Here is a 70737-nt window from a genome sequence, read left to right on the forward strand (position 1 = left end):
TAGGAAGAGGTAATCATATCTTCTCTGGATGAATTGTTAGAAGTTCCTTTTGTTATGCTGGATTATTTAAAACCTGTTCAATTTTGCAGTGGGTTCCCTGGGATTAATATTTTAAAGTGCTCTCATAGTGAGCATAACAAAATTTGGGAGAGGTTGTTGCTGCCTTGTAGGATATTGATTTCTGCCTGATAAGGAAGGATTTTAACTCGGTTACAAAGCATTCTTCTCTAAGATGCTTAAAATAGGACTGAGGAACCATTGTGATATAAACTAATCAGTTGGACATCAAATTCAGAGATGATCCTGAAATTGCTTAGACATCGATTTTTTGTTATCTTTTCCTGTGGAGCATATTGTTCAATCCTGTTACCATTGAAGTGGTGTCAGAAGGAAATTTCAGTGAGCAGCAGCAATACAGAAAACTCAGCTTGCTTTTCTTTTTCCCTACAGAAGATTTTTATCTTTTCAATATTTTAACAGTAAGGGTGCATAATCACAGAAATTGCAGCTTTTGTATATACAAAAGCTTCTTAACGGAACAAAGTTATTATTTATGATTACTAAGCCAGTTGGGCATGACAGAATAGATGTTTCAAATATATCATGATATTACTCTCAAAACTATAAAAATCCCTATCAAATTAAAAGAGATCTAGAAATAAAACTAACGCATTCATAGAAAAACCCTAGGAAGAAATGCTTGCAATGTAAGTATTTGGTAGGAGACAAAATCTTGTTCACTTATTTAAAAATAGGTGTTTTTTCCTCTTTGCTCAGACCATGTTATCTTGCTTTTCAGGGTGGGATTAGCTGGCAAAACCAGTCTAACCCAAGAGCCCAGACCACAAGCCCTGGGAAGGAAATGAGGTTTTGCCATAGCTATTTCCTTACCACCTGTATCCAGAGACAACACACTGTGGTAAAAGCTTTACTGTTCTTGCTCAGTCAGTGGTTAAAGGTAGAAGTCCAGACCCAGCAGAGAATGTGGATATCTCCCACACATTTATCTCCTGATGAAGAGCATAGCTGTTAGTAAGTCCCCATGGCTCTCTAGGTTAGGCATGGAGGCGAGAAGTACCTTCAAACAGGATTTATTACATCCTCCTCATAAATGTCAGCCGCAGAAAATGGAGGAGAAAATACAGAGGAATAAGTCTTAATTCCTGTTTGTCTCTGGGAAGGAAGAGCCTTACTTTGTGTCAGAGAGAAGCACTTTGTTCCATTCAGGATGAGTGGCTTGTCCTTCTTTCCTGCAAATGGGTATTGAGGTCTTTTTTCTGAGAACTGGCAGAGGAAAGTCACTCTTTGAAGCTAAGCAGATGGCAGGTGGTTTATCCTTCTTGCCAATAATAAGGTCTGTTAAAAGCTCTCTTCTGTGACATGAGAGACCCAGATCCAGTTCATGCCTCCTTCAGTGAGGATTGACATAGACACTTTCCATTTCCCACAACAGTGTTGGAACAAACAGGCAATTAACTATTGAGAGAGGAGGGCTGGGGGAACATTTTCAGTCTTTCCTGTTGAACTGAGCCCATTTTTGCATTTTCACCATTGTGCCTGTGGACTGATTTAATGTCATTTGTGCTGAAAAGCACATTTTTGCTTTTGAATGAAAGTTTTGATCAAAAATACCGATTCCATTGATAAATTTTTATCTTCTAGCAGCTAACTGATTTTTAAAAAGACTTTTAGTTGAAGAGTTTTTTAAAAGTCTCTGCACAAAGCAGTTTCCTAGTGAGTAATTAAATTTTCAAATTATGAAGAGTCCTTGCATGTCATTTATGTTATGACTGAAGAGAAGAATACATGAGGCTCTTCTTTTGTGTCTCATTTCCAGCCCTAGGGAGAGAATGCATCTCGAAGCAACTTTAACTATCACAAAAGAAAAACAAGTATATGAATTTGTTGCATAAACTAATCAGTTCACATTGTTACTTCAATGCATGAAAAAAACCCTGCAAAGAATGAGTGAATTTTAATTTTGTCTATGAAGTCTAGCTCTGTAAAATTTATGACTACAGAATTCAATTAAAGTCAGTGGAGTTGAATCAATTGAGAATTTGACCTCAAGAGAATAAGTATTTCTCATGGTCTCAATAGACCTGTTTGTCAGTGGGCTGTCAGTTCCTAGAAGTCAACTCCATTTGCTCTGGAAAACAGGAATAACTGTAAACAATTCTAATGGAAGCTTTAGAAAATATTATATTCTTTCATGTCTAGATTTTCTGTTTCACATACCCAGCTCTAAATGAGGCAAAATTGCAACTGATTTGGAAGGTGCATTGAGATGTCTCCTGGTAAAAGGGATGAGACAGGTATTACTTGGCAAGAGGAGTGAAAACAGATGAAATAACTGAGAGCAACAAATTTGCTGTGTATTTTCTGTCATTTTTGTCTTAAAAATATGAGGTGCTTAATGCTTCTCATAATACCATGTTTCCATGCCGTTGGCAGCAGCACAGAGGTCATATCTTCACACAGAACAATTCTTTGGTAATCTGTCTGATGTGGTGAGCACAAACACACTTTTCTTTGCCCTGAGCATGCTGTACTCCTTCTATTCCCACTTGCTTCCTCAATAAACATACGTATTGTGTCAACTACAGAGAACTGCCACTGGCTTCACTTCTGAAAGCTGCCTCTGAGTCTGACTCAATATATTTCACTGAGGAGCCTGGTGATTCAGGAGAGCACTTCACATTTGAGTGGTCCCTTAATTTCCGGTCTGTCACCTTTGGTGATTAGTGGTACAAATGTGGACAACCCCTGCGGGCACAAATGACAGCGGTAGGTATAATGTTTCTTAATATTTGATCCTACCCAGGTGACAGCAGCAAGCTCCTTTTTATAAAGAGACCAGAATGGATTCACTGTGGTTTTGCTTGAATGTTTGAACTTTCCCTCTCTATTTTTTTTGGTTTGTTATTAGGATGAGGTGGCACTAACGGTCTAGTTCTCCTGCTGGAGACTGTAGTGAGGAATGGATGCAATTTCCTCATAAGGTCCGGTTGTTCTAACATCTGTGCAGAGTCATGCAAATGTATATAAATTAATGCAAAAATGAATCTTATGTTTCTCAGACTGTACAGGCTGAGACTTCAACTTTTATTGGTTGTTAAATTCTGGCCCTGAGAGCTCCTAATTCACATAGTTTTCTCATGTGTTTTATTGTCCAAGAGCCTTGCAAACTTATATCTAGTGTGTATTAAAGGTCTGCTACAAACATGAAGGAGTAGTCAGAGGGACCTGCAGGAGGTAGCCCATGGGTCACAGATCAGGTTCAGGGCAAGCACTGACAGTCAGACTCCTGAAAAGACATGAAGTTTCAAATTCACGTCTGGGTCAGAAAGCTCTGCCAAGGTCTAGCTGTAAAAGTGATCCATGTAAAAAAGCTGATTATGAGACAGTTTAGTAATGATGAAATTCAGCTTGTGCAGGGAGCCAGCAAAAAGCCTTAACAAAAAGCCCCATCACACTGCCATTTAAGCTCTTTTTACTGCTGTATACACCTCATGGAAAGACATTTCACCCACAGCAAAGACCATACATACACACTGAGATTTTGTCTGTGATGCTGTTGGAGTCTAATGATCTCTGACCAGGCTCCTTCAGATACTCCACGAGGAGGGTTTAAAGTTCAATATGAAATTATTAGTGTCCAGGCTGTTCTAGTCTTATTTGGGTGTACACACACAGGCTTAGGAATTTAAAGCAGTAACATTACAGCATTTCATGTTTTCATTTTTCATCATTATACTAAAACAAATAACCCAATCATAAGCAGTATGAACACATAAAGATACCCTACAAAATGACCTAACAGTTAAACACTGAATAAATGTCTCAGTTTATGAAAGCATTAAGCATATCTCAGAGAATTTTTTTTAAAAAGACATTTTTTAGACATGTTTCTCTGTGCAAGCCTGGAAGTTACTGAGAGAGCCAAGCTGACTAAACCAGACCCCTTCTTGCCTTCAAGCTGGGTTTGAAGTTTTAAGAAACAGACAAGCGTCTGGTGGATTTGCCTGCTGCACAAGCATTTGCTCAAAAAGCCATCAAACACATTCAGGGGCAGAGAGGTCCACAAGGGGCTATTAAGAGTGGATATGACATCTGGCTCAAGAAGTCTCTAAGGTCTGAGATGGCAGCAATTGAGAAGTTATTTCAGAGGAATTACCCATGTGTGGTAGCCCAGTCCCAATAGCTTTCTCATAGACATCTGTTCCAACTGATGCTTAGAGAGAAGACACATCCACCTTCTGTCTGATCCAGTACATCTGTTAGTTCTTTTATATCAGTCTTGGAAAGTGGGCTTGAATTGTTGAAGTGAAGAAAGAGAAGCAAACTGAGAAATGCTGTACTAAAGTATTCATAGGCACACTCCCAAAACACAGTTAACCTTGCTCAGCAGATAGAAGTCAAAATGAAAATGCCTGTCTGGCAGCCTCTCACATGCAAATCTTTGCATATACAGGTTTAGGTAAAAAGCTGTATATATATTCAGTACAAAATGAAGCTAATCAGTTCTTGTCAAATAATATAAGTTGGAAACCATAGGTAAGTGATTTGTTTTCCTGTGGGTGATAATCGTTTGCACTGATGTGAAGCGACCCCAGGGAGGTCAGCTTTTGTGCTCATGGATCTTAACCGAAGTCAGCTGGACTAAAAGCATGTGTGGTTTCATGGGGCCTCGTTTCAGGTTTATGATGATTAATGTATTTTGTCACAGTTCTATCCTGTACCCTGGCCAAATGAGGGCTCCACTGTTCTTGGCACTGTGCCCCTTCCACTTCAGAGATAATCCCTCCCCCAGAGAGCTTGCTGGATAGACCATGACTGGGGAAGATCAGAAGAGAGTGCCCTGTCTGTTGTCACAGAGTATTCAGTCCACACAGTTGCCTTTTTAAGGAGAGGATTTTTTTGTCCTGAATTTATTTAAAGGAATCTGCAATCACTGGTAGATAAAAACATTTTGGAAAGAGGTCTTACATGTGTGACTCACTCGAGGAGGAAAACCATTTCACCAGAACAGCACAATCAGTGGGAAGAGCTGAAGAAGCTGAGCGAGGAGCAAAGTGAGACAGGTGAGATGGTGCAGGGTGACTGCCATGCTGAGGGGCCAAAAAGTGGATTTGGCTTTGGAGGAACAATGGTGGGATAGGATACCATTAAGATCACTGACTGGGGGAGACAAAGAAACAAATACGTACCCAAACTGACACCAGCTTTTAAAGCATTCATATGAAATTATCACCCTCCTCATTTTGTGCTTGTACTACTGATATGGCCAGGCAAGTAACTACAGTGTTTGTAGGACTCTTGTGAGTGGCCGGTCAATGCAACAGCTGCCTTTGATGTATCCGGCTTTAATATGCATATACAACAAATCCTATGGCTGGCAGGGCTGACTGCTTAGGACCAACATAACAGACTCTAGTTGCAGGCAGGATCTCTGTCATTTAGATGTTATATTGTTTCTGGCACTTATACTTGCACACAGGGCTGACTCAAGGCACATAAGCCTGAGGCTCTGCCCTGGAAGGTTCATAAGCCCATCAGCCAATACTAAAATGGTGTGTGTGATGTACCCTTCTGCAGGTCATAAATACTCAGGGCACCAAAACTGAGACAAAAGGAACAAAAAAAAGGAAAATTCAGAGTTATACCAAAAACTGGATGCATTTTTCACAGCAGGTGTTTATTTATCATTATTATCATGAACTGGAGAGATTATACTGTACTTGTGACCATCAAAGTGAATGAAGATAATGAAACACAGTCAAGATTGTAGGAACATCTCAACTAATGTGTATCTCACCCCCCCCCCTCTAGACCCAGCTTTGCACTCCAGTTAGCAAGAAGTTCTCTTCCCTCATATAGGATAAGAAAAAGCTTTTCAATCTGTTGGAATCAAAACACTGATTTTATTAAGTCTCTCTGTATTTATTCACTTGGCAAACAAACAACCTATTTAGTGCAGGCTGCTTTCAAGCAGGAACTACATAAGGGTGAGTCTGCAAATTAGAAATGGTTGTTAAATCACTATTGCAGGGATCATTCTACTCCTTCGTGTGCTGCTTGTTTTCTTCCACAGGCTTCTCGTTCTGTATAATGGACTTCAGTGGCTATAATTGCATTTCTGAGCCTATGAACAATCCCAAACAATTGCAGTTTAATGTTAGTGCGTACAAAGCAAAAAAAAGAACTTTCTATATTAAATCAGTCAGTAAAATAAACCAAGAGTGAATAACAATACTGGCAGGGGAACTTGGAAAGAGCTCTAATAGAACTCTTTTCATCCACAGATCTACTCAAGAAGATAACCTGACCCGTATGGAGTTGCGAGGGAAAGGATTTTATCTAGGGATTTTAGAATTGTTCAGCTAATTTGTTCCGTTCCTGGAAGAGCACAAAAAGGTGACAGAAATGTTGCTACAAGGACTGCTTCATACTTTTACAAAACATAGGGGATGAATCTCTTCTTCTGATCTAGCAATTTTTCAGCAATTGCTTCTGAGCCATGAAAAGTGAAACATTCATTTAGAGTTGTCAACCACACGGAAATATTCCATGTGGCGCGGTTTTTCACATAGCAATTTTTAAAGGATTAAGTAAGTCCCAAGGAGTAGTTTCTGTAATTTATCCCCATTCACTGGAGATGGTGCATTTCTTTGAGTACAACAGCAAATTTCTTGTAAGAGAGTAGTATTTCTTTATCAGATTCTTGTGTCCAGTTTTATGACAATGGAATATATGCCAGGACATAACGTATGTTTGCAGGCACAGCTAAAGAAAATGGAATGAGTTTGCTGTAAAACTCCATGAGCTTGGCTTGCAGCTGAAGGTCGGGAAGCAAGAAGGATGGGAGCAGTCACAGTTACTCCTGGAAAGTGCCTCTAATTTCAGCAGCAGAGGATGGATGGCCCACACCCTCTCTTGCCACACCAGCTAGTTTGGCTTTCTAAAACTCGGGCATAGCAAAGCAGACAAAGAGGCTGTCTTTTTCTGCTTGTCCCAGCAATCTGCCAATGCCCTAGTTACGTGCCTACAACTTGTGCTGGCTCATAACCATGTGAGGAAGGCTGCTCCTGAGGGTTTTTAATTGATTAATGCAGCTCTTGATTCTTAGGACAAGAGAAGGAAGGTATAAAGCTTTAGGTCTCAGGAAGGGAAATAAATAAATTAGAAAATATTTTGGTTCAGCTTTATAATTAAATTCTTATTTGTTTCAAGGCTTCACAAGATGATGTGGACCTGAAAACTGTTATTACCACCGAATCATATGTATGAGGCAGAAGATTCAGAAACTGAAGTCACATTATTAGCTTTATTGCTCCAGTAATGGAATAAAAACATAAACCAACAAATAGCTGTCTAAGGTATTTCAAAGAAGCCATCAGTGAAATGCTGAAAGAGAAAAAGCAATGTTTATATCCAGTCATTACCCAAAACAAAGAGAATTTCTCATGAGCAATGTATGAGAAGGTAGGAGCATTACACAAACTGATTTTCTCATGCCTTAGGCTGTGAATTTACTTTAAGGGGGCGTGTTGGTCAGTAATGATAGAAAACTATAGGGTAGCAGATACTTTATTAAAAATCAGTTTTGCAACGTTGTAAAACAAACAAAAAACTGCACTCTTGATCTCTGAGGAGAATCACATCTGACAGTCTTCTAAATGCACAGTTCACATGTGGTTTGTGACTTCCTTGTTTGAAAGCCTAGGGAGCTCTCTTCCTAAATTTGGCAATTAACACTGTATGCTGCCATAATCATAGAATCACTTAGGTTGGAAAAGGCCTTTAATATCATTGAGTCTAACCATTAACTCAGCTCTGCCAAGTCCACTACTAAACCATGTCCCTAAGCACTGCATTTGCATATCTTTTAAATACCTCCAGGGATGGGGATTCAACCAGCTCCCACAGCTGCTCCTCATAGGACTTGTGCTCTAGACCCTTTAACAGTTTCACTGCTATTCTTTGGACACATAATATGTAGCATGTTAGTCTGAAACAAATAGAAAAAGTGCTTTTTCCCTTGAAATAAAATGTTTGTCACAAAAATGGCCTAGAAACTTAATTTAATTTAACTGTCCTGACTCATGCTGGCCCAGAGGGCCCCAAATTCTGTAGACAGCTCTGCCTGCATTGCCAGTTCTCACAGTTGACCCTGAGGAGAAGAGGTGGACATGAAGATAGGAGCTCTTTGGGAGCAGAAACTGAAGAAGGGGTCTTAGTCAACATGGATGAAAAGTCTCAGGAAGAAAGTGTCCAAGAAGATTGATGAAGTGATGAGTTGAGCTAAAGGGCATCACAACAATCTGCTGACATCAATACAAATAGTGAAAAAGGTATGAAAGCTCAGGATGGAGAGGAGAAGCCCTTTGTTTACTGGACCTTGCAAAGAATGCACAGAAACGAGGGGTGGATCTTGTTCCTATGAACTGGCAAAGCACCATGCAAGAAAGCAGACATCTTATTGCAGCCACCAGAGTCTTTTACCTCCATTTTTTTATATTAAGATTTCTCTTTGTTTCACTCTTTGCTGTCTCTTCAGAGGATATTTTGAGGTCTTTTGATATTCTAGCATCCAAAGCTGTATGAGCATTACACAAGGAGCAGATGCAGTTCTGTGGTCTCTTGGCATGCATAATCATCCATCCCCTTTGCTGATGTTGCTGATGTCACTTATAGGGAAATGGGGCAGTATCTGCTGTGTATCCTGTGTAAATGTGATACCATAAATGCATTGCAGAAATGTGGCTGTAACAAACACTTTATTCATATCCATAATATTTTAGTTTCTAGAAACTCACTGATGATCATAGCAACTAGTATTCATATATGAATCTGCCAATATTAGTCATTGTTTTTTAACTCCATATATTCAAGCTCAATGGACAGTTTGGGGTAGATTCTGTCCAAGCAAAACAAATCAATACAGTTAGTTACACTAAATGCATTTGAACAAGGATACTTGTAGGGGGAGAAGAAAAAGGTGCTGCAGCAAAGAAAATGATGGAGAGATATGTGTTCCACAGGCTTGGCAAAGGTTGGGAAAATGGCACCCGGTTAAATCTATACCTTGGGAGCGGGATTGTGAATGAGATGAAGGGAACTATAAAAAGGAGGACGGGGCTGAGGAGAAAACTGAAGAAAAGCCAAAGAGGTAGGCTTAGGAAAAAAAGAATATAAAATAGTGGATCTAAGGTGGGTCCCCTGGGTTAAAGCAGAGGAACCAATGAAACCAGTTACCATGCCACAGACACTGGGCAGGCCTGGAGGGGAACCTTGCCCATAGTCTGATTTAGAAGCAATGTTTTGGACTTTGAAGCAGTTAGGGGATTTTATAGCCCATATCACTTATGCTGCTATTATGGTTTTAGCATGACAGTAAATGTCACAAGAAGAGAAGCTTGTTCAAGAGCCCAGCTCTTGGAAATGTTGCAGAAAGAAAAAAAATCTTGTATGTCTGCTTTTATAGAAGCAGATGGTATACAAGACAGGGTTTGCTTTCTTTGCAAGCATTACATTTTAGTCACTTGTGTAGGACTGGTTGACATTTTATTTTCTATTTCAAAATGTTCATCTTTGATTGTATAAGAATAATATGCTTTTCTGTGGGGTAAGCAATCCAGCTAACTTGTCACTTTAAATGGACACCTGACCTGAGCAGATTGAGGTGACTGACCATACAGTTGGTTGAACTAAGTGCCCTAAAACAAATACATTTGGATGGGAGAAGAAATGGAATGGAACTCAGGAATGCAAATGATACAGAAAAAAAAAAGAATTTATATGCAACAGACAGCGAATCAGGAGCAATGGAAGGCTTTGTCTTCTCGTGCTAGAAATAGCTGAGCTGATTCCCCAAGATCATCATTAAACCAGCTTTTAATAATGTGTTGTCATCAAAATGATGACAACCCCCAAAATGACAACCCTCCACCCCCAAAATGAGTAGATTATGAAAGGATGCTTACAGATGGTTCACAAGGCTGCAGCTGGTTTCTTATTCTTCTTTCTTTATTCAAAAACCAAAGATACTGTTCATTAAGATTCATCAAGGTCATTATGAGAAAAGGAATCAAAAGGTTTTTACATTATGTAAATCTGAATTCTTGAACAATGAGCAAATGGTGGCAAAGCAGTTGAAGTATCTCACTATGATTCCAGAGCTCATGTCCCTGGTAAACCCATCCTGCAGGCTGTAGGATGATCCTTGGCTGCAGCTGATCACACAGGTTGGACAGGGCAGGATCTGTGACACTGCTTTTACATATGTTTCTGGACATGTGCTAGCTCCACTGAACAGCCTAGGTTTGGCAAGAACTCCAGCAAAACTAGAAAATAAGTAATGCCAGTACACTCAAACTCTCAGGTAGCCCTGAGAGTGGCAGGCTACTAATTTCTGGGGGCTGAGAAAAGACCTCCTGAGAAAGCACCTGTTCATTTTAGAAAAGGCAGGGATTCTTTGACCCCCAGTGTCACCTCTAGATAAACCCCCTTCTGCCCTCGCTTTGGGAGGGAACTGAGGAATGTGATTTAGGGAAGGCCAGCAACACCCTGCCGCACCAGCTGCCGCCAAATCCTAATCGGAGTTTCCGGAAAGCAGGGTAGACAGACCCGATTTGGTTGGGGAAGGGCAGGGAGGCAGGCTCGGTTGGCGTGAGCCGGGCTGGACCAGGTAAGTACAAGCACCCCTCGGGCCCTCTCTCCCAGCCCTCGCCTTCCCCCAGCGCATCCCTCGGCGAGCATAGCTTTAGCACCCTCCGCCTCCCCGCTCCAGCAATATCTCCCGTGGGGACTCGGGCCTAACGACAGCGTACCGCCCGCGCCCAGATCATCCTCCCTCTGCTTCAGTCACAGATTCAGCCGAATTTTGTGTTTTTTTTTTAACCTCCGACGTTTTGTTTTTTTCCTTTATTCGTTTTCGCTTATGTGTTTGTTTTACTCTATAAGTTGAGAGATCAGGTAGCACAAGAGGGCGCGGCAACCACCCAGTGGACTCTCCACCCAGCTCCCCCCCAACGGCGGGTAGAGAGCTCGCTCGCAGCCGCCACCGCCTCCCGGCGGTCGCGGTCGAGCTCAAGCTGCATCTTCGGCGTGGGAGCGGCGGTGAGACCTTGCTGGCGCTGACGGAGGTAGGTTGGGAATGTGGCGGGGGGGGGACCGGGTGATCCCTGGATCGGGGACCGGGCTGAGGTGAGGGGGTGGGCACCTGCCACCCCGGCCGTCGAGGCGGGGGCGTTGCTCTGTCTCTCCGCCGTCTTTTGGGGGGATACCTTGGGGTATTCTCGCAATTCATAATCGTCGTGTGAAGGTTTCCCACCCAGGACTGCAGTGACCTGAGGGAAAGCTCCACCCGGAATTTTGGGTCCATGTGCTTATTTTTACTTAATTTCTCCTCCGAAGGGAGGCGTGTGAAACCTCCTCGAAGGTTTTCATCGTGGGGTTTAACATGCTGTGGTGTTTTGGGTTTGTTCTTTTGTTGTTTTTTGGGGTTTTTTTCCCAGCACTTAAAACATTCACCAGTCGACCTCGTCTGAAATGATAACGTGTTTGTATCCATCAGGTTATAGTGTGAAGAAAGATACATATGGTGCTTGCATACGCACTCTACGAACAAACAGGTCTGTATCTGAAGTAAATGGCTTGATGTTTCAAGTAACTTGGGAAAGGGAATTTCAGCATATAATACGCACAGTCATTTTTACAAGCGTGCATTTAACTTAGTTAAAATGTTGTTGGCATGAAGAAGTTGCTTCCATTTTCCTTTCCAGGTGAAAATTCCTTTTGCTTGCAGGTAAGGTGTAGAAAGTGATCCTTCCAATGTGCTCCTGTGTGGCCCAGCGTACTTAAATGGGTATGGAAAATATGTATTTATGCTATTTCTTGCTTCAGGACGATGTTGTTTTAATAATGGAATGCAACTGCTTTTTGATACTCCATTAATGTCTTTTAATTGGTTTTTTGCCAACAAGTGTGCAATGATAGCAAGAATTCCTTACCTTACAACTCTGTATAGTATGTGGAGTGAATGAACTCCTGTCTGGTATCTCTGTGGAATTTCTTGAATGGGCAAGTATGACTGTATTGCCTGGTATGTATGTAAGTCTTAGATGAGTGTAGCTGAAAGTAAACACAGCCCTGTGCTTCTGATCCAGTTATGTGGCAAGATAGCAAAGGTGTCAACTGTGTGATGACTTCACACGGGCGGGGACTGTAGGTGTCCTTTTGATACACAGATTCACGGTTTACAAATTATCTCTGATGAAACTGTCTTCATTGCCAATGGGACAAGATTGCATGAGGAATGTTTTAAGGGATCTGCCCGTACCTTATATGTTTCCTGTCATTTTTGAAAAGAGAAATCATGTATGATGAAGACAAATCCCAGTACCAGGGAAGCACATGAGAAATTCAACAAACCAAGATTTCTCTTTGCTCTTTACAAACAGATGCAGCAGAAAATATTTAAGCAGTCATGAGTTTAGTGTTAATAGTCTAAGAGTTGTTACTGCTTTCCTTTTTAGTAATGCTTTAGTTTTTCAGAGTCATTTGCCCTGAGTGTTTTTTCTTTGATGATGACTTATTTTTTCCAGCACTGAACAACAGTGCTTTGATCCTGGAGTGACTGGTATATGTTAGGTTGCAAGCATAGTTCCCTTTCAGTCACTTTACAATTATGGATATATCCTTGTACAACTGAAAGCTAAAGAAAAAGACTTTACTGCCTGAAGTATTTTATCCAGATGGTTATTCATAAATGTAGTTAAATGTAGTTAAAAATCTGCTGTCTCTCTTCAAAAATGAATTGATCTGTATAAATACTTCTAATTAGTATGCCCTGACATCATCTGCAGGTTGCAGTGTAGGTGTTCACATATTTTCTAATAGTAAAAGAAAGATTTCATTCTACCATTTATACATCGTGAACATGATGTTTGAATGCCTCAGGATAGTAAAACAATTAATAGAATTAAATGAATCACCAATGTGGCTGGTAATTTTCTCTTAAAACTGACTGATGATTAAGATAATAAAGCTATTACCAAGGCAAGAAAGAAAGTTCTGGAAGGATAGATAGGCAGTTAACAAGGAGCCCATATGGATTTAGAAAAGGGAGTTAACGAGTGTAAAAATGACGGTTTGGAAGTGAGTTGTGTCAGACTGAAACGAAGAGTTTCCAAAAGCCAATCTGAGTTAGCTTTCACAAAAGAAATAGCAAGAAATAGGAAGAAAAGTAGAAGTGGGCAAAGCTCAGTGTGAAGCTAGTACATGAAGAAAAAAATTTCATTCTTTTTTGAATGTGAACAAAGATGTTGGACCATGGGTACACAGGCTGAAAAACCCATGGGGTTTATAAAATGGAAACTGTGTGAGGAAGCATTTGTTCTGCCTTCTCCCTCTGGCTCTGGTTGGAGCTAAGGGGAAGACCATGTGTTGCAGGCACAGTGGGGCTCATCCAATGTGCTCTGGTCATGGACTGTAGACCACCTTTAAGCTCCTGTCCTCAGGACAGGTTGGCATTGGCGATTCCTGGAATTGCTGAGCAGCCACTGGTATATTCTACTGTCAGTATGGAAGAATTAGGAGTTGGGAGTCAGGAAAGATCATGCTAGGTTAAGTTGATATTTCTATGCCAAAACAAATGTTTTCTGAAATGAGAAAGGCAGGAAAGTTCTCTTTGTTTTCCTCTGACACTGCTAAGCTTGCCATCTCCCACCAGCTGCCTCTTTCCTCCTCAACCCCTGTGGAGCATAAGGATTTTTGGTATGTGGATTGCCAGTATTCAGAGGTACTGAATGGCTTCTTGAAGTTAAGAGCTGTCTGGTCAGGGACATAGAAAATTAAAGGATGAACAGAAATGATAGGAAACCTAAACCACATTTGAATTCTAGGAAACTTTTCTAGAGGATACGAACATATAAATAGCCTTGTCGTTAGTATGCATGTTTCATGTCACCTTTGGGTTTGTCCAACATGACTATGATAGATTTACTTAGATTTAAAAACTTTTCATCACAAAGTCTTTGAGTTAAACTGTATTTTTTATGTAGTGCAGAGTGATAATAATAGGTTCCACATTAGTATGCACACATTTTTCATGAGCAGTTAGTAGACAGATGCCTACTTCAATGTTCTTAAAACCTCTTTTTCTTTTTTGCTGAAGCAGCTTGTATCTCTTATAGACACTGACCTTGCATCTCTGGCAGAAACACCAGCTGCACTCAGCAGCCTGCATCGTGTGTCTACATGGCTGTGGTTGTGTCTGTGTTGTAGGATCACATGGGATCGTTGGGGCACTAGCCCCAGCCTGCCTGCCCGATGCTTGCATTTCCTGAGGCGTGGGAGATGGTGAGCATGCATCTACATGTAGGCACTGTGGAAAATGAGCAGACCAAGGGTGAAATCTGGCATCATTAGCATGACAATACAGACACAGCCCTTCTAGACAATAAGAAGTTAGTGGTTGCAAAACACCAGGCAGCTCCTGAGGAGAAGACAGAATTTTCGTGTAGTATAATCTAGTTGATGTAATGAGATTTTATGAGTCTCAGCTGATTCAGGTCTTCAGGCTTTAAGACAGAATCGCTGAATCCATTCACATTCCTTAAGTGTTTTTTCCCTTTTTGTTGTTGCAGGATGCTCACCAGAACCCCAAGTGTTGTTGCCCAAGTGTTACTTTTTCTAAGCATAGTTCTTGTCATTGCTATTGCAGTGATTCAGATAAATCAGCAACAGATCCTCTCCCCAGGGCTTAAGGTAAGTCTTAGAATACCTCAGGAAGGAGAACAATGTTTTTACTGATATTTAATTTAATGTGCCTTTCTAAACTAATTTTTATGGCTTGAGCCATAAAAATGAGCTTACTACCATAAATTAATGTTCAAACACATTTTTGTCATGGGAAAACTGAATCTGAGAGAAAAGGAGAATTGGTCAAGAGTCAGTGGCAAAGGAGGAACTTGATTCCCTCTCTGTGATTCCCTCATATCACACAATGTCTTCTCCAAGACTGAAAGACCAAATGAGGAAAATATCTCATGCCTTTTTTTATTTTTGCCAGAGCCTGGAAGTAATTTTAAAATAATTTAAAATGATTTTGAAGTGGGCAATACCCAGAGTTTAAATTCTGCCCCCAGGCACAGTTGGAAAGTTTATGCTAACATCTTTGCAAACTGCTCCTATGTACCAGAAGCATTTGGTTTTGAGTGTGCATTTCGTGATTTGTCACATGTTGGGACCTGCTGGATATTAAAAGAAGCAAAGTAGCTTCATGAAGGGCGGCAGATCAAACTGGAAAAGACAAACTGAAATACTCTGAAGTTCAGGCTTTCCTTGCTCCTGAAACACGTGCGCAGATTCTTCAATGAGAGATGTATACAACTGAAGGCAAAACCGTAGAAATTACCCTTACAGAGAAGCTGTGCAGTCTGGCATTTTGAGTTCTGTTTTTTTCCCACGATCCTCTTGTCAGATTCTTCTTTGAAGTCCTTTCTGCCTTTCCATCTGCATGTATATTTAACTGGTAGTTCACATACTGATAGCGATAGGCTATGCCTCATTACACTTCATGGGATTATGAACACCTTTGGCTTTATCTGAATCATTTGGTGGTGTGTGAGTCAGACAGTGGGATAAAACTCTATTCTGATACCCATTTTATGTGTTTGTGTGATGTGGCAGGATGTGTGTGCTGCGATCTTGCATGGGGACACAGTGCCTCAAGTATATGTTCTGTTGTACCCCAAACTGCTGCTTGCAGCAGCCTTACATCCCACCAATTTTTGTGCAAGGCAAGACTGGACTAATGTGCATCCCAGCTGAAGCAAGGACAAGGTTGAAGCCACAGTCTAAAAGACAGCCTACACATCTCTTGTGTTTGTCATTAACTCAGTTTCACACCCAGAAGGATAAAACTGCTTACATTACTCTTTGAGGAAACATTGGAACCACCTTACTAGCTGGAGCTGGTTTAGGAGTAGAGGTCTGCTTACTGTATCACAACAGCTTTATGGCTGGCTCTAGAGGAAGACTGGTGGTTCCTCTACCGGGTGTACCTTGGCTTTGAATTTTGTTTTGGGCTCTAAGCCTACTAATGCAGGGGATACGGAGGACCCTGTGTTTGATTCTTGAGACGCTGCGTAGTCCTCAGTGGATGATTAACACTCACAAGAAATAGTTCTTCAGGAGCAGAGGGAGGACCTTTGTATGTGTGAAACCCTCCAGTACCTGGTTGATACGATGGAGCCTGGAAATAGGAGTGTCCTGACATTAGTGGTTGATTAAAATTAAATACAGCAACAACACGATGTAAACAGACTTACTCTTTGTAAATGGCCTTGTTCTTCTCTTGGTAACTCTCTGTGTTATCTGTAGCATACAAGCTCTTTCCCAGGATGTACGCTGAGAGTGTCCATTGTGGCACAAGAGGTAAATTACCTGCTATGCCACTGATGTTTTAAAGTGGTGTTGCAAAATTAAATATTTTGGTTCCTTGGTGGTTGGGTTATCTGAAGACTGAGCCAATGATTTCTGAAGGAAGGGTCTGACCAAGTGCATGAGGCTGGGGCACTGAAAGAACTCATGACTCACTGACACACACCATGAAGTCAGAAGAATGATGAAGAGAGTACAGACATCCTTACTGACATAGTTTGTGGAGAAGACTGGAATTGTAAATGAAGCTAGCTCAGAGTGTAATGAACCTTTGTACTGGTAAAAAAAATTTGTCTACTGATTTTTTGTGAGTCCTCATGAAAAAAAACCCCACACCTTTATTATCGTATTTTTCTTTAAATTGCCTCTCCAGGCATTTTACACCTAAATTTCTACATCTAAATTTTTCACATCTCTTTTGGCTCTTAGGAAGTATTATGCCTTGTTTGTGGATGTTATACTTGATTAAAAATTGTTAAAGCCTATGTAGCTGAATTGAAGTGTGCTTCTAGCATAAGTCCACTTCTGTGGCCTCCATCTTTCCTGTAACTGATTTAGCTTGTTAGCTTCTCTTGGCAGTTTTCAAAGTGATTGGAAGGCAGGTGAGCCATCATAATTGTGCCTGCTTTAAGGCTTTGTGCATCTCTACGTCCTCCTATGGGTGTAGTGTTCAGGCTGAAGAGGTGATTAATCCTGGGTCTTGTTGCTTCTGTATTGGGATTACTGCTCTTCAGGATGTACCTTGCAAAGCCATTCATATGAATATCCCTTGTATGTTTGGGCCACAACCAGACTGGTTGAGTGAATAGCACGAAACTGCCCCAGAAACAGTGTAGGTAGTTATCACTCACAGTGGTAGCTCTGCAAGTAGGAGTACCCTCGTGGAAGGGAAAGACAAACAGTACACAGTGGAACAGGTAATTGTATCTTTAGTCAGCCCAGCTGCAGCCAAAAAAAAAAAAAAAAGAGATGTATGAGTGCACCTTTAGAGACACAAAGTCTGGTTTATTGTTACCTTGCCTTTTGTTTAGTTTCTGTTAAGTGTGTAGAGTAGTCAAAGTGTTCTGCCAAACCCAAGAGGCAAGATGGTGCATTTACTTCATGCTGTAGGCAGCATGGTCACCTCTGTGTTGGAGGTACATGAGGCAACAGTAAACCCCATAAAAAAGCATTTTCCTTTAGGTCATTTTTCCCCCTCTTCTTTCTTCCTTCTACTGGACTAGAAAACAGAACAATGAAACTTTTCTGGGTTAATGTCATCTCTCTGTTTTGTCTGACTAATCTATTCCATTCCATTATCTTCCAGCTCTACCTGGGCATGACAGTTAGCTCTGAAAGTAGCTAAGTTAAAAGCTTATGGTTGGCACTTCGAGCTGACAGAGACTAGATTTAATTAATAGCCCTTGAGCAGATTGACCATTACTGTGTTATGTACCTTCAGAGTGCTCATCTCTCTTGCAAGGAGGGGGAATCCGCTCAAATTATCTTTTGATAAAGTAGTTACTGAAGCAGAACCTGATCATGTAGTGGTTTGACAGTATCTGTGGAGCCTTTCATCTTTTGGTGGATCAAGGTAAATATTGTCTGCATAAACATAAATGAAATTTTCATTACCTTACAGTTCCCCATGAAACAAACTAAACTGGTATTGCTAGTATTGTTTGGGGGCCTGGAGTTTGTAGGATTACAGTAGAGGCTGGGAACTAATCAGGCGTGGAAGCTGAATGGTTTGCCACCTAAAGCAGTGGTCTTTCTCTGTCAGACTTTAAGCTCCTGAGGGAGGCAGTGGGATAAAATTTATCAGCCTACTACAGGGCTGTTACTGCTTTCCAGCCAGACGGAGGCTCTCATTTTTCAGTATTGTCAGGCTCCTGGGCATCTGTCTGTTTTAAAAGAAAAAAGGCTAACAGAGAAATGAACTTTCCACTGTGTGACTCCTGCCAGTTAGGTGACGTTGGAAGAGAGGGGCAGCTTAACATACTATCAAGGATTATAAAGAGGTTAAGCAAAATTTCAGTTTTCTTTCCTTCATGAGATTGCCTTCCCAGCTGCTACAGTTTTCTGCTGCCATAAAATATGGGAAAGGGGGAAAGACTGGTCAGGTGAGCAGTGGGATGGGATGAAGAAACCTGTGCTTTAATCCCACAAAGAGTCCAGCAGACCTGGGGCAAGTAATTTAACTCTTTCTGGTTTATTTCATAAATAATCACAGCGCAATATTAATTCTCTACTCTTTGTTGACTCACATTCTACCACTGCCTGTTCTCAGAGGCAATCTCTAAGGGGGACTGCCTAAACCACTCAAAGGGAGAGGCTTATGGGGCAATTAGAAAAAAGCAGGCTTGTTACATCATTCTTACTGTCGACTGTTGTGTACTTTACCTCTTTGCTTGTAGCTTTATGGATCTCTTGTGCATCCTTGAATCTAAAGTCTGTGCTTAGGTATCAAACCCTTCAGTGTTCCAGAGAATGGACTGGGATAATGGGAAATGAACTTCCTGCAAAATCAGGTTCTAACACAGTGTAAGATATCTATGTGTCAATGTGGATTTTGAACCTGATGCTGAAAGGAGATGAGCATTCTCCATCCCTGCTGAATTAATTATTGAAGATATGTAGCATGTTCTTTGGTTTGCAGCCAGATTCATTCTGTGCTTGGCTGTTGGATTCACGCCTAAGCACCTAACACTATAATTAATCTGTCTTGTAAATAATACCCTGTGCATGCATTTTCTAAAGTGTTTGGTGGTGCAATGAAGTACAGCTGCATATGGGCATTTAAACTGTCACTGTTTGTTTCTTCATCTAATGTCTTATTTTTTTTCTCTCCAGTATGGAATAGTCCTTGATGCTGGATCCTCTCGAACTACAGTTTATGTCTATGAATGGCCAGCAGAAAAAGAAAATGACACAGGAGTAGTAACCCAGACCTTCAAGTGCAATGTGAAAGGTGAGCTCAAATGGAAGTTCCTCATTTTTTTTCTAGCCTCACTTACACTGTTTTTTTTTCTTTTTCCCCTGTGTTCCCTTTTCAATGCTGGGGAGTGAGAACTGTTAAGACTATATCTGTATCTGTCAGCATTAGTTCTTTTCCTACTGATAGAGCAGGATGCTCTAATCGTTGTAACAGAGAGAGGAAATTATAGCTGAACTTGATTTACTTCATTGCAGTGCACGAGCAGCGCAGACAGAATTCAACCTACAGAGAATCAAGACCTATAAATGTTTAGTCCTTGTGTTTCTTTAAAATAAGAGTAAAAAGTATATTTTAAAATAGCTTGGAATAAAAAGTGTTTGAGAAGAATGGGGATCTAGCCCTTGTTGGATGTTAGTCATTAATTAAGTTTCTCCATATTACAGAACTAGGAATTATCTAATAGAGTTATCAAGTAAAATAGTTAAATTGGCAGAACAGTTTGTGACAATTGTATCAATTATGTAGGTCTGGCCTTCTGCTCAGGGAGTCCTGTAGCTGTGTGCTGCTAGGTGGTGTCCCACAGGTACCACTGGCTCCCTGCTTTGTCTTTTATCTGAGGTTTTGAATTGATTCCTTGCAGACAGGCTAGGCTGACTTTTGCTCCCGCTCCAGTATGGTTAAGTATAAGTTCTAATGGCTTGTTGTGGGTTCCTTCCTAACGGCTTTTGAAACTCTTAGTCAACTTCAGTGACATTTGAGTAAGCTTTCAAAGATACGAAAATTCCACACATTTTGTGAAGACAGATGGCCAGGCAAGGGAGAGAAATCTCTTATTAAATAGTAGCTAATCCATAAGGGATTTCTGCAGGAAGCCAAACATTATAAATTATGCTACTTTCAGTTAAATGAGCTTTAGATTATCCTTTTACGACACTGACTTTGTTTAGTGTACTGATTTGGGTTTGCAAGTTAGGTAAGAGGAGATGGTGGGGCATTTTAGGAGCCTCAATGCAGTTTTTTTGATCTCTGATAATAACTGTGGCATTCCGAGAGAATTTTTTCCTTCTGTCTCAGTCATGATCTCACAAAATCTTGCATTCCTCTTTGTGTCTGGAAATAGATGCTGGAGATGTAGCCATAGAGGCCCATGAGTAACTAGGAGTAGAAGGCAATGGTTTCTTAACAGCACCAACATTTTCATCTTCAGCATTAAATATATGTGTGGACATTCTTAGTGGGTTTTGAGCAAGGAAAGGAAAGCAAGTGTAACAGGAACAGAAGTAATGCACTGCTGCATCTCTGATGATGTGTCCTTACAGACTGCTGGAATGGTGAGGGGTACATTCTGCTAGTTCATGTCTTGTCTCATTAGAAATGTTGCATTTAGGAATTCTGGTGTGAGCAAAATGAACAGAGAAACTGCATTTTTCTTTTTCATGAAAAATGACACAGGAGTGCTTTGTGAATTTGTTTTAATTGGTTTAGGTTTTGTTCTGCCTCAGGGGAATACAAAAAATTGCAAAATGGAGGAGTCCAAATTGCTGTGAACTGTTTAAGTCTATGGCCTTAACCATGGTCAACCAAAGTGCTCCTCATCTTCCAGTGTACAAAATCACCAGGGTTTACTCTTTTAGTGTTGGATAACTCTGCACTGGAAGAGGCAGAGGGTTCATGCGAGAGGTCCCCAGCTAATCTGTGGGTGACAGTGGTGAACACATCTGTCAGGGTTTCTTTAGTGACCTAACTGTAGCCTTAAATTGGGGGATGGTTGTGGGCATACTGAGAAGCAGACTTTTTTTATACCTACTCAATTTTGAAGGTCAAATGATCAGCTAGTCTGTAAGTTCTGTGGTGGTTTTGTGATTTCATTTCTGCCTTTATTAGGTACCTCTACCCCTGTGTGTAGGAACCAACCCCGTATCAAACCCCTTTCTATATAGTGCAGTTGATCTGTCCTAGTAAGGCTCTAAGCATGGGCAAAGCAGGCAGTCCAGAACAAAATGGTCACTACCTTATGACCTGCTCTGTCTGAACACTGGAAGATGGAAGTTGCTGCTACCAAGGAAGTGTGAGGCCACAGCAGCTGCTGAGAATCTAAAACAGCATTTGCTGCTCTGTTTTCCTCTGGTAACAGCTTTTAATCCAGCCTCAGGCCTGTTTGTGCTAGACTTAAGACTTTTAGCAAGTCTTACTCCAAAACCAGGGCTGTGAATGTCTAATGATTGCGTGATAATGTTTAAGTTCATAGTGTCAAAAAGGGAGTTGTGGAGTGTGGAATCTGTAAAGTCTTACAATTTTTTTCTCTGTTTTTATCACTGCAATGTGACTAAACATAAATGGTTTCTCATTTTAACTCAGTAAGAGCCACCTTTTGCTTAGCTTGGGATCAGGTTGTGCAAGAGATGGCTGTGACAGGAGAAGTACATGGAGTTCAGATAGAGTTGTTCTCTGTGAGGCAATGGCTTCATGGGAATGCCAGGATTTCTCTCAGCACAACTTTCTCAGCCAGGGAATTTTAGTAAGGAATGTTTTTATTCACACCCAAGTTGAGCCTGAACAAGCTGAGATCCTGCTGGTTCTTGGAATATTGAGCAAGGCAGGAAAGACTTTGATGTTAATTGTTCAAATAGTTATGCCTTATGCAGCGTGGTGTAACTCTCATTTCTGCTCTTTGAAGGCTTTGGAAATTTGGAAAGCTGTTCAGTATTCATTTTTGAAAACTTTGGAAGTTTGTAAAGCTGTTTAGTAGTTCATGCCAGTGCAGACTTGTACCTCTATGAATTCAAGAGCCATTTCTATGCATCTTGAAGTTTCACCAGCAATTCCTTAGAGAAGCTTTTTTATTTTATTTTCAGTTGAGAGCAGTGAGCTTTAGAGGTGCCATGGTGTCCATGACAGTTGTGACAAACCAGATTAGAAAATCCTTGTCTTAGGTTGTGAAAGGAGGGATTTTCTATACTTCAGCAGATCAGAGAAATTTTACATCCATTTGACATGCTATTTTCTACAGCATCTGCCCCAAGTAAACCTATTTTCCTCATGAATATAGCACTGCTGTCATTGTGTTGTTATGTGGGTATACTGTATATCTTACTCATGGTACTATAGGTGTGTATGCACACACACACACACAGAAATACAGGCAGGCAGTTTGCAAGTGTCTTCTCTGTCTCACACAGCTGAGATAGTCACTACATTGTTTATTCCGTAAGCACTCCTAGTTTTCAGCTGTCCTACCCTTGTTTGCAATTCTGGGATGGAAGGGTGAAATCTCTTTCTCTTAACACCTGTTTGCTAATTGGGCTAATTTGTAGCTGGCAAAGCAAAATGAAATCAATCTACTTGTTCTGTTTTAGGCCCTGGTATATCCAGCTATGAGAGTAGCCCTGGAGCTCTTGCCAAGCCCTTTGATGACTGTCTGAATAAAGTCAAAGAGAGAATACCAGCTCATCTGCATAAAAACACTTCTGTTTATCTGGGGGCTACAGCTGGCATGAGGCTGCTGAGGTATGGCAGAAACTTGAACTCCTCTGTATGCATACTAGCATAGCAGTTTGTGAAAACAGAATGTGAAAAATGTACTGGATGCATTTTTACCCACTGGAAATTAACCATCTCAAAAGGAAATGGAACCCAGCCAATTTAATTTAATTAACTTTTTTGATAGGGAAAGCGGCTCTGCATAAAAATCCTCTATTATGCTGCATTGAAAAGAAATGCTTGCTTTATTTTGGAGAAGGCAAGAGTTCAATTTTCTCTTTCACATCTGCTTTGAAATACATTGTTATGTAAACAGATAATGTTTGTGCGCATCCATGGGCAGCAAAGGCAGATTGAAGCTAGACATTGCAGAGTTTTCTGAGAGTGGATGTGATGTGATGTGGATCTTGGCTTTAGCCCTGGCACAAACTGGCTTTCTATATTTGTTCTCTGGGAAGAAAGGTTCCAGGACTGTTTCAAATACCAGGTGTCATAAAAGTACTCAGTTCACTAAAAATAAAGAAATTAAAAATAAGAAACAAAACACCCATGAACTTCTATGATAAAGAGTGACGTTTGTACATAGTGGGGGAGTTGCTTGCTGAAAAAATGCTGGATACGTGACTGTTCCCTATCAGAAACTTCCCCTTTAGATAAACAATGTATTTTTTTTTTACTAGGTTATTACAGGAGTTTTCTTGAGTTGCTAGTCAGTGAACAGTAAACATGAAATTGCCTTTCCAGATGCTCAGTGTCTCGTGTTTTGTGAATTGCTTAGGTTGCAAAATGAATCGGCAGCCAATGAAGTCCTTGCAAGCATTCAAAACTACTTCAGAGCACAACCTTTTGAATTTAGGGGTGCGCAAATCATAACTGGGCCAGAGGAAGGGGTGTATGGATGGATAACGGCCAACTATTTAATGGGCAATTTCTTAGAGGTGTGTGGAAAAAAAATGCATGCTTTTCTTTTCACTCTTTCTCTCTTAGAAATGAGAAGTTTGAGAGGACATGCTTGTTAAAGCATCATAGTGTTGTGATTTCTCTTTTGCACGGAAATTTCTAACAGAGTCTTTTTGTGTCAGTAATCGAAGAAAGCAAACATAAATCAAAGACTATGTTGTTACAGGAATGTGATATGGAAAAGGTAAAATGGTTGACACACAAAAAAGAGCTCTTCCCTAAATGGATGCCTTACCTAGAAATGAAAAGTTAGATTGCCCTTAAATGCATTGGTATGTTAAGTGTGATGGGTGTTGATTGTCTTGACAATGGTGCCAGCTAAACATGTTCTCTTCTGCTTTTCCGTGACTTCCTTGGGTGTTTGTTGTCCTTGCAGCCCTACTGGTGAAGGACGTGCACAGCTTAGGGGGTCTTCAAATTGTTTGGAAGTGTTGGCTTACTTGTCTTAAGCAGACAAGACGGTTTGAAGCAGTGAAGGTGGTTAAGTTGATGTGACCAAATGTGCCTCAGCTGAGCCAGAAATCATGCATACAGAGTTCATTCCAATACTGCTGAAAAGCTGCAGGCTATGGAGCAGCAGGCTGTGATACCAACTGTCTTGTACAGACCAAGTGATACCAATATAAAGATACTTAAGCTGCCCTTGAACTTGGAATAGGGCCAGGCAGCAGCCTCATAGCTGGGAGGTAGTCGAATGTGTTGGAAGATCCCTTTTTATATGCAGATATTCAGTATAATTTCATTCAGAGTAAAAGCTGTACCAATTTGATCAGCAACTGCTCATCTGCATTCCTGGCAGGAGTGTGCTGCCCTTAGCTTTAACTGCACTTATTCCAGATTGCCTTGCTAGGCTGAAAGAAATTTCAACCAAACTGCTGACTGTTGTTAAGCTGTCCTGGTTGAATGGCTCCTATTAGATCATGGCCATTAAATAAGCAGGAATTACTTGTTGGTGCTGTGAGTGATAGCTCACGGTGAATGTGTTGCTGACTTGCAAAGTTAAGAGAAACAGTACTGGAATCACACATTCTGGAAGCGTTTTTCTCGTGTGCATTTCGTGCAGCAAAAATGGCATCATGAACTCCAGGGTGGTGTCAGTCTTCTACCACATGAATTTTAATAATCCAAATGTCAAATTTCCTATAGCAAATTCATTAGGACTACTGAATGGACTGCAAAAAGCTGTGAAACCAGTTTAGTCTAGAGAGCTGTGTGAAGAGCTATGTGTGGAATATCATTAGCAGAGAGAGAAAATTTCACCTTTCTTGTGACAATGAGCTAAGTCAAGTTCTGCTAGGGGCTGTTTATGGGAATCTTTCACTGTAGAATTTTATTGTGAGTATATTTGCTAGCCTATAAACTTTCTTTTCTCTTCTTGCCTATACATTCATCTCATCATGCTCAGTGAGTAATACTACATTAAGTCTATATTTGGCACTGTGACTATCAAATACAGAACTTGGGAAATGTTTTGGGCAATAGGGAGAAATGCCAGATGAATGGATCAGATTTGTTGCCACTGCAGTTTCAGTGAAGGAAATATGCAGATTAGGGGTCCTCATTCTTTTAGCTTTGATGGAGCTTTCATTTGACTTGTCTGTGTTTTTGCACTTTATTTTCACTCTTCTTCTATGTGATCTCTTAATATTCTAGTCCTTTAATATTTCTTCTTACCTTGAAACAAGCAAATCTGCATACTATTTCCACCCAGATTTGTTCAAGATCTCATGGGTATCTGAACTTCAAATCCCTACATTCTAGGATAAACATTGATCTGGCTAGTTCTATGCTTTGATCATTGTGCTGTCCTGTTGAGTTAAACTATATGTTGCATTCCTTTTTCCATCTTTCAAGACCATTTCATTCTGTGAAAGTACATCCCTCTTGTGTAAAAACATCTGCATGTTTTCCTCAGAGAGCTATGATTTTTTGGAAAGGGTGCAGGACAAAGACGGGGAAATCTCAAAAAGTTAAGTAAAGAGTAGAAAAGCTTGAAGGGAGGACAGGAGATGACATTTCTAATTTGTCTTGGTTTTAAATTTACACGTAGAGAAATCTTTGGAGAACATGGATCCATCCTTACACAAAAGAAACTGTGGGTGCACTGGATCTTGGAGGAGCTTCTACTCAAATTTCATTTATCCCAGAGGACTCTCAGGAGCACTTCAACAGCACTTTGCAAGTGAAGTTGTATGGTTATAACTACAATGTCTACACTCACAGCTACCAATGCTATGGGAGAGATGAAGCTGAGAAAAGGCTTTTAGCATTGCTGCTCCAGGTCAGTTTAAGACCCTTTGCTATGTTGCTCTTGCAGGTGTTCAGTAATTGTCTGAGCAGGTTCTTAGGCTTGTGTTCTCTTTCCTTTGATGGCATTTGGAGACCCCAGTAAGAGCTCTGTTGTGCTTTGTTGTGGACAAATACACTTAGATTTCATACAAAGGTCTTCATATTTGTTAAAAATTGGTGAGAGTTCTATACCATTTGACAAAAAGGCCTGTAAGTGTTTTGCTGATCTTGGCAATGAATTTTTGAGAAAGGAGTTTCTATGAATTACAGTGATCATCAGTGTTGTACTGACTAGTCATGACAGTGAACAAAAATACATGCATATGCAGTTTTAAAGGATTAGTTAATGTCAAATTAGGTTTCTTGCTTTTTAGTAGTCATTATTGTTTGGGGTTTCTTGTGGTTTTGGTTTTTTTTCCCCCCAGAAATCAAATGCCAGTTCCAGTGTGGATAATCCATGTTACCCTCAAAATTATAATACATCATTAACGATGAAGTACTTCTCTGGCAGCCTTTGTACACAATCTCTGAGACCAGCAAATTACTACCCAAACCAGCCTGTGAATTTCCATGGAACAGGAGACCCAGGTCTGTGCCGTGAGATGGTTTCTTTATTGTTTAACTCCACTGCTTGCAGAGACAGAGAAGACTGTCCTTTTAATGGAATGCATCAGCCAAAAGCTAAAGGGAATTTTGTGGTAGGTTTGCAAACACAGCATTTCTTTTTGAGCTTTATTGCTTTTGATTTCTGTAGTTCTGAAAGTAACCTATCATCTACTCCCTTTTTATAGGCTTTCTCTGGATTCTACTATACAATTAATGCTTTGAATTTATCTGGGCACTTTTCCCTGGATGACTTCAATTCAAGTATGTGGTTTTTCTGTTCACAGAGCTGGACACAGGTAAGTGGGTTATTTGTTTGTTCTTTGGGGTTCTTGGGGTTTTTCTTTTCCTTTTTAAATCTGTAAAGGAGGGATATAAAAATAACATGGACTGGACAAGCATTCAGAACCTTTCAGAGGGTCTGTACCAACCTCAGCATTTGTTTTTCCATTGTGCTTTGAACCACGTAGTATTTCTGTCATGCTTATCACTTGGACTAGGTTTCAAAATTTCATTTCACAGTTTTAACAATGCTGTAGAGATGGCATGCAAAATTTAAAAACCATAACATCCTCAATCTTCAATGTGCAGTTTGATGTTTATTTTCATTGCTTGCTACATAAGCTGTGTGACTATTAGAGGCTTTCTGAATCTCCATATCTAGTTGTCTGTACCTTTACTTGGGGTTTCTAAAAAATGCTACTGAATTCTAATTGGAATCCAAATATTCTCTAGTTACAAAATCTAAAAGCATTTGTTTTTTTCATAATCTACATGTTTTTTGAAAAACCTTTGGTTTCAGCTCCAGTTTATGCTGCCTAAATTTGAAGAAATATATGCTAGATCCTACTGTTTCTCAGCAAATTTCATTTATTACTTGCTTGTACATGCTTACAACTTTAATGCAGAAACTTGGCCACAGATACATTTTCAAAAGCAGGTGAGTAATATACATTTTCTCTTACTGTTATTTTAGTGCAAAGAAGTTTAGAAGGAGACAGAAGATGCAGCCTAGAAAAATAAAATGGTCATAAACAGTCTTTCTAATTGACTGTCAAATATTTGGCATAAGACAAAGCCACTTTTCAAGCCTCAGCATCAATTTCAGTCTGGTTCCAGGGGTCACAGCATTACTTGGAGATGGTACCTAGATTCTTAAAATAGCTTTAAGCAAAGATCAAACACTTGTGTTTTAAACACATTTCCCCAGTTTGTTGTACTTCAACAAATGCCTAGGCAGTGATGTACCTAAAACACGTCATCAGTCAAGGTCAGTTTGAGCTAACTCTGCTGAGCTGGACAGGAGAACTCCGCTTTTCTGTCTGCTAGCAGAGCCTTGGGGGAACTGGCAAAGCGGGTCTGTAGTCAGTGAGTAGTGCTGAAGCAACTAGGACAGTTTTCATCCTCAACTGGCTCATCCATCTGTGCCATAGTCTGGTTCTCTGAAATAAGAATGCATTTTGATAGGGTATTGCCTTTCAGCTAACAGAGAGAGAAGGCTTACAATATTTGTGTGATAGATGCATTTCCTTTCCTCTCTGCTACTGCACTTATTCTAAAACTCTATTTGAGACTGTCTCTTATTGTCCATATAGTTTGGAAATGCTTCAGCACTCGCATGCAAAACCACCAAAAGAACAGGTTGTAGATCTTTGTGGCCTGTTCTTTACTATAGCAGATACTGGCAAGCTGTGAATGAGAAATCAAAAGCAATGTTTTCTGAACAGTCATATCTATCACTCGTGCAGTAAGGAATCAAGTAGGATTTTCTTGCCTTGTTTTGACCGCTGGTGGACAACCATTAGGAGCCCTGGAGGAGCTTCCAAAGTTTAGCTGTTCTACCAGGAAAACAGCATAGATCTTACTTTGAGATGTTAATCTGGACTGGGGGTGGGGTGGGTGGATTTGTTTTAATATTTAAAGGTATATTGTATTGTCCCCAGCAGATAGGAGCAGCCAAACACAGCAGCATTTTTCAGTATTTAGCCAAGACTGTAAGAATATTGAGCAAATAAAACCCCCAAAGGCTTTTTAAAAATGAATACCTGTGTTGCCTAGATTTATCACTAGGGGTATCATGACACCCCAAACGGAAAAACTACATTCTCTTAATTAGATCTGCCCCTACTAAAATAGTAAGATCTAATATTAGCTGATCAGCTAAGCTACCCCAGAGTTACAGCACAGTCTCTCTAAGACTATGCTAGGAATATATTTCCTTTTAATTAGTGAAAACAACTAATGAAAAGAACCTTAACCTAATGCCGGAATTTGGGTGAGATCTAGAGCTAGATGATTTGTAAAAGTTAAAAGTTCTAAACTTCATGATGAGAGTTTTTCCCCTCTCTCAGCAATGAAAAACCACCTTGATCCATCTGACCTCTTTGCTCATGTGTTGTGTTCCAGTTCCTGTTGCTGTAGCTTTCTTTTTATCAGTTAGACAATAGATATTGGGATATACACAGCTACAAAAAAGACCAAATATTCTAGGCCCTTATGGTCTCCTACAACCAGTAGCTGACAGCTTTAAAGGTGGTGCAAGCCCTTTGAAAAGGAAAACAACCTCTGTTAAGTGTAAACCAAATATGTGTCTTGTAGCTGGCTCTCCAGGCTAGCCCTTGTTTAGTGAGTTCCACCACATTTTCTTTAAATGCTTCCTGATCCCCCTTTTTTTTTGACTCTATTTAACAGTAGTTTTTTAGGAGGGTTGGGTTGTTTTTATTTTTAAGTTGTGGTTTGATTTGTAGGAGGCAGTGAGATGTATTTATGTCTTTTATATAAATAGGCTAACCATTATTGAAGCCTGGGCATGTGGGAGGAGGACAGGGGACACTTTATGTTTGCCCCTTGATCCTGTACTTATCAAGTGGCAGGATGATGACTTAATGAAAAGCACAGTGGAAAATTGGTAAACTCTGTTGCTCAAATTAGAAGTGGGGAAAGATAGCAAAGCAGGAGGACCATGGGACCAATAAAAACATACTCCCTTTGCTGTTGTTTCACCTGTTCTGAAGTAGTTTTTCACTTATGTTTATTTATTAAATGGAAATGCCTAGTGTTGGTTCATTCGTAGGCACAAAACCAACTATAGAACAAAAAATAGTAAAAAGTTCCTGCTTTGGGGACTTCACCCTGGCCTCCTCTTTGTCTGTGTTAGTGGGACTCTTTGTGATGTTTTTTGTTTGCTTGAACTAAATTATATCCTAGGATGTGGCTAAGGTGAGGTGCTAATTTTAGGAATTGGCACAGTAATGCTGATTTTTTTGTTTGTCTGTTTAAAGAATGTTTCTTGCACATAAAATCCCATAATTGGCTGTCTGCATATATACCACACATCTTTATACCCATCCGGTACCTTCTTTAGCCCAGTGACCAATTTTATTATCATCCTCTGGAACTACAAAAAAAGGGTAATTTAAAATGGTTCTGTATCTTCTTTGTATATTCCACTAAAGATTTCTCCTTGCTAATTTAAGGGGCGGTTGCCAGTATCAGCAGTTGAGCTTTTGGAACCTCTTTTCTTTAACTGAAAATTCCATGGGAATAGGACTCTTCTGTCTTTATTTCAGGTTGGTAACAGCAGCATAGCATGGTCACTTGGTTACATGTTAAGCCTCACGAACATGATTCCAGCAGAAGGCAAGCTGATCCAATTACCCCTGAAGCCTCCTTTGTTTGCTGGGCTCCTCATCTTCCTCACAGCTACCGCACTGTTGTGTCTCCTCTTCCTTGTTTACTTGTGTTTTGTATCACATAATCGGAAGAACATCACTCGTGTTGAGCATGTGTTTATCCCAGAATGAATGAACTTTACTGAATGCAAAGCAAAAATTTTACAGTGCTATTAAGTTAAGTAGGACTTCATTTTGCCCTCCATTTTTCAAAAATAAAGACAAGAAAAACGGCTTCAGGGCCAGAAGCATAAATAGAGAAGAGACACAAAGGAATCTGTGATATGGTGAACTGAAGTGCTTTTGAAGTATTTTGGCAATTGTTTCTGTAAACCTAATTTGTCCGGTGTGCAGCAGAGAAAAAGTGGGCAGATGTGTCACTTTGCTTTATAAGGGATTACTAGCCTTTTGCTGCCAGGTATGTATTATTTTTTTGTTCATTAACTCTGTGCTAACTGGTAAAGTCAAGTGGTGATGGATTTTATCACAGCGTCAGTTGTTTAAGATAAAATTAAGTCAGTAGAAATTGTAGGAGGTGGTAACATGGTAGCTGTTCTTTTGTGCAGTGCTGACACTAAAAGCCCTGAAGTAATCTAATTTCTGAAACTGGAACAAGCACTGGATAATGACAAGAATTGAAAGGAACAACTGTGATAGAATTGTTTTTATTGCTGTTCCAAACAGATTGATCCCCACCACCAGAATACCTTTGCTATTGTACATAAGATTTGCTTTGAAGGTGGAACAAAATGCTTTCATGCTTTAGTAACTGAACCTAAATTTAAATGTCTCATAGTTACTTCCAGAAGCCACTGGAGTTTTCATTGTCCTTTTCTCTCTGACTTTCACAGAAATACTTTTGGTATGATCTCATACTGAAACATTGACCTGTATTCCTCACATATTGTCTGTCTCAGACAGTCGCAGTCCATACTGATTTGTCATGTACGTATTATTTCAGCTGTCTGGATAGAGTGTCAGATCTGGAACCTTCCAAAGCATTAACATGTTAAGCCCCTCATTCAAGGCCAAGACAAACAGGAGCCACTCTGCAAGCCAGCAGAACACCTTTTCTGTAGTGGATTTAGGAACACGTTTCTGAAGCTGCAGTCATGGCTGTAGTGCCTTGGTCAGGCCGTCTACTGTCCTGGCCTCAGCATTCCTCTAGCAGCATTGGGGTCCACCTAGCAGATGGTTCTGCCAAACATATTAACTTCAGAGCTTTTCTAGAAGTGCTGCTGCCTTCATACATCAAACAGCTGGCTTCCTGGAAAGCCCAGGCATTCTTGACGACAATATCCACTAAATCATAAAACTACAGTTTTACTCACTGCTTGATTAATTCTTCTTGGTCTTTTACCTGCCTGTCGTTTGTAGAGCCTTGGTGGTCTTCAGCTGGCTTCTGAAGTAACCCTTGAGAAAGTCTCCTGTCACATTCTCTGCCATCTCTTCCTTTTGTACACTGTTTCTTTAATTCCGTTTAATATTGCCATAACATGGTCTGTGAAGCTGCAAGGGGAACAGAACCATATAATGGTTTGGGTTGGCACATAATGTGTTTTCTATCTCAGTTTCATCTATTCTCCATATTGATTGTGAGATAGAAGAACAGTGGCCAGTATTTTTACCCATGAATTATGTTTTCAATTTCTGTCTTCTGTTTCTGTATCACCTTCTTACTTACGTGATTGTGGGGTTGGGGTTTTGTTTTCTTTTGGGGTTTTTTCATAGGCTGACAGATGATTTGAAGGGAACTAAATATCTTTTAAATGGAAAAAAGAAGAAAGTGATTTTTCAAGTGGATCATTAGTGAAGGCTTTGTCCCTTCTTTATTGGTATACTGCGAAGTCCTGTGAGTCCAGTTACTGGAGTAATAGTATTTAAAATAAGGCAGAAGGTATTATAAGATGATGAAGTGCTCTGTGGCATCAGAGTTACATCTTATAAAGTATAAAATTTACTTCACAATGCAAGGACATTACAGAGGCTGGCATGAGATAAAGGCTTTATCTTCTGTATTATGGATTTGTAACTGCAGCTAGAGGGTAAAAATAAAAAACAGACAGTTGGATGAGAGCATTAAAATGTTTTCTGCAGTTGCCAAATTTTTGCTAAAAAACGGTATTCTGAAATATTTACTTGCTCTACAAAACTTTTGCTTTGTGAATGGCAAGGACATTCAGATGTGGTTTTACATAAGTGAAACACTCTTGGAAGTTAGTCTGTTTAGAGCTGGCAGCTAAAGAACAAGTAAATTTGGTCAAAAATCATTTGGACTTCTACATATACTGGAATAGACCCAGTATCTGTTCAAAGAATGCCTTCCCTCCATGAATCTCCTGTTTTGCTTTTATAGTAGTTCCCTCTTCTCCTTATGTGTATAGTCTCCCTCATGTGTCACCAGGATACCCACCTTATCCATCTTTCCCAGCTGAAAATGATAGGAGAGGTAAGCTGAAACTGTTGAACTTCAGTCAGGTAGGCCTCAGTGACCACAGCTAACTCTTGCCACACGGGTGAGTTGGAACCAGATCAGCAGGTGTAATATTGTCCTGCCATCGAGAACTGACCAGGTCTCTGGGAGAGACAGAGAAGTTAACAGTACTTGGGAATGTGTACAGACCATAAATTATTTATCTTTTTATACTCTTTACTGCCTGCTTATGAAGATTAATAAAAATAAATTGTGAAAAGTTAAGCCAAGTGTACTTTTTGATTTGTATTGGTTTTTTTCTCTAGTATCAATATTTTCATTCTGGTAGATAAACTGTTCTTAATAGAGGGTTAGGAAATCTCTGAAATGGTGTGGGAGGGGGTGGTGTGGAAATTTGCAAGCTGCAAAACTGGTCCTGCAAGATTCTGGAATGGACAGGACTCATTATCTCCAGAATCCATGTTCTCAGCAAGGAAATCCTGGTGGTTAAAACCAAGCCCCTCTTTTAATACTTTATATATATATACACACCCTAAACACAACTTCTGCTTTTAAACACTCATACATTTCGCTCAGGGACACCAGTGCTTTCTAAGGCTTTTTTTAGGTTCGTTGCCATGTGAAGCAGCAATTCCCAGTTATCAAAGAACAGTTGATTGAGATACAGATTGGTTAGAAAAATAACTGTTGGGCACTGGAAACAGGGATAAGATTATGTAATATGCAAAACCTCACCTATGGAGAGGCAGCAAGAACTTAATCTGCCAGAAGCAAGACATGAGAAATGAAATGCATATGGATATTTGTGAAAAGTGACAAAACTTCTTGTACAGCAGTATGCAAACCTGGCAGAAGCAAGCATGATTCAGCGCTTATAAAGTCAGCTGAGAGGACAGAAAATTAACACTGAGTATAATAGTCATTCCCCAATCTGGATGGCTTAAATCATTCCTGTAATAACTGAATTTAAAAAGGAATGTTCACTGGGATGACAAGACTGTTTATCACCAAAAGTGCTTAGTTATACTTCAGTTATGAGTGTTCTTCTGTGTAGGAAGAGGAAGGCCATATCTGTTTACTTGTTCAGCAACATTTGTACAGGTTAGTGTATGTTTTTAAAAGTCATGGGAGAAAATGTTTTTAAGCTTTAAGTCCTGGACTGTTTGATGTTAAGAAACAGCTTGAGTTTGGTGGTTTTTTATGATGACTGTTTGAGTCATTTATGATCTTAACAGATGCAGAGATGCTTTTGCGTGCAAGTTATATGATGTAGGACAAATGCAGCCCTCATGTTCACTAAGTTATCAGTGCAGTCCCTAGTGATGTTTGAGTACCTGTGCCACTGTTTTATGGCAAAAGTCATTAGAACAACCAGGAATTTAGGCAACCTCCCTTCCTTCCTCTTAAGTAGTACTGGAGAGTAATGTGGCAATAGGTGCTGAAAAACAAAACAAGAGCAGTCCTGCCCTTGTCTCATGAGCTCTTACATGGCATTCCAAGAACAGAACAAACACATTCTTCTGGCAGCAGTGTGACATCAGTGTGACACCAGTGTCAGTGCAGTGCCTTCTGCCACACATGGCAGGAACTGTGGCTCCACTAACAACACAGCTCAGGTGCTCGACTTCTGCACGAGGAGTGCTCCCTGTCCCTGTACTGTCCTGCACTTAAGGCTGAGTTAATTAAACTTTCCTTTTGTTTGTTTGTGTGTCTTTAAACCTACTTTTCACCATCAGGTGGCATCACCCACTAAGCTGAGTTATAATGCTGGTTTTGCCCTCTCCAGAAGTTTGTTCTGAACATGTGCAGCTCCTGTCTCCCTCCCAAGCCCATTTTGTGTTTGTTTTGCTGTATCTGGAGTACTGCCTTGTGTTCTGCCAAGCTGCTCTTTCAAATTCATGGCTGCTTCCTCGCTGCAATACGAAAACCCATGCACAATCTCAGCGTAGTCTCTGCTTTTCCCCTCATTAGAGTGTTTTCTGCCTTTTGGAGAAATGTGTATTTTTAACAGTTTGTCTCAGAGGGCATTGTTTGTGCTCTGACAACTTTCTTTGGAGAGCCATCAGCTGCTGCTCCCCATCCTAGCCACAGCACAGGATGCACTCTCCTTCCTGAGTGTCGTCCTGCCCTTGGGACACCAAACCTGTTCCCGTGCCTGTGGTCCACAGCAGGCTGCAAAACTGATCCTGAAAGATTCTGGAGTGGACAGGGCTCATTATCTCTAGAATCCATGTTCTCAGCAAGGAAATCGTGGTGGAAATCCTGGACAACACTCAGGCTGTCCTTCACTCTGAACTCGTAAGGAACTGCGGCTTGCTGGATTCAGGAGAGCAGGACTGGCCCTGGGCAGCCCCTGGTCCCCATCGCCCACCCCACACACCCTGCATGGACACCATCCCCCTGCCCGCCATCACATGTCAGCGGGTGTGGTGACAGCACAGGAAGGAAGGATGGGATGGGTGGACAATGGAGAAAGAGCAGTGGGACACAGAAGAAGGAGGTACACAGGAGAAGGAATGGGATATGGTGGATGATGGAGCATGGGCAGGAGGAAAGGGATGGAGGGTGATGGAGGAGCAACACAGGAAGGACAGCTGGGTTGGATTAGGTGGGTGATGAAAGAGTAGAATAAAGAGGGATGGGACATGGGCAATCAAACACCAGGGATGAAAGGGATGGGATACGAAGGATGATGTAGGAGCAAATGAGGGAGGTGTTGCCCACAAAATCGGATTCGTTACCTGGCGTGCAACAAGCCAATAATTACAGACACGAGAGAGACACTATTTACTTCAGAATTCCGCCAGCCTGGGCTTCGTGGTACTCCCCAAATCAAGCTCCACCACTAGATTTTCACGAGAGCAGGGAGCCACGGGGAACGACGGGAACAGGGACGGGCTCAGCTGGGGCACAACCCGCCCGGACGCTACCGCGCATGCGCACGCCGGAGCGGCCACACCCCCCCGCGTCCGCGTCCCCGCGAGCCGCCCGCCCGCGCACGCGCACACATATCCAGTTGTCGGCGCCCGAGGCGGGTTCCCGGCGGACGCCGCGGGGCCGCCCGCGCCCCTCTCTGCCCCGCGGCCGCCGCATCATTTTGGTACGTGGGACGCGGTCGCTGCTCCGCCGGCCGGGCTGGGCCGCCGGCCCCCCTTTTTTTTTTTTTCCGCCCCCCGGGGGGGCGGCTTTTCCTCCTTTTTTTGGGGGCCCCCCCGCGGCACGCGGGTCCCACCGACCATACCCACCACCCATACCCGCGCAGGACGCCTCCCGCCTGCCGCCCCGCCCTTTCGCCGGCCGCGGCGGCGCGCACGTGGGGGAGTTCCGCGGCCGCCTTCAGCCGCGCCGGGCCGGCGGCCGGACCCACGCGTGGGAGCGCTGTTTGCCGGAATAGCGGAGGGCCGGGCTGGAGGGCTGCGGAGGATCGCGCCCGACCCTCTGCTCAGGCGAAGGGGTTTCGTGCTGTTCGAAAGCTTTCCAGTGCCTGAAGGGAACTGATGGGGCAAGACTTTACAACAGCATGGAGTGATAGGGCGGGGGGGGAATGGGTTCAAACTGAAAGAGAGTAGATTTAGATTGGATATTAAAAAAAATGCTTTACTGTGAGGGCGGTGAGGCACTGCAGCAGGTTACCCGGGGAAGTTCTTGATGCCCCATCTCTGGCGATGTTCAAGGCCAGGCTGGATGGCGCCCTGAACAACCTGGTGTAGTGAAAGGTGTCCCTGTGCACGGCAGGGGGTTGGAACTAGATGATCTCTAAGGTCCCTTCCAGCTCAAACCATTCTGTGATTCTTTTGGGAAGATCTTTTAAAGGCTCTGAGAGCCTGGAATCTGTAAATGGCCTTAGGTGTGTTTTGTCTGAACTGTCGATCCCTGCCTGCTCTCCCAGGTGTTCAAGCGCTTCGTGGAGATTGGCAGAGTTGCCTACATCTCCTTCGGGCCACATGCTGGCAAGCTGGTGGCCATCGTGGATGTTATCGACCAAAATAGGGTAAGCTTTGAGTGCTGTGCCTTTATTTCTTCATTTCTGCCTTGACAGAGGCTTGTGTGCTAAGGCAGCATGTATCAATCTTGAAGGCATTTCCTGTGACTAGTTTTTTCAAACAAATTTAAGCAGTTTACAAAAAGATGAGCTTTAACAGCTGCTGTACTTGAAACTTTGATTAGCAAGTTGTTTTTCACTGACAAGCGATACATTCCCCTGCTGTTTCCTAGAACTGGATAAGGGATGTCAGTTGGACTCCAAAACTTATCAGTGGAATTGCATTAATGTATGTGTACATACAAACATAAAACATACATACATACAAACATAAAACAAATGTTTGGGCTAGGGGACTCTGTTTACTTAATGTTTCTGTAAAAGCTGGAAGAAAAAAAAAGATAAAGTATGTTATCTTAGTTCTGTGTGCTTTGTTTTAAAGTCTGGTTTGTTTCTTTCCCAAAGACAGGCCTTTAAAATTCTTTCTGTAAAGCTTGGGTTGTATAGGCAAGACTTAGTAATCTCCAATTTTGCCTGGGTAATATGTATTTCACTTTTGGATCATTGGTGTCAAGATACTGTTCGTACATTATTAGGAAGCTGCTCTCTTGTACCAAATACAATGGGATAACTGCTATAAACCCCATGTTTTTTTCCCTTTTTCAGGCACTGGTTGATGGCCCCTGCAGTGGTGTCAGGAGGCAGGCCATGCCCTTCAAGTGCATGCAGCTGACTGACTTCGTTCTTAAGTTCCCACACAGGTGAGTGGTTGTCATTTTTTTGACCTGCGTAAAAAAAAAAATCCTTGTGCTGTCCTTTCACGACTAATTTGTGTTAAGTCTAGAAAAGTTCATACACCAGTGGATTAACAGTAATAGTTTGTCAGAGTGTGGTATCATAGTTGAATATATAGAAGTTTTCATTACTAGTATTGGCTGATAGCTGCTGTTAGGAGCAAAGGAAGTCACACAGAGGCTCAGGCAGCTCACAGTGTTCTCTGGGGGGAAGCAGTTGCGGTAGATGCTGTTGCAGCTTTGCCTTTGCTACTGCTTAGGTCACCGTCAGGCATTAAATAGATTCCCTGCCTGCAGAACTGCACTGGAATTGCAGGAGGCTGGACTCACTCTGTTCTCTTTAGCTTAGTTACTGTAATTTAGAAATAAAAATTTCTGAATTTCTGATCCTGAGGCAGTGCTAGGACTAGTTGCTCATCTGGACAGTGAGGTGAGTTGAGAGCACATCCCAGAGGGTCAGAATCAATGGCAAAGGATCTAATTGAAGGCTGGTCACTAGTGGTGTCCCCCAAGGTTCAGTACTGGGCCCAGTGTTGTTTAACTTTTCCATCAGTGGCTTGGATGAAGGGGCAGATGCCTTCTCAACAAGTTCTCTGATGACACAAAGCTGGGAGGAGTGGCTGATACCTTGGAGTGCTGTGCTGCCTTTCAGAAGGACCTTGACAGACTGGAGAAATTGTCACAGAGGAACCCTCTGAAACTCAACAAGGGCAAATGCAGGGTCCTGCACCTGGGGAGGAATAACCCCATGTACCAGTACAGGCTGAGGCTGACCAGCTGGGAAGCAGCTCTGCAGAGAAGGCCCTGGTGGTCCTGATAGACAACAAGCTGTCCCTGAGCCAGCAGTGTGCCCTTGTGGCCAAGAAGGCTGATGGTATCCAGGGGTGCATTAGGAAGAGCATTGCCAGGAGGTTGTGGAGATGATCCTGCCCCTCTGCTCAGCCCTGGTGAGGCCCCATCTGGAGACCTGTGTCCAGTTTCAGGCTCCTCAGTACAAGAGAGACATGGAGCTCCTGGAGCGGGTCCAGCGAAGGGTGGCAAAGATGTTTAAGGAATTGGAGCATCTTTCATAGGAAGAAAGGGGAGCTGGGCCTGTTCAGCCTTGAGAAGAGATGGCTGAGAGGGACCTCATCAATGTTTATAAGTATCTGAAGGGAGGTTGTCAAGGGGATGGAGCCAGGCTGTTCTCGGTGGTGCCAAGCAACAGGAAAAGAGGCAACAGGCAGTAACTGATGCACAAGAAGTTCCACCTGAGTATGAGGAAGAACTTCTTTACTGTGTGGGTGACTGCACTGGAACAAGTTGCTCAGAGAGGTTGTGGAATCTCCTTCACTGGAGATACTCAAGAACCATCTGGACGTAATCCTGTGCCATGTGCTTTAGGATGACCCTGCTTGAGTAGTGAGGTTGGACGAATGACCCTCTGTGGTCCCATTCTGTGATTCTGTCAGTTCTAACAAAGCATTTACTCAGCAGGATGTTCTTATTGCCGCAGAAATATATGTGGCATTGACTTAGATGTCTGAAGCAATATAGAAGAGTGATCTTCCCTTGTATGAAATTTGATAGGCTGGCATCAGGGAGAACTCTTTTTTTAATAAAGACTGAATACAATGTTTGACTGTTCCAATGCAGTGCTCGTCAGAAGTGTGTGCGACTTGCCTGGGAGAAAGAAAATATAAACGAAAAATGGTCAGCGACAAGATGGGCAAAGAAGATTGAAGCCCGAGAAAAGGTACAATGTTTCACTGGATAAGGAATACTGCTCCTGCTCTGTAAAGTTAGGTGCAGTGTAATAGACTGCATGTTTTCAATTGCAGGCTAAGATTAAAGATAGAAAAAGTGTAGTTTTCAAAAGTTTCTGCTACTCACCTTCAAGTTCTTGTATTTTAACAGTAAATGTGGTTTTGTTCAGTCCTTTCTATAACCACCTTTTTTCCTGCACCATTCCTTCCAGGAAAGGTGTTAAATAGTAAACTAGCTCAGGTGCAGCTAAACCTAATTTGGAGATGATCAGAATTACTTATGGAATGCTTTGAAAGACTGAATTTTACTACTTGTATATATCAGTTTCATAACTGATTCTTTTCACACAGAAAGCCAAAATGACTGACTTCGATCGCTACAAGGTTATGAAAGCAAAGAAAATGGTAAGTGTCTGAGTGTCGCTTCTTTATGGGGTTAATCCTTGTAGCTGTTACTTCAGAGTCACGTACAGGTGGTAGTAGCTTTGCTTTCATAGCTGACTTGGGTTATGGAGTGACACCTTGAATGTCAATACCTTGGATTTTCCATGCTTCTTTCCATCCCACCACTCCATCTTCAGAGCTGGTCAAACCTGAACCCATATAATCCGTGTGTCAGTCCTCCCAAGCTGACATACAGCTGAGGAAGGATTTGCCTGCTGATGAAATCAAATATTGATGGGTTGCTGTTAGTATTTCATTCTATAATGAAAATCACTACACATAAAACATCGGGGTGCCCAAGTTACCAGCCAGAATTATGTTGTCTGCTTGGTAGATCAGAACAGTTTTAGGTGGAATTTGACATTTTGAATATAATGCATGGTAAAGGGTGATAATTCAGATCTGAGCTTTCAGATTCTGCCTCTTTTCTATAAGACACAATATCTGAGCTCTTGGTCTTTTCATTCTGATTAAGAGACAACATTTTTTTACAGAGAAACAGAATCATCAAGCATGAAATGAAGAAGCTCCAGAGGTTGGCTTCTAAGAAAGGCAAGAAGCCAGAGAAGGCAGGGAAACCAGGGAAGGGAAAGAAAGCAGAGAAGGCACCGAAGGCAAAGAAACCAGAGAAGGCGGTGAAGAAACCAGAGAAGGCACAGAAGGCGCAGAAATAAATGAACTTCTCATCATGTATAACTCTGCGTCCTTGTTCTGATTTTAAAATTACAAACATCTGATTTAAATTCATCATAAGTTCACTTTTATTTCTGACCAAGAGTTGTTGTCTGTCTCATTTATTAATGTCCAAGTGTTGGGTTCTAGTGTTCCCCAGGAACATGCAGAAACGTTTTGGTCACCTGTGCAGTTGACTGACACACACTGCCCAGTACTCTATACCCAGTGATAGTTGAAATAATTGCATACCCAGTTATTTGAAGTAGGTCAGATCCTGACATTTAAAAGCAGTCTGCAATTGAAGTTGATTGGGAATGTGCAAAATTACTTGCACAGTCTTGAGTGTGAAATGTGAGAAATAATTACTCTAATTCTGTATTAATGAAGGCATACACTGAAAGTATGTGCTCTGGTTAGAATACAAGTATGTCAGTTGTTGAAAGACTGACAAGTTGCTGTTCAAACAGTTTAAATTACTCCATATTTTCTAAAGAACCTCCACTATTCTTTAAGTAGTGACCTGGAATACTTGGATACTTTTAGATGTCTAACACCGTAGTCTTTTTAAGTGTGGTTACAATAATTAGTGATGTATTAACAAGACAGAAACAGTTGGTTTGTATTTAAGTATACTTTTCAGAATATTTAAGGTTAAGAGTTTCTGTGAAGACACTCCAGTTCCTTAAAATATGTGGCATATAATTTCTGCTTTTTAATCAAAACCATTAAGTAAAAGGGGACATGACCTAAAGATCCATCAGAAACATTGAAGTTCTTGATTAGTCTTTGCATTATAAAATAATATTTACATATCTCAGTGTTAGCATCCATGCAGTTTTCTGGCAGAAGATACATATTCTTCGTATTGAAAGAAGAAATGGTGGAAGTCCTGGGTTATCTGGTGGTTTAAAAGCAAATTATTTTTGTTGTCAAATACAAACTGGAGGAGGGAGAATATATATTTGAAGGTTGGAAGACCTTTAAATATGTTTTCAAAAGCATACATGTTGTCAAATATTCTGATAAGCATGTGTTGTTACAAATGTGTGCTTTAACTGTGTACAGTGTTGCTTATTTCAGCTAGAATTAGGCATCGACATACTCAAAACACTTAAAACTGTAGTGTTGTCTTGAGCAATTTATATGCTCTTGGAAATAGAGTTCAAGCACATGGCTGATATAACAGCTAAGGGAAAAAAATCAGAAATTATGCAAATTGGGATTAAAAACCATGTTCAAGTATCTGGAGACCTTGATTTTAAATTGGATTTTGAAGTGATTCAATCCATCCGAACTCCAAAACTCTTAACTTGAAAGTAACTTTAAAGTTCTGTCAACCTGGAGGTCCTTTAAGGTGAAAGATTCATCCCTTAGGGTTGTTGGGTTTTTTATGTAGTACTGTTAAGATGGGTTATATAAGACAGGGGGAAAAAAATTGTAGAAGTGCCTGTAGAGAAAATGGATGTGCCTTCAATCATAATGAGCTCATGAATGCTTTTTCTACACCATTTACTCATTCTTAAAGGTACTGTCTTCCAAAGAATAACTTTGCCTATGACTGCAGCAATTTATCCAGTGTTTTCATTCCTACTCAGTGACTACTGAGGTATCCGAAACTTTTCCACAATACAAGGTGTACAGCAACCTGCTGAGCTGCCTGGCAGCTGGAATTTTCTGAAGAGTGACCTCGTAACAGTACAAAATATGCCTAGAGGACTGTGTCTGCCCGAGCACTGCACCGTGAGGGGGGGCAATGAAGATTAAGGTACTGCTGGGGGACAGTGTTACGTGCCTTGAAAGAAAGCCAGGCTCTGTAACACCATGCCTGCCGGCAAGGGTTTCTGTGAAAGCACCATTTTTTACAGTTTGACCAAAAGGGGAAAAGAGCGGTAATAGGATACACTGTGTTTTGGCACCTGTACTGTGTTTCTGACAGGAGGATGTTCCATATGAGCAGCATCTGGTGCTGCTTTTAGCAACTCATGGAACCTCCCTGAAACCTGCAGGTTTGTATTGTGGGCAGTCCGCCTTCCTTTCAGTCCGCAAGCATTGCGCCACTTGGGTTGGTTTGTCCTTTTTGTAAAGCTACGGGAATACAGAAGACTACAGGAGTACAGTTTATTTCTGAAGGTTACCACACGATGGCAGCGTTAGCTCTTCATAAGGTTGTTCCTAGGGCCAGGCAACTGTGCTGCCTTCCTGTGCAAGGAATGGTGCCAACCCAAGGGGATGGCACAAACACTTGGGAGCAGTGGCCATGCTTACCCAATTCTTTATTTTGCCTTCATAATTGACTAAGATGTACTTCGCTGGGCTAAGGATATAACTCCTTTAACTTTGTGAAGCTGATTGTAAAGAAACAGGATCTGCTGTTCAGAAAGAACTTAAAATTAACTCCCCGTGTTTGTTTTCTCATATTATTTCACACAGGCTCTGTAACATGGTGGGCTTGCTGGGGAGGGGGGGGCGTGTACCCTATCCCAGTTTACTCCTGAGATCAGCAGATAATTGCCGTACCTGTAAACCAATACCAGCAGTTGACAATCCCAGTCCTAATCTCTGTGCTGCAAAGTCTGGGAGACATGGGCAATTCTAGGAGTGGGATTGGACCCCTTGGCATAATCTGTAGTTAAAACATGTAAAATATGTAGTTACTGTGAACCAGCTGTGGTTCTGGGCCAGCTGATTTGCTGGTGATGCATAGTTCTTCATCTTGAAAAAGGCTATATTTAAGTGCTTTTGGTTCTTGAGCAAACACGTCTGTTACTGTGTTTGGCATCTGAATGTGTTTCAATTATTGAGATGTAATAGCCTCGAAAGATCTCTGGATTTACTGATGGTCCTGTGGCAAATGTAGTCTGATTTATAGCTCCATTTATTTTTTCTTATTTCAATTGTAGTGCATCTTAAATGTTTCCAGGCCCATATGTTTCTCTGCTTTTCCCCTGCACGCATTGTTAAAGTGTCTCTGAAAGCTAAACATGCCTGCCTTTCATTGAGATGGAAAGGTGCTAATTTATATTTACAGTATTATTGGTATCCAAGCAAGTACAACTTATAAGCAAGTGGTAAGTGGAGCAAATTACAGGGATGGCTGTGAGGTCTACTGCTTTCAGGTCTTCAGCGTTTTGTTCTTCCATTGTAAAATTCCTGGGTGTTCTTGTTTGCTTGGGTTTTTTAATTTGGAAATAGTTTTTAATGTTGTTTTGAGCTTGAAGTTGCATATACTATTGTCACACTTGGGTACTTTTGTTTATACTGAGATTTCCTTCTCTGAAGCAGAAAGATCAGCTTTTACCTGTTTAAGCATGGCATCCCTAGTTGTGCTGAAGTACTGCAGTCCTTGTCCCTGCTTTGACTCAGGTGGTGGCCATGTGGATACTTGTGGTGTACCCACTCTTTTTCCCTGAACTTGTAACAGGTTTCATTCCTGGCTGGTGTGCAGCTTCCAGTTCATGTCCATTCCTTAAGTGGGAATGTGGCCCAAGCTTCACTTTGTGCAACTGACCTCTGCATTATATTCTTGTTTTAAATAAGTGAAGAGTTGGTAATTTTTTCGTCACCTCACTTTCAGTGATGATAAACCAGTCCAAGTGGGCTCCAGGCAAGTAGAATTTGTAGCAAACTCTCCCTCCTCCACCAAAAGCTTTCAGATCACTGTGTACGTCCAAATTAGAGAAGTCTTCCACCTGCAGTCAGCTATTTGTGCTGATCACCAACCTACAAATTATGCCATTGCCACCAGCACAGAGCCCCTTCCTCCTTCCTAAAGCGCATTGACCCAGTTCTTGTTGCAGAGGAAGTACTTCTTAACATTTCCCCAGTGAGCCCTGGTATGAGAGTATTTTACAGGATAATTTGTTCTGTAACTGTTTGGGATCATCGCTCCTTGCACATAGCGAGGAGAGGCTCATCATGGCCCTCAGCAGACCTGAGCTCTTCCTTCGTGTCCGCTTTGGACTGCTGGTGGAGCGTGGGTGGTGTTTCAGGGCACTGTGCCTCTGATAAAGGTTTATATGGAAGGATCTAATCAGGAAGCTCTGGTTTGATGAAAATGATAGATGTTTCGAAAAAGTAATGGTGTGCATATCTAAATAGCATGATAGAATATTATCTTTCAGATCCGCTGGAGCTTTACTGAAGGACATACTGGGAGGGCACTACATCTGAATATTTTTCACAATAACTCATCAGTCAAGACTTTTTAGACCCACTGTTTGAACCTCCTATTTGCAAAACCCATCAAACAAAAGAAGGGAGCATTGTTAGCTGTCAGATGCTATGTAAAGGTATTCTAAAGAGAGGATGGAAAATAGGCTTGAGGGCTTCTTCCTTCTTCCTTCTCTTCCTCCCTGGAGTCCCTGAATAACTTTAAAGGGAGAGGTTTTTTTTCATTGTTTATCTTTTATCTCTGCTGCTTGTCTCATTCACATTGCACATGGGAGACTTAGTTCATCCTGGAAATCTCTGTGGATAATAGAATAAAATCAGGGTTTACAGCATAATGAAATAAATTAAGTCTGACTAGCTGAAAGTGGCATCATTTTTGCTCCAGTTGGTTGAAGCATTTCTCAAGGTCCAGGGAGAGGCTGGAAAAGATGTTCATACAGTGGATATGCCTGGTCTCTGCTGGCAGTGCAACAGAGCATTCTGCTTGAGTGGGAGGTGTGTGTCAGGGCACAAGGGATAGAAACCAGGACGTGTGAGGGTTCATGTGCTTCTCCAACCTACAGCTTCACAAGAAGTGGGGCATGGTCCCTCTCAGTGGTGGTGTGGTCCCCTGGCTCCCTTGGCTCTCCCTGATCCCCCCTGCTCACCGGGTTGTTGCTCTTCAGAAGGCAAAGGCATGCATAAATCACTTGACAGGCAGCAATGACCGCTTGGCTGTGGCTGCACTGACCTTTCTGATTGGCACTGAACTGCACAAGACTTGGCCATCAGCCTCTTTGGAAGCACAAGCAGAGTTCTGCTGTGTCAGACCGGTGGTCTGTCTAATCCCAGCCTGAGTCTCTGACAGTGCCAATGGGAGATGCTGGGTAGGGAGAGGACATGATTTTAGTCCCTCTTCTTGCCATTCTTGAGCATCTACAATAGCAGGATTAAGGGTTCTAGAGGATACACCCCTGCCCATTCCTCTTAGTATGCCTTTTAGATCTTCTCTCCATGAATTTAATCAATCTTTTGAGTCTAGTCATGCTACCTTCTTCCACAATCTTGTAGTAACATATTCCCTAAATGTAGTGTTTTAAACCCGTTTCCCGCTATGAGGATTGAGCAGTGCTCGAAGCAGGAACTACTATTGAGCCCTCTGACACTGCATGACATCTTTACCAGCTGTAACCTTGGAAGTGAAGGTAAGAAAATGTTATTTCAAAGAGGAGTCCATGGAAAGGAGGAGGGTTAAAATGAGTTCTCAGAGTGCCATGAATTGGAATTTGAAGGACAGTCAGAGTTCCATTTAAGTATCAATGCAGGCAGTTGTGTCATAGGACAATTATTCTAATAGGAGACTTAAAAGCATTCACATGCTCCATGGTGCAAAATACTTTCTAGCATCCTATAGGAAATTTGAGACTGTGGACAGAAGGAAGTCCCAGTGTCATGCCACAGGATAAGAGTACCCATGCTCACAGCACTGCCAACAGCCCTGGGTGGTCACTGCTCAGACAGGAAATTCAATGTCTTTATGATTCTTGGAAGGAGACCATACCTGACAAGGTAGCCCCTGACAATCTGACCTTTCTTTCTGGCCATTCTACTCAAAACCTGTGAGGAATTCGGCTCCAGGGCTATTGCTTTATATCATTAGCAGATGATACAAAGCAATTCCTGGGGGCACAGACAGGATGAATGCTCCAAGTGGGAGAGACAAAGATTCCCAGCCCACTCCCTCTCCTGTCTCAAAGTTCCCAGAACCTTATCCCCTGATTATTAGAAACTTTCTAATTGTCAACCTAATTTTATTCATGACCAATTTATAACCAGGAGGCTCCGCTTCTTGCTTCTGTAACTGCAGGGCTGTCAGAAAAGATTCATGAGCCCATATGTTGGTCAGACCCTATTTTCAGCAGCCACAATTCAAAGCTTTCAGTTTAAATACTGCCTGATTACTCCATGTGTTAATGCATACGCTTTCTTCCATCCTGGCATGATGGTGACAGAGGACTTTCCCTAATGCAAAGGTACATACACAGCCAATATAGTGTCTTTGTGGTCCCAGCTCTCAAGCATATGCCAGTAACTCCTTCCAGGAAAAGAAACAGATTGCTTCTGTCTTTTTTTCTCTCTCTCTCTTTTTTTTGAGGGTGGAAATGTTCTGTGCATCAGCTTGTGTTCATTTTTCCCTTGTTTCTGCATGATCCTGCAGGTTAGAGCTGGAGGTTTGCTGAGATTCTCTGAGGAAAATGAAAGAGCCACAGTCATGCTGTATGGAGGAACATGGCACACAGCACCCATGCAAGCCACGTGAGTTGAATGCTAACAAGAATCACAGGCAGGGATGCTCTGTGCTCCTGCCTGGCACTATCCACACTTGCTTTCAGGCTTCCTAGAAGTTGTCTGCAGTTTTAAGCCACACAGGGAGCTGTGGATGGTGCAGGAGAACCTGAGTTCACCTTGGCCCTGCCTGAGGAGAGCAGGTGGGGAGGAGCTGAGCTGTCCCCTGCAGGGCCCCACCACGGCTCCTCTTCTGTGCCCAAGCACCTCCCGAATAAGATGAGCTTGGACAGCTCCTGCTCAGGAGGCCAAGGCAATGAGCTGAGCAGCTTTCTGAACTGCCAACACTAATTCTTAGCCCCTCCAAGCCAAATAATTTGTGCACTAATTTTGCAACTCTTCAGGATTTTTTTTTCCCTTCATGCTACAGAGTTTCCAGTGGAGTTTTCCCAGGCTTGTCTGTGGCTCTTCCTAGCCACCTTGTATGAGTGTGGTAGCACAAGTGGATGGCTAAACAAAGTTTTTGTCAAGAAGGAAGGAGGAGTGAGGAGTGTAACGATCACTGGCTAAACATGGTTTCATGATCAGACAAACTCATTACCTTCCCGAGGTGACCACGGCTGGCAGGGCACGTTTGGGTATCTCCAAGGCAACGGACACCACACCGTATGCCATTTTTATTTTGTAAATGGTTTAATTTAGAGGAACTACTTTACACATTAGATGAGAAACTGTCTCAACAACACATCTCAAAATGAGACATCAGTGCTAAAGCTTTTATACACTGTGGGGTGGAACTGTTCTTCATCCAACATCCCGTATTTAAACAGTGACCAAGTAGAGGATATGCAGACACAGGAACACATTTATTTGCTAGTGAAGTTTGCAGATGGTGCAAGATTAGTGGGATACTAAATAATAGAGATCTGAATCCCTTGATTTACATGGTGACAGTCCAAGAAAATGATGTTTCTGATTATCAATTCAAGTGCTGGGGTTTGTATCTAGAAAGGAGAAAGAGAACGGAAGAAAAGATACGGCTTGTATTGAGAGGGTGGGCATCTCTGCCTTGGAAAGGTCAGACTCTGAAGAGGACAGAGGTGTCTAGGGTGAAATACAGGTAGAATCTCAGTGTCAAAGCTCAAGTTGTTACACCAGCTGCTGGGAGCAGGGGAGCCCTATGGGATAGAAGCCTGTTGGGGCACCCATGTTGTACTGCCCTGGCAGGTTCACCCTCTCCCATGGGCTTGGGTTGCCACAACACACTTGGACTGTCATGACTGTTTTCACATGGAGCTGACGTTCTGTTATTTCTAGAAGCTGGTGGAGGATGGAGGTTGAGACTCTTGATGATGCAGAATGGTCAACTTTTTTGGAGGGAGCAAGCTATGAAGCAGTTGATTCTCTAATAACACAGCAAATGTCTTGGACACGGGACATGGGTGGTAAGAATTTTTTCTGGCTGAAGATGGGTGAGCTTTAAAAATAGCCCTTAGAAATTAAAAAAATGAAAAGAAAACTGCAACTCATTTTACTCATAATAGTCCATGTCCTGTAAAAACAATACTGTGGTCTGACAAGCGATTCAGAATTTCTAGCATGTATTAAGATGTAAGTTGGAGGAATGAGTAATCACCTCAAAGACTTAATATCTCTTTGTCCCTTCCTCCATATACTTGTGTTTGAGTCATGACAACAAGGAGGATACAATAGGTATTTATGGGAAGTATAAAGCCCATGAGCTCAGGGAACGTGTGGTTCCTCTGCAGATGTTATTGTTTTCTCTAGCGTCTTAAACACTGCTTATAAAGGATTATTCTCCCTTCAGGATGTGACCTTTCTGCCTTTTGTCTTGAGTCAGACAAACAGTGACAAGAGCATCCCAGCAACATTAATTTACTCTAATTACTGGATTGGGGATGTGCAGCTTCTTCAGCATATTTATGAAAATTCAGTGCATTCTGTAAGTGACTTGGGTGGGCTTATTTCTGTGTGAACAATGAGGAAAACCTGAGATGCAAGAGTCTGTTCCCACACACAATGCACTGAAAGAAATCGCACACATCCGGCTTTTTCTCCAAGTTAGGGTCAGCTTGTCCCCTCTAGGGGCACTGACTAGGGAAGTGGGGCATGGGCATGTCATGCTTCAAAATCAGATGCAAAACTCAGTTTTGCAGCTTGTCTGCTTCTCCACATCTTCTGGGTCCCAGCACCAGACCTGCGGTGCTGAGCAGGAGCCCAGCTCTCTCCTCATTCTCCTTGATCCCTGTAGCCTTAATTTCCCATCTCTTTCACAGCTGCTGCAAAAGAAGGGTGAAGTATCAGGATCTCCTCTACAGACTGTTCCTTAGTAAAGCATTGAGACCCATTACCAACAGATATAGGAGATAGTGGGATAGGGAGGGAAGAGAAATTTGAAGGCTTTCTGAGCAGCTCATTTGTAACCAGTACTTGATAGGCAGTGATTTATCTGGGCAGGGTTTGGGTCTCAGAAATTCATTCAAGCTTATAATTATCTTGGCAGATGTGGAAAGTCGTATTCATAGCCACTCAAACCTATTAGAGCCTCACACTTTTCTAAAAGAAAGAAAAAAAACCCTTCAGCTTTACTTTCTTAGAGGCAGAATAGCTTTCTGTTCCTTGTCAGCTCCTGAAATCTGTCCCCTCTCCACTGCCTGTCTTTGGCTCCCAAGGCAGAAATGAATGCAGGTCCACTGGGACAGAATAGGGAAAAAAGTATTTCTGGGAAAGAAAAAAAACCCAGCCTATTTTCATCCTTCTGCAACAGGTATTTCTGTATGAGGAAAAGCAAGTAGAAAGGTGAGTCAGCCTTTGAAATGAAGGCAGGGTTATACCAGAAGATTTTGCTAATGCCTACAGTGGTGGCATTTTGGGGAGCACAGAGGTCCCTGTGCTGCTGTGGGTACAACAGCACCCATGGTCTTCTTTCTCCCCATTGGTTTCCTTGGATTCTGGCCCCACCTCAGGGAAAGGTCTCAGCTCTCCTACTTCAAAGTAATTGCACCTGGCTATTAAGCTGGATCTGCCTGGATATACCAGCAAACTGAACCACCCTTGCTGCCGCCCCGTGCACTGCAGCAGGGAGAGAACACCTTTTGCTCTTGCCCAAGTGCAAGGTGAGAGGGAGCAGGCTCAGGACGTCTTTTGTATTGGGCATCATAGATAACTGGCCTGAGATCCTGGTTTGAGATGTGGCTGTTCTGGAGGCTTGTATTTTGCCTGTAAGCTGGATGCAGTCCCACCTCCCCGCTCTCCTTTGTCTCTGCTGCCTATACCTCATGGGAGTTTCTTGCAGTGGAGATCATCCCTGGCAACTGATTGAAGGACTGGCCTCAGCTAAAATCAGGGAAACATCAGGTACATCTCTGTGTAAGTAGTAGAATGGCTGTGAGAATGTGAACAGAGGTGGTCAGGGGATGGAAAAGAAAAAAGAGAGAAGCAAAGCAGTTTTCAATATTCAGGCAATCATTAATTTTCCAGAATCCAGTAGCAGGAATGCCACTGATGGGATCTAGGGCTGCACTGATGGGCCTAGAACTACCCAGCTCACATAGAACATAGACATGGCCCCATGGTTTTGGGGAATCCTCCCTGAGAAACTGGTTCATAATGCACTTGGTTCTCAGGTTTTACTGCATTTTTAATCTGATTTTTGCACTGTGAACATCAATAATAAAATTCTCCAAGGGAATGAGGGGGGAAATAAAACTTAAATTTTAAAATGCCAAGGTTGGGGCATTTGTTTCGAGGCTCGCTGGATTTGTCTTAGTGGTTTGGCCACCAATCCCTTAAGTCTGCCTCCCACAGCAGCCATCCAGGCTTGTTTCTGATGTCAAATTCCTCAAATGTCAGGTGTGCATTTTGAACAGCTCTTTGTATGGAGAGGCAATCCAGAGAGACCAGACAGAGTGCTTGGCCTGTCAGTCAAGGCTCGCAACGCCACTGCACTGAAGGAATCATTTTGACATAAAATTGCATATAAATGGAATCTTTTCAAAATTAAGAGAGGGAGATGAAAACAAACACTTCCAAAATGAGGTGCCACCATTGAGTCATGATACACAGGGTTCAGCCCTGCAGATCCCTCCTCTGGCACTTGGCTGCTGCCTGCCCAACAGACGAGAGCTCAGTCTGCCTTTGTGCCAAGGCTAATACTGTGTTATTGTTAATTACCTAATATTATTATTTCTAATATAATTAGTAATATTAGGTTATTATATGCCCTGGGGGACTGGCCTCAAGGAAAACGTTTTAGCATGTTCAATGCTGCAGTAGCCAGGATAGATGAGGTTGGCAATGGCAGCAAGGAGGGGATGCAGGGCTCGGTTTTTACATCCCTCCCTCACACCCAAGTGTAGAGTGGAGGAGGGTGTGCTGAGGCCAAAATTAGACTCACTGCTTTTGTGTGTAACCTTCAGTCCACTTCATTTCTTAGCTATACTTTTCAGAAGCAGCAGAAGGAGTAGGGAGATGTACCACATTAAAGATAAGGTGCACACAAGGAACCAAGGGGTATGGAGGCACCGGGGCACTGGGAGTGGTAGGAGACTACACTAGGCAGAGCATTGACTTGCCATCACTGCTTACACCCACTGTCTTGCATGACCTTGTGAAATGTCACTGCAGGACCGTGCATGGTCAGTGAGTTAGAATGGGGCTTGGGGGCATAAAAGCCTCCTCCTGGGCTCTGCCACTGCCCTCCCATGCTGCCTCGGTCAAGTGACTTGGCTCAGTTTCCTTCAGCCCCATCCTCTTCCTTCAGATCATCATATCGTCAATACCCCTCACAATAGCCTGTACTGTGCCTTTGTCAGATTTTTTTAAAAATGCAAATACCAGTAAGGAACAATCCTGATCAGCCTGGTTTGTTTTATGGTTTCCTAGAGAGGTAGTTGCATGGATTGGGGAGCTGGAAAACTCCCACCCCTGAGACAGAGGGTTTCCTCCTGTCCCCAAGACAGGCACATGGGTACTGAAGCAGCTGGTGGCTTCACCTGCCACAGTGAGGAACTGATGGGTTTTGCTTGGCCATAGCCCAGGGCTGGAAGGGGAAAGTTATGTGAAAAAAAATGCTTTGCAGCCTGGCAGCTGCCTGTGTACCCTGCCTGGCCATGGAGGGCTGGTGAAACACACTGTTTCCAAAGCCATGCCTTCAGACCCTCTTCTCCCAGAGGCTTGAGGAAATGACATTTAGGATGCACCCTACACCCAGGTGCCAAAGGAGGAGCTGCACTGGCTGGGCACTGCAGGGCTCACTGTGCCGCAGTCCTGACACATGGTGTTGGTGGGTGTGAGGGTCTTCTTCCTCTGGACCTCCTGGGTCACCCCTCTCCTGGCTGCCTGCAGACACTGTGTGCCCCAGCAAAACAGCTACTTGAGCACCTTAAAAATGGTTTTAACACATTCCTACCTGACTTTTAGGCAGAAATCTCCTCCCAGAGCTGCATCAGCTTCAGATACTGATGTAGCACAGCTCTTTGCTGGGCTGTTACTGAAAGGCAAAGCAATATTAATAAAAACCTGCAAAAGGCATTTTCTCAGGCACCTGGGAGCAGACCTCTGGTTCGCCATCTGGCTCTGGTGTCAACATGGTCCCTGGGGCTCTGCCAGTCCCTCTGCTTGTCTGGCATCAAGGTCACTGAGAACAAATGGGTTTGGGAGGAGCACGTGTCTTCATCTCCTGCTTTACCTGTGCCTCCTGGCTCAAATTTTCTCTCGGTGTTAAAAAAAAAAAAAAAAAAAGGAAGAAAAAAGCAGCAAGAAGGGCTTTTATTGTGAAAAAGAGACTCTTCAAATGCTTGTTCCCCCCTTCCCAGCCTCTCCACTCCCCTCCCCACAGGGAGGTGGGTCTGGGATGAGGCAGAGTTTGAAAACTCACAGCTGAAGTTTGAAGGGTGTCCTTCCACCCAGGGGGAACCAGAGGCACGCGCTGGCGTGTCGTGACAGGTCCCAGGCAGCCCCCTTCAACGCGGGGTCGGGAACAGGGATTGCGGAGATCCCGGAGGGGCACCCCTGGGTGACAGCCCCCGGCCGTGATTAATGGCTTGCGGAGAGGAAGCGGGCTGATTAGTTGCTGCAGATTTTTTTTTTTTATTGCTATTTTAAAAATTTTTGTATTCTGTATTGATTCCTGGTGTTGTATGGAAGTGCCATAGGCGGACAGCACCCGGCTCAGGAGGTGACCTTGTGCTGTGTCGCCCGCAGGCAGTGAAGCACATGAGGAGGAGCGCATCGGCTCGTGCTGCGAGACATGGTAGGATTTGGGGGTTTCCTTGCTGGTAGTGGGAAGCAATGCTGGGTCTGTTCAAGGGACACCAACCCCATGGGATGAGGTGCAACGGCATATCCTGGCTGTCTCTCTCGTGGGGGCAAGGCGAGCGGGACCACTTGGAGTGTTGGAGCATGGTGAGGCAAGCGAGGCAGGGAACCACTCCAGCATGTGTCTGTCGTTAAAAGTATTAGGGATGGACCAAGCAGATTGTAAGGATGCCCGTAAAGGCAGTGCCTGGGGTTGCTGTGGGTGAAGGCACTGCTGTCAGCCAGGGAGGTGCTTATGCTTCCTCAGCCAAAACCCACCTCTTTTAAGTGCCCAGGTGGCACTGCTTCAGGCTGGCAAAGAGCATGGGGTGAAGGCAGTGCAGTGCAGAAAGACTCAGAGATTACAAAGAGCCCCTCTGTGCTTTCCGTTTGGTCCCCAGAAAGCACACTGCTTTCATCAAAAAGCTACAAAAGTGGCCGGTTTGCCAAGGGAAAACTTCATGTCCCTCCCAAGAAATGTTGTATTTCCCCGGCATTAGAAGATTTATCCACATCTGTAGCGCATTCCAAACCTTAGGGTGGTGTTTCATGTCATCTAGTTTTAGTGCTCCAGCTTGGAACATCCCTCAGCAACCACTTTCCAGACCCATCAGAGCAAGCACGCACCAGCTGAGCTAAGATGGGCCCCCCTCTCCCTCTTACCACTGTCACACTAGGGGACAGCCGGGGTGTCATGCTGGGGGGTTTGCACTGGGGTGGGGGGCTCTGTTTCTGCTTTGCCACCTCAGCACTTGCAAAACTCATGTTGGGCAGGGGTTGCAAACCTGTGTGATGGATGAGCTGAGAAGGTGTCTGGTGCTGCTGCCAGAAACAGGTCATTTGTGTTGCTGAAATGTTTTTATGTCCTTGAGAGTGTGCTGATATCTCAGAGCATCTCAGAGCAGTGAGGCTGTGCCAGACTTCACTAGACTGTGTGAGAGTGTTTGTGTGGGGGGGACAGTGGTCTCATGCTTTATACTGTCCATCCTACAGTTTGCATAGGCTGTTTTGAGTTTCTTAATTAATGAACTTCAGGAGCAGGAAAAATAGACAAAGCTGGGGCTTGTGTCATCCATTTTGGGGTTGTAGATAACTTCTCCCTGTCAAAGGGAAAAGCAAGGCATCTCTCCCCACACCAGCCTTTTGTCTGCAGTAACACTTTCCTGTACAAGCCTTCACTATGAAGCCTTTCAAAGCGAGCATAGCCTGTGCCAGGTACCTTGTGTGGTCCCCCATGTGAGAATGGGGTATTCACTTTTTGCCAGGATTTTCATTTTGCCTTGGCAAGGGAAGGTCTGCTTCTGCAGTCCTTTCCCCCTCTTGAGCTCCTGCATTGATTGCTTTGATTTTGTCTGTAATCTGGGTTTGCTCTGGGCACCTGTAGGCAGGGCAGTGACAGTCATGAGGAATAAATCCAGGCTGTACCCTAAGCTAATTGTCTTGTTCCTTCATTTGTAGCAAAACCCCAAGCAAAATGCTCAAGATGATTTTTGACTTCTTTCACAATCACCAGGAGGGTGACCCCTTGTAGAAAGCCAGAGGGATGCCAGCTGTGAGCTTCCCATGTGTTAGTATGGAGAGCACGCTTGCAGCCGGCTGCTTGTTGGATCCAGCCTCCGTACATGCCCGACCTGCTGCTGCAGTGAGTGCTGGGAGATGACTGCATTACAGAAACATCTTCTTTCTTCTGGTTTCAAAATCTGCCGGAGAGTAGTTTCCAATTGCTCTGTCATTTGCCTAGTATGAGGCAGTCTAAATACAAGGGGCTGATTACACTGTATTAATCCTCCAGCATAGATGCCAAATGCCTCAATTACCCCTTCTATTTCCAATGCTCATAACTCTAGTCTGTCTGCAGCTATTCATCTTGCCCTGGAGGAAAAGCCCCTTTTCTGTGAGCCTGGCTGCACCAGTGCTTTTACCATGTTTGCTCTGCTCGCTCACCCCACGGGATTTGCTGGGAAAAGAAGGCGGCTGGGGGGAAGCTGCCAGCAGGCTTTAACCAGGACAGGTCTGTGGGACACAGGCAGCACTCAGAGCCAAGTGGCAAGCAGCTTTCTTCCCCTCTTTTTCTCTTCAAGATGTGGTGGCTTACATGGAGGAAAATGGGGTTACCTTTCTGCAACTGACACCAGGGCTGGTATGAACAATTCTGTTTTGAAGAAAGCCCACAGGGCTGAAAGACCCTGCTGTCCTCCTCCTCCTCCCTCCCCTATGGAATCCTACGAATGCACTTTCCTGCTCTCCAGGAAGGGAAAAACCCCTGACAGCTAGCTCAGGGAAACTCAAGTGTCTGACTTAGGCAACATCCACTGAAACCCCAACAAGGGAATCCAGTGCAGCCCCTTGCCAGCACCCCAAAGTGGGTTTTGCAAGCTCTCGCTGGGCACCAAGCAAGCATTCCTGTTTCCTGATGCTGGTCCACTTGTTAGAAATGAAAACTGAAAATAAGTGGATCAAAACATCCCCTCTCCAAAATACAGAAGTAACACGACTTCCAGTAAAATAAATAAAACTGGACCGAGTGCCAAAAATGTGTGAGAGAGTTTTAGCAGCTTTCCAGGTACTCATCAGCAGGATTGGTAAACTCATCAAGAGCAAGAGGAAATAAAACTTGATTTTATTTTAATGTATTTCTCCCCATATTACATATAACCCAGAACACATTGCAAAAGAGACGTGGCTTTCTAGCACTTCTGCTCTTTGACACTGTTATGTGTGGAGGAGCCAAAGCAGTGCAGCCCCGCTGGGGCTGCTAAGCCAGAGCTGGTGAGCAGCCCAAAGGTGCAGCAAGAGAAGCTACTGGGGTGAGGGGACTTGTGAGGAAGGGGGTCCACGGCTCCCAGAGTCCAGCTCTTACATTTCCAGATTTGGGAGTCCCATAGGAATCATCAGTGTGAGCTACTGGCTGCGACTGGAACAGAAGTGCTGAGGAGCAGGATTCCTGAACACTGCAGAAACAAAGCATTTTCTTCTTCACCAGAAGAAACCCAGGGGTTTTGAGGCAGTTTGTATGTGGAACTTATAGGGAAGGAGTCCAGCCTGTGGACTGCAGGCTGCTGCCCTCCTCCAAAGCATCCTGTGTACAACCCCTCACAAACAAAGGCAAGACTGTTCAAAATGAGCGGGGCATGAGGCGCAGATGTTGCACAAAGGCAAGCCACATCTGTTTCACCAGGGAAGGGGCCCCCTTCGTGCTGGTTCAGCAGGCAGATGGGAAAGCTGCTCTAAAAACTAATGGAGCTGAGTGCAACAGGCTGGCCGGGAAACTGGGACGACTGCCTCATACTAGGCAAATGACAGAGCAATTGGAAACTACTCTCTGGGATGAGGGGAGGGGGAAAAGGGAAACCTGTCGGGATTCTGCATGGCAGTGGGGGAGTGAGAAATCAATAGTCACCCAAACCCACTGCTCTCCCTCCTTGATGTCTCTGCCAGGATTTCTAGGTTGTGCTACTCACACATGGGTGTGAGGGTTAGAGGAAAGAGCGAAGGGAGATGAGGGAAGATGAGGAGGACCTCTCTTGTCCCGTGAGACAAGCAGGGCAGTCGTGCACTCAGGGCTGTGCAGGTCCTTGTCGGCTCCTGTGAACATGAAGTGCTGTTTCAGGTCCTCAGTGACCTGGATGATTTGGGTGCAGGTTGATGTCATTTTTTTGAAAAGTAATGGAGATATTTGCACAGGTAGTGGCAGCAGACCTGTGCATCTCGATGATGTGTCCTGAAAGACCATCAATCTCTTAGGACCATCAATCTCTTGGGAGATGTGTCTCCAAGAAGGAGAAGATGCAGCTAAGTGCAAGAGTCTGCTATAAAATCCCTGAGTCTGAACTTAAGCAGAAGAATGAGGCATCTGAAAGCTTTTAGTTTGCTTACTTTAAGCAAAAGAAGTATGGCATCCTGGAGGCTGTTTATTTTTGTGGTGCTTTGTGTTGATTTCTGGGATTAAACTGGAGGGTCCTAAGATGCACTGTACATAGCATGGTGATGAAAAGTGCCCTGTCCATCCCTGAGTATTAACTCCCTGCAAGCTGAGATTTACACAGGGGGAGTGAGAATTATGAATCTTTCCTTTTGCTCAGTGAAAATCACATGATTTAGGAGTAAGGACGGTGTCATCACAGGAAAAGCAAGTTCCTGTGGGTACCCTGCAGGGCTTTAGTCCACCCCAGCTGCAGGATGAGATGTGTGTCCTCTCTGGGTACCCCCAAGCAGCAGTCCTGACCTTCACTGCATCAGCTGCACCCTGTGGTGGGGTGTCCTCCACCCAGGTGCTGGCCATCTACTTCCTTCCTGGTGTCCTCTGTCTCCTGCCCCAGGTCTTCCTTCTTCAGAGATGTTGAACAGGACATATGGGATGCTGGGAGCCTTGCCACTCTTGTAGGCTATTGCTGGGTGGGGGGTTTACAAGCCTGTGTTTCTGCTGTACTTGTTTAGTCTGTAACTCAACTGTGACCAGTCAGTGCAATAATAATGGCACTGTTACATACAAATGCTGGAATTTTCCATTATGCAGAGCAGTTTCCAGCACTGGCTGAAGATTTTGCTTAAAATGGTCCTTTGGATGATGGGGTATGTGAGAGGGGACTGTGCTCAGCCTATGGCTGTGCAGAGAAGCACATCCAGGGTAAAGGGCTTCCAAAAAACAGAAATAGTCAGTCTGGGTGGGGGGCTTAGAGCAACAGATAGGACCTCTCACCCCTGGGAAGCAAAAAGCTCAAGGGGCTGATGCAGAGCCTGGAGCCAAAGACATGCCAGAGGCTGTGGAACTTGAGGGTTTCAAGGTTTTTATAATTTGCTACCCCAAGGCTGTAGTGATAACTGGGAAGAACTGTTAAGGCAACATTATTTGACAAGTTAAAGGCAGCATGTTGGAACCATCCCTCTAAAGTCAGTGCTCAGATCAAATGGTACCAACACTGCTCATCCCCTTATATTGCTGCCGAAATGTTGCCCTTTGTTAGTGCAAAGCACACTTGTCTTGCAGTTAGGCTATAAATTATCCTCTGGAGGCAGAAATTTTGCGGACTGCCCAAAATTTAGCAAAGTACAGTGTGTTTTAAAGTTCATCCCAAGCAATTTAACTTGGTCATTCTTTGGTTTGGTTTTGGACATGCTGGTGGGAAGGCTTGTGTGCCAGCTATGAAGACTTTGCTGACTCTGCAGGGAAGGACCCAGCACCATGTGGTGATGTGCCACATTTCCATCTCCCCAGCCTCAGTTGACCCAGCATTAGTTTTGACTCCCTCTCATAGGGTTTGTGGGAGCACAGTCCCCCTTCCCACTTCCTCAGTGCCTGAATTGAGCTTCCCAAGCCACTTGTGAGCAGCAATGTGTGGAACTGTGTCTGCAGGAGCACTTTAGACAGCCTGCCACACCCCTGCCTTGACACTGTGCATGGTGGCCTTCACAGGGTGCTGAAATGCAGTGGGGTCATGATCCTTCACACTTGAAGGGCATTTTGGAGGAAAAAACCCTGCATCCCTGGTGGAAACAACCCCAGACACAGAGCTGGTGCAGATCTGCTAGGAATTACAGCCACTTTGATGGATTGTGAGGCCAGGTGAAGGGCTGTCTGTTCTTTGTGCCCCATGGCGATGGAGGTGCTGGTGGGTGGTGGTGGGATCCAGGGCTGTATCTTTGTGCTGGGTGCACAGCCAGAGCTACCTTGGGGACTGGCAATCATCATTTAATAGATGTCTTCAGCAACTTCCCACTCTGAGAGCCATCCATCTTCTCTGAGCAGGATAATATAGGAAGGCACTTGAATGATGAGCGATGGATGCTGCCAAGGATTTCCTTCTGCTCAGATTTGCCAGGAGTCATTCTGGGGATGGAGGGGTTTTGTCTTCTTCTGTGTCCTCAGCACTGTTATGGGTCCCCAGGAGTGAGCTTAGCCCATGTGCCATATGCCGTGCCCTTAACCAAAAAACCTCCTTCACAATACGAAAAAATAGAGGCTGTTCACTTCCCAGATCCGATTGACATGCTTAATCTCCCCAAAATACCAGGAGCTTCTGCAAGCACCACGTGTGGGTGCAAGGCTCTGGAGACGTTCCCAGAGGTGGGGGGCAGCCAAAGGAGGTTTCCCACTTGTTTTCAAGCAGTCTTTGTTAAAATTGGTCACGGCAGGCTGCATCTCCTGCTGCCCAGGCGGTTTTGCGGTTCATTGGGCGGGCAGCGAGCACGGTGCTGGGAGGGTGAGGGTAAGCACAGCTCTTAGCATTGCACCCCCTATGCAAAGTACACCCCACTCAGTGTGTGTCCAGATAAATGCACATACCTGCTTTTAACCCGCTCATTAGCAGGTTGCCTTTGGCAAAGTCATCTGAGCTTGGGAGCCTAAGGCGGGCCAGTAGCCAAGAAGGACATGGCTATGGCTGAGCCGTGTGCTTCCTTGGGAACCTCTTTGGGACGGTGGCATTTACTGCTGGAGGGGTCTGGCAGTGCCAGTGCAAGGGCAGGAACACTCCTTTAAATGCCAGAGGGAAGCAGGGATTGATTCTGTTTTCAACGGCCACGTATTTCCGTGGCATCTCTCTTGTCTCAGGGCTGTTTCTTACATTCTTGGATAATGAAGTTTGGGGGTTGTTTTTCTTTTCTTTCAAGCTTGGCAAAGCCAATTTGATGCATTTTGAAAAGAAATTGAAAACAGGCTTCTCTGCTTCAAATTCTGCCAAGGTTCAACCATCCTGGGGATACAATGTCAAGGATAGCCCTCCCCCCTGCAACCACACTTAGAAAGTTTTATCTCCAACCATCAAAGCTGCACAGCTCTCCACTGTGCCTTCAGAGCCTGGACTGTGCTGTATGTCCCTCTGATGAGTGAGAGTATATATTATTTACTTATTGGCATCCTGGAACAAGCAGTACCTCTCTTAAGCCTTTTTATGGGTTTTGCCTGCTGGGAAAAGAACCTAATTTCTGGCAAAGATGTGCTGTACTGTCAGTATGTCAGCCTGGCAAAGCAAAGCTGTACGTATGGTTTGCATTTTGGGCTGAATTGAAGCCATAGCTTAAACTGCAGCATTTTTTTACAGCATGGACTCAGAGAAACTCTCTTTGGAAAAGTATTTTCCTGGGGCTTGTAAATACAGTATCATTTCTGCAGTGTTTTATCACCTAGATTGTTATTAAATTTGCACTATCAACCGTCAGAAATAACACAGAGAATATACTTGCACTTTTTTTGTTTCTTTTTGTTGTTGATGTGGCAGGGAAATCCTGAATGGCGCTGGGGAAGGGAGCCTGTGCTGGCCCTTGCCCAGCTTCACAGCTCAGGATTTCAAGCGTAGGGTGGGAAAGCGATGAAGCTCAAACTTGTGGTGCCCAAACCCGAGCTCACTGACAAGGAAGACAAAGTGAGTTTGGACAATAATGATTCCTTAACCACTTGGACTGTAAACTGACTTTACATTAAAAACCTGGCAATTGTTGCCATCTGTTTGGCATCCTCTGTTCTCCAGCTGTGGGTTAAAAAGGATTTTTCCTGCAGTATTTTGAAGGTTCTGCAAGTGGGTCCCACATGCACCCCTCCAGGATACTGGGATTTTTGGGAGCCAGGCTTTTTGCATACCCAGGGCCAGTGTAAGCAACCAAAAGGTTATTATCAGCTGCATGACAAAAATAATCACCATGAAAACCCTCCATGCAGAAGAAGAGGGTTATGGGGGATTTTGGTGAGAGCGGGGTGGGCCATGTCTCCCCAGAGGGGTAGGACAGGGGAGGTGCTGGGAAAAGTTGCCCAGGGAAGCAGAGATTGAGAAGGGACTCAGTGGATGGGTGCAGATGGGAATACTGAAATTTACAGTTTATCCTGTCCTTTGGGTTTAATAACATAGATGTTATTGCAGTTAATTCAGCATACTTTGAGGCCAGAGGGACAGATTGTGAGGCATTCACAGTGATGACTCAAAAAGAGTATAGATATCAGAATATCAGGATCTGCCCTTTTTATGCCACAGTGTTATTTTACTGGGGTTAAACTATGATATAGACATTCCACCTCTTCCAAACTCTTGCTCAGGATGCCAGACTTGGATTTGGATCACAACCAGCCTCTTGACAGAAGTCCTGCTGCCCTTGGGGCGCTTGGGCGTGTTCATGCTCATTCCCTCCCCAGAAAGGCACCTAAGGCAATGATTTAGCCATGCAGTGTGATGCCTGGGACAGTTAATGCCAAGCCCTGAATAGCCCTGCCTGTGATCTAGGACAGGACATCCCTCACCCTGGACTAGGTCCTTTTCATTCTAGGGAGAGATAAAACAGGGTCTAAGGCCTTGTACCAGACAGTCCCTGGCTCCCAGCAGAGACTGGTGTAAGCCGTGTTTGAACAAAGAATTCAGCCCAGTGGATATATTTTGCTGCACTACATTGTATCTCTGGAAGAGAAGCAATTAAATGAGAGCTATAAAGCTGAATCACTCCAAGTGCACCATCAATAGCTCTTGTAAGCTTCATTAAATCTGCTCAGTCCTTGAAAGGGAGACATTAAAGGAACACTCCTGTGGTTGAGGCCAGCAAGTTGGTGGCTCCTCTCATCCACCTTGGCTGATGCACTGTCTTTGCAAGGCTCCTCACCATGGGGCCGTCTGAAGCAGCCTGGCCATTGTGGGGGCACAAAACCTGATGGATGTTGGGATAGTGCTGGATCGCCTTATGAAGGGGCTCATGCAGTGGGATTACCTGTTCTTGGGGCTGGAGCTGTGCTGGGGGTGGGTCCCTGTGGCCAGTGGGAGCCTGCGGTCCTAAAAGCCCCATGGTTGGAATTGTTTCTGCTTGCCCAGCTGCTTTCTGGAAGTCATTCTGGCTGCTGGCTCTCACCTCCCTGGCTTTTTAGATTTTTTTTTTTTTTTTTCAAGCTTTTACTCTTATAAACAGTCTCTTACCCCTTCTTTGGCATTGCATTGTCCCACTGTGTCTGCCATGGATATACTTGTGCTTCCAAAATAAATAATTGCAAAAAAATGTATCCACTTGACCACCGCCTTGACTTCCAGTGTGAGTTTGAGCCACTTGGAAATGCCTGTTGAAAGCAGAGAAACGGCGTCAATGTGCTTTTTGTGGTTCCAGCCTCCAGAAATGTGTTAGACTGCCCAAACCCTGGTGAACGAGGCAGGCGTGCAGTGCAGCCCAGGACTGGCTTGGAGGATCTCCCAGTGCTGCCCCAACACTGCCCTCTACTTCATCCCAAAAGGGAATGTGCTGTGCTCAGGGCAGCCTCAGCACCACATGCATGGAATTGCTTTAGGCCAAAGGGGAGATATGAACTTAGCAATGCGGGGAGACTTGCACAATGTTTGCTTATAACAGCCTTTCCAGCCTATATAATTTTTTAAGTTGCTCCAAAGTAGAAAGTATGACTAAAATGGGGGGAGAGAAGCCTGTGTGTATAAAAATATATACCTCAAAAGTTGTTAGTACCTGTCTAAAGGCAGTTCCTTAGTGCTGGGAATCAGAAGACTTTAGATTTCACATATAGCATGGATCATATCACAGACACATAGAATGGTTTAGGTTGGAAGGGACCTTAAGAATACTTAGTTCTAACCCTCCTGTCACAGGTAAGGACACTTTCCACTAGACCAGGTTTCTCTGAGTTCCATCCAACATGGCCTTGAACACTGCCAGGGATGGGGCATCCACAACTTCTCTGGGCAACCTGTTCCAGTACCTCACCATGTATATAATTTTTTCCTAATATCTAATCTAAACCTACTCTCAGTCTAAAGCTATTCCCCCTTGCTCTATCACTCCACACTCTCGTAAAAAGTCCCTCCCCAGCTCTCTTGTAGCCGCCTTTAGGTTCAGGAAAGTGCTATAAGGTGTCCTCAGAGCCTTTTCCTCTCCAGGCGGAACAACATCAACTCTCTCAACTTGTCTCCATACAACAGGTGCTTCAGCCCTCCAGCATTTCACACCCGTTTTTAAAACATAGGCAGTCACAGGTCCCAGCTGACACTTGGAGCTGCCTTGCTTTTGCTGGACACAGTGATGGGCAGAGCTTCAAAGGCCTTGTCTCAGCATGCATTGAGATGTCCTACAAACAAGGGTGTGGGGATCTGAGTTATGGGTTCAGTGTGCGACCAGGATATGAATCAGTGAGCGTGCCCAGAGTAAGGTCTGAAGGATAAAAACCTCTTAGGAACTGGAAATTGTTTATATCCAGACAGGAATTTGCTCTGGTTTGGTTTTTTTGTTTGTTTGTTTGTTTTTTTCCATTTCTTCAGTCTTTAAAGCAAAATATTTGGCTATGAAGAATTCATTGCCCATAAAGAGATCCTGTACATCAGCACTGCAGACATGCACCCTCTATGGTGGGTCAGCCTTTGCTCTAACTGCAGATAATTTCTGGCACAAATCATGGCACCAGCCATACCCCTCCTGCTACAGTGCCATGAAGGCAGTGAGTGCTTGGGGAACAACTTTCCCAGGGATCAACACAAGCAGAGAGGCTGCTTCTCCAAAGCAAACGCTGTTGAGGACTCTCCTGGACTAACATTCCAGTACCACTCTACCTTTCTCTCCCTGCAGGCCCAGCGACCATGGCGAAGGTTGGGGATGAAGCTCTCAGCCCCAGCAGCCGTCGGGGTGCTGCTGGCCCTGGCCCTGCTGGCACTCATCCACCTGCCCCCACCACCGGACCACTCCCCACTCCCACTGCCAGCCTCGTCCCCCCCAGGTCCCCCACAGGAGGTGGCTGACCCGCTATCTGGAGGACAAGGCCGCAGAGAAAGGCTCCCTGTGCCCCTCACTCGCTCACGGCGGGACCAGCCCCCTGGCCGGGGCAGGAGGCGGCGCCGGGGTGTGGAGAGGGAAACTCCCCTGTGGCTCTCTGAGGATGACCTCCAGAAGATGCAGCTGCTGGCCAGTGGGCAGGTGGTCTCCAAGACCCGCATACCTGCCCATGGGCAAGTCATGCGAGTGGGGCTGCAGCTCGTGGGAGATGCCAAAGGGAATGTCTTGCCAGCCAGCCCAGAGAGGGACTGCCAGGATGGGCGCTGTGGGCTCATCAAGCGCCCCGGGGACCTCTATGAGGTGCTGGCCTTCCACCTGGACAGGGTGCTGGGGCTGAACCGCAGCCTGCCCGCTGTGGCCCGGCGCTTCACCAGCCACCTCCTGCCCTACAGCTACACCGACGGCTCCCTGCGCCCCATCATCTGGTGGGCTCCTGACCTCCAGCACCTGGAGGATGCCAACAACGACCAGAATTCCTGTGCCTTGGGGTGGCTGCAGTATCAGGATATGCTGCAGCCCCACAGACTGACGCTGGTGGCTGGGGATGCCCCCTGCTCCAGAATCCCACATGGCGAGTGGAGCCGCCTGGCCCTCTTTGACTTTCTTCTCCAGGTAGGGCTGCAGGGATGGAGACCACCTGTCCCACCAGCTGTGCCACCTGGGTCCCCCTGCATCTGAGCCTTTATTGTCTGGCCATGGACTCCTTCTCCTCTGCGGGGTCACATAGGCTGTGGTGTCTCTTGGGATGTATTTTCACTCATCAGCTAAGGCTGAGCAGCAGAGCTTTGTGCAGAAGCACTTTGGCCTGAGTATGGTCCGTGCTTGGGATTTGCAGGGGAAACACAGGCAGGTTTCAGACGTGGTGAGTCCACTCTCACGTGGGTGAGCTTTCTGCCATTGTGGCTTTGCTTTGTGCAGATGCCAGCAGTGGCTTGGGGCATCCCTAGGGACATCCCTAGGGACCAGCAGCATTTTCTGCCTCAGCCCCATCAGATCCAACTCCACGGATGCACTGCTGGCACTGGAAATGAGGAGCCCTGCCCCTTTGAACAGCACTGATTTCCTCCTCCTCTGCATTAGTAGCACTTAATCTCCCCTCTGGAAAATCATACCCTGCTGCTACAAGGGATTACAACAGCGTCCCAGAGAGTTATCAGTTCTTGGAGGGCAGCTGTAAGGAGGTAAAAGTGATTTCTATGGAAAAAAAAGCCTGTTTAGGCACCTTGGGGCTGGAGCTCTGGTTATCAGATAAGGGGAAACTGCCTGAAAGGTCAAGTATTAAAATAAAAAAAGAAAGAAGTGAAGAAAGAAAAAACACAAACTAAATATGTTCTCATTTTTCTCTCTCTTTTTGTTCTTGTTGCTGGTTTGTGTTTTTTTTTTCTCAAATCCTGACCATTAATCTTTATAACCTTGAACTAGGACTGGCAGAGGCAGAGCAGTCCTGGCTGGGCTTGGAAATATTTTAGCTGAAACAGCCAGAGAAATGAGAAGATTAACCAACCTCCTTCCCTTCCCCAGGCCAAAATGCTGCTGAGTGCAGTGGAAAGGCTGAGTCTCCAGGAGAAAGTATATGGTTCTAAGGAGAGTTTTCCTTGGAGGGCTGAAGCAGCGCAGTGATAAATCCAAGGCTTTCCTCAATAATTCCAATGGGATTCTCCCACGCAAAAAGTCATGTAAAGGTAAAGAGTCTGCAGGATATTGTAGAAGTGAAATAGCGTCGTTCAGAAATGGCTTTAGCCTCTCACAGCCCTTGCTGGGGACAGAGAGGCTGTGAGATTTGAGACCTACTGTACATTGGCATGAGAATCTTGGTAGTTTTCCTCAATTACCCTTAAAATTGGGCTTCTTCTATGTTGATTTCTCTTGGTGTTTGCCATAAGGGAACCTCCCTCTACATGCAGAATTTTACTGAGGGCAAAATGCTGAGCCTGGTGGAAATGGCAAAGTTGCTGATGGCTTTGTCCTGCACTTTAAAGAGGGCCAAAACCAAATCACCTCTGAAGCCCTGCAGCCACATCCCTTCCCTGGAGCACCCCCTTCTGGACTGAGGAAAAGCAAGGAAATTTTCTGTAGAGGAAACCATCCCAGGCTGAATCATGACTAGAAAGACCTACTGGACCCAAGGGGATGCCCTGGGGTGGCCATAGGACCAAAGAGGGGCTGAAGACGAGCTTCTCATGGGGTTTGAGCTTGGACAGGAGTAAGTGTGGCTCGTGTACTTGTGTTCCAGCAATAAGATCTATTTTGATCTTATGTATTAGAGCCATTTAGGCTCTGGCAAGGAGAAATTAATATAAACAATCAGGAGAGGGTCAGGGGGAAAGAGGGCTTGTCAGCGTGTCAGTGGCAATCTCAGCATCTCCACAGCCATCTGGTCCCTCTCCTGGGGCTCCATTTGTTCACCAGGTCCGCCTCCACCTCACATCTCTGCATGTCCAGCACCAATCCACTCTGGTTTCATAGGTGCTTGTGGGCGGGTGAGTAGAGCTCTGAGCCCCTTTAATGTATCTGTAAATCATCTCAGGCTGTCTTCACCTTCTGTGCAGCCTGGAAGACAACATAGCAGGTGAGAGAAACCGGTGTGCTGAGCTTTACAGTAGGCAGACATAGGAGGTGTGTGGAGGAAATGTAATATTTTCTTCCATTTCAATGAGTTTTGTGTCAGAATGCTCAAACACTTTTAACTGGAGTGCCTCTCAATGGAGAAATGCTGACCCAAGTGTTTCATTAAACTTCAGGAAACAGAAGGGTTTGTTAAGGGGCTCCAGCGTGGGACTAATCCTGCTTTGCAAAGGGTTACAAATATAATGACCACAGAAATCCCAATTTGTGTTTCCCGCAGTATCTTCTCCAGTGCTTGGTCAGTATTTGGGTTCAGGCTGAACTCTCTCAAAGCACAGCCTGTAACTGACAAGTTGTGCTAATTAGCAGGGTGAAGGGAATAGGCGGCCACTGTGGGTCACTTGGCTTCTGTCTAGTCATCACTCATAGATAACTCCAGGCTTACCTGAGACCTCTTGGGTCTTACCTTACTGCAGCCCTCCTGGTGGCTCCAGGAGCCTCATTGCACCCTGAGCCCTGCCTCCTGGGTTGGCACCAGCAACACCAAGTGAGTGAGTCAGACATTTTAATGCTTCAACCAGAAAATATATTTATTTTCTATATATTTATATATTTTTGGCCTCCGGAGCTGGAGGTGGTGAGGCAGCCCCCCTGCACGGCTGTGGCAACATGCAGCCATGGGGAGGACTGCTGATAGGCAACGAGACCGTGTCTGCCCCACAAACCACCACAGAGGCTGTGCCAGCTGCTTCTGACAAAGCTGAGGAAGCTTCGTGAATACCAAGGCAGAGTTACTGAAAACAGGTCTGACAGAGATTTATGTCTTTTAAAAGTCCTTCATTCCTCTGAGGGTGTGGTTGAAACACTGGAAGTTGCCAAGGAGCAGTAGGGTTTCTGCAGGGAATTGGGGTGGGAAGCAGGAGGTTTAACAGGCTCAAAACACAAAGCCTTAGCAGCACCTGCAAATAATTAACCAGAAGTATAGCTAAAACAAGTCACTGTGGCCCAACTTAAATGTCAGGCATGCTCTGTGAACACACAGATCACTTTTTCCCCTGCCGATACTTTTCCATTCATCTTTCCATTGAGAGCTGCTCAGGTTACTATAGGGATGGACGAAAGAGTGTGTATGTCACAGGAGCCAGATGAAACCATCATCCAGAATACCAAGACGCAGAATAAATTGTCTTTCTGAGGATTCAAACCCTAGGTTTCCTTGGGTGCTTTTCTTGCTTTTGGTTTTTTTGTTTTTTTTTTTACATTCATGGCCATGTACGTTTTCCCTTGATTTCATCTGGAAACACAACCCGTTCACTCTGTGAAAATATGGAGTGTGGAGGTACCAGGCACAGAATGTATCTGAACTCCATCAGGAAAGCCTGTCACCATCACCTTTGTCATCACCTTCTTCAAGCCAAGGGAGTTTTGCAAGCCAGCTAAGCTTCTTCGTGCTTCCCCACCTCTCACTCTCTCACTGGTGTATGCCATCTTTTCCCATTTCAAGTCTGCTGAGAATACCTAGAAATGTTTTATTTTCCTCTGAGCAGGAAAAGTTCACCTCAGGACCTCCCCATCCCGGGCATATATCCCTGCTAAGGTTCCCAAATGTCTCCTGCAGGTTCATGACCGCCTGGACCGCTACTGCTGTGGGTTTCAGCCTGATCCCTCCGAGCCCTGCATGGAGGAGATGCTCCACGAGAAGTGCCGGAACCCAGAAGAGCTGGTCCTGGTCCACATCCTGGTATGTCCCCCTCTCCAGAGGCTACTCTGGCGCTAAGATAAAGATAGCTGGGAGGCGCTGGGAGGGACTTGCAGGGCTGAGGTGGTAGCAAAGAGAACACAAGTCCCATGGTGATGCTGGGTCCATGGTGGAAGGTGTGCCGGGCACGGGGAGACCTGGACTTGGGCATCTGCTGTCTCCCACATACTCTCAGGCTTTCTCACTGCATTAAAAAGCAGCCTACACCCACAAACTGGTGTCTCTCTGCAGTAAGTGAACTTCTCCTTCCCATCCTGCTGGCAGGTCCGGAGGAGTGCGCCATCCCGCCTGGTGTTCATCGACAACGCGGGCAGGCCACGGCACCCTGAGGAGAAGCTCAACTTCAGGCTCCTTCAAGGCATAGACAGGTAGGAATGTGTACCTTCCCGGAGGCAAGTCCTGGGCAAGGGCTGAGCTGGCATGTGTGGGATGGCCAGCAGCCCTGTGTGCACACCTTCGTGCCACTCCTGGCCACCCTGGTTGGGCACCCCTGTGAAGCAGGGCCACCTCCCACCCAGAACAGGGTGGGTGGGCAGTCTCACAAAAATATCCCATGTGCCCCTGCCATGAAACTAGCTCTTTATTCTGCTCTGGATGACTGACGGCAGGCTCCAAAGCCTATTTCCCCTCTTTAATTGGCAGCTGCACAAAAATAATGAATAATCAGGTATTTCAGCATTTCTTGCGTCGTTGCCTGTGAGGCATTTTGGCATGCTATAGGCCTTTTGATTTGGAATTTGTTTGGATCTGTTTCTGATGGAGCTATCCTCCATGCTCACCATGGGCAGAGCTTTAAGCAGGAGGCTCCTCACCCGGTGTTCCTCTGGGTGGGCATGCATTTGTTCCTGAAGCACCTTTGCTCAAGTGCCCTGCTGCTTCCCTCCTACCTGCCCAGAGTTCCCTGTGTAACCCCTTCCCTCCGTGTCTCTTCTGCTCCTCCTCTGCAGCTTTCCAGCGGCGGCAGTGGCCACGCTGCGATCAGGCAGACTGCAGAGCCTGCTGCTGGAGTCACTGCGTGTGGACCGGGAGCTCTGGGAGAGCCAGGGCGGTGCCAAGGGCCTGATACCCCTGCTTCAGACCATTGACAGGCGGGCACGGATCCTGCTCAGGTACATCCAAGAGCACAACCTGACGGTGTTTGAGGACTTGCCATGCTGAACTGACCTCCAGTCAGCACAGAGTTCCTGCCTGGCAAATCCCAACGGCAACAGATGTGCCTCACGCCCTCAGCATGGGTGATATGAGACTGCTTGGCTCTCCACAAGGTGTTTCCCTCCACCTTGTAGAATGCTCTGGAAAAGCAGATGGGATCACAGGGAGTGGGAAAGACAAGGAGGAGATGTCTCCTGAGACAACCCACAACTGCTTGAGAAAGGCAACAGTCATCAAGTCATGGTCTCAGCATGGATTTTCAAAGGAGGGGCATATCCATGAGATTTTTGAGTGCCTTCACACATACGCACACGCACACACACATGCACACAAACACAAACATACACACACAGCTACTATAAAAACTGGAGGCTTGGACAATTGAACATGGACTCTGGTAAGGGTTAAAAAGCAGTGGAAGAAGTCACTGACAGCCTTTCCATGCTTGTACTGGACTTTTTGATGATGCTTTCCAAAACATCCCAGTCAGAGAGGCAAGGGGAAACCAGAGGTGAACTTTCTAAGTGGATTAAGCAGGGACAAGATGCTAGAGCTGAGCTCTGTCTGGCACTCCCACGGAGGGGATCATGTGTGCTTGGGAGCAGTGTAAGCCACTGCTTGAAGCCGGGGCTAGGCAGGACCTGGGACTGCAGGAGCACTGGGCAGCAACAGCCTTCACATAGCCCATGGTACCATCCCTGGTGAGTGCCATGTGCCGTGTGCCTTGTGCCATGCCTCAGCAGGCCTGGGCTGCTGCCAGGGTGCATTCTTCATTTGAAGATTCAAATCTCTTGCTCACTCCTTCCCTTCGCCATCAGGGGATTAAAAGGCAAAACTCCCACGGTTGTGTTTAGCACTCCTGACTGCTCCCTTGGGCACGGCTGTGAGAAACTCTTTCCAAGGCTTGCAGAAATATGTTTTAACAAAAATTCCAGGCTATTTCAGCAGAAGGCAATCGAGTGCAAAACTCTTTCTGAGCGTGCTGGCACCTCCGGCAGAGCCCATCCTGCTCCTGTCATCCCAGCAGCCCACTGTGATGAGGCACAGCAGCATCCCAGCCAGGCAGGTCTTCAAGTGTCAGGGCTGATAGATAACCCAAAAGCAAAAAGAATAGGAGGAAAAAAGATACAGGGATGGGCTCTATCACTCCCCACAGTGTGTTTCCCAGCTGAGGCATGCAGTCAGTGTTTGCTTGCCAGGAGCTGCCAGTTCCTGGCCTGTGGGCCAAAGGTTTGCCACCAGGACAAGGCTTTTTAAAGGGGCCTCAGGGAGCAGCCCTCCATTTTTCCAGCGCTACAGGTAGAGGCTCCACGCTTGAGGCACCCCAA

The 70737-nt window shown here is 44.1% G+C and overlaps 3 protein-coding genes across 3 annotated transcripts; all 3 read left to right on the forward strand.

Annotated features, from left to right (window-relative positions):
• The first annotated feature begins 11418 nt into the window (after nt 1-11418).
• Nucleotides 11419-32140, forward strand: ENTPD3 (ectonucleoside triphosphate diphosphohydrolase 3). The gene is made up of 10 exons (XM_008933519.4): nt 11419-11636; nt 14652-14772; nt 19282-19399; nt 22723-22873; nt 23625-23784; nt 25857-26087; nt 26521-26793; nt 26887-26997; nt 27501-27638; nt 30268-32140. The coding sequence occupies exons 1-10, from the start codon at nt 11554-11556 to the stop codon at nt 30499-30501; spliced, it is 1620 nt and encodes a 539-aa protein (XP_008931767.2). The 5' UTR covers nt 11419-11553; the 3' UTR covers nt 30502-32140.
• Nucleotides 32141-36665: 4525 nt separating this feature from the next.
• Nucleotides 36666-40543, forward strand: RPL14 (ribosomal protein L14; the record flags this gene model as incomplete). The annotated part of the gene is made up of 5 exons (XM_029961759.1): nt 36666-36794; nt 37452-37546; nt 39215-39314; nt 39676-39729; nt 40263-40543. Coding segments are annotated over 5 exons (558 nt in total), but the record flags the coding sequence as incomplete, so codon positions are not given.
• Nucleotides 40544-60503: 19960 nt separating this feature from the next.
• On the forward strand, nt 60504-69710 carry GASK1A (golgi associated kinase 1A). The gene is made up of 5 exons (XM_018075124.1): nt 60504-60557; nt 63730-64545; nt 68117-68239; nt 68522-68625; nt 69205-69710. Exons 1-5 carry the CDS (start codon nt 60504-60506, stop codon nt 69413-69415), a joined length of 1308 nt encoding a protein of 435 aa, XP_017930613.1. The 3' UTR covers nt 69416-69710.
• The last annotated feature ends 1027 nt before the right edge of the window (nt 69711-70737 follow it).

This window comes from Manacus vitellinus, unplaced genomic scaffold (genome assembly GCF_001715985.3).
Source record: "Manacus vitellinus isolate BGI_N305 unplaced genomic scaffold, ASM171598v3 scaffold_3_pilon, whole genome shotgun sequence".
Lineage (NCBI taxonomy): Eukaryota > Metazoa > Chordata > Aves > Passeriformes > Pipridae > Manacus > Manacus vitellinus.

What these genes read in the sequence shown, in the direction of transcription:
- GASK1A (XM_018075124.1), top strand. Translation starts at nt 60,504, where the DNA reads ATGAAGCTCAAACTTGTGGTGCCCAAACCCGAGCTCACTGACAAGGAA. An exon ending in TCACTGACAAGGAAGACAAA is followed by an intron (nt 60,558 to 63,729) that starts GTGAGTTTGGAC and finishes CTCTCCCTGCAG; the next exon opens with GCCCAGCGACCATGGCGAAG. An exon ending in TGGTCCTGGTCCACATCCTG is followed by an intron (nt 68,240 to 68,521) that starts GTATGTCCCCCT and finishes TCCTGCTGGCAG; the next exon opens with GTCCGGAGGAGTGCGCCATC.
- ENTPD3 (XM_008933519.4), top strand. Translation starts at nt 11,554, where the DNA reads ATGATAACGTGTTTGTATCCATCAGGTTATAGTGTGAAGAAAGATACA. An exon ending in AAGCTAAAGGGAATTTTGTG is followed by an intron (nt 26,794 to 26,886) that starts GTAGGTTTGCAA and finishes CCCTTTTTATAG; the next exon opens with GCTTTCTCTGGATTCTACTA. An exon ending in AGATACATTTTCAAAAGCAG is followed by an intron (nt 27,639 to 30,267) that starts GTGAGTAATATA and finishes TCTTTATTTCAG; the next exon opens with GTTGGTAACAGCAGCATAGC.